The sequence below is a fragment of the Salarias fasciatus genome, chromosome 6 (genome assembly GCF_902148845.1).
Source record: "Salarias fasciatus chromosome 6, fSalaFa1.1, whole genome shotgun sequence".
NCBI lineage: Eukaryota > Metazoa > Chordata > Actinopteri > Blenniiformes > Blenniidae > Salarias > Salarias fasciatus.
Window position 1 is genome coordinate 15,161,562 of NC_043750.1, and position 72,089 is coordinate 15,233,650.

The 72,089-nt window shown below is 42.3% G+C and overlaps 1 protein-coding gene across 4 annotated transcripts; it reads right to left on the reverse strand.

The window, feature by feature from the left end:
- Nucleotides 1–1,974: 1,974 nt before the first annotated feature.
- LOC115390746 (paired box protein Pax-5-like) lies at nt 1,975–54,681 on the reverse strand. Of its 4 annotated transcripts, none has more exons than XM_030094743.1 (12): nt 54,545–54,681; nt 40,467–40,632; nt 36,586–36,783; nt 35,753–35,817; nt 32,242–32,367; nt 24,265–24,365; nt 15,640–15,772; nt 10,183–10,284; nt 7,874–7,960; nt 6,764–6,850; nt 5,004–5,111; nt 1,975–2,649 (listed from the first exon to the last, which is right to left on the reverse strand). In XM_030094743.1, exons 1-11 carry the CDS (start codon nt 54,588–54,590, stop codon nt 5,029–5,031), a joined length of 1,194 nt encoding a protein of 397 aa, XP_029950603.1. In that variant the 5' UTR covers nt 54,591–54,681; the 3' UTR covers nt 1,975–2,649; nt 5,004–5,028. The 4 variants fall into 4 exon arrangements, with proteins under 4 accessions (XP_029950603.1, XP_029950601.1, XP_029950602.1 ...); XM_030094741.1 differs by having other exon boundaries at nt 24,181–24,365; XM_030094742.1 differs by having other exon boundaries at nt 32,242–32,385.
- Between the last annotated feature and the right edge of the window lie 17,408 nt (nt 54,682–72,089).

The window sequence follows — 72,089 nt, forward strand, 5'->3', positions numbered from 1 at the left end:
GGCCACAGGAGGCACGGCTGGATTTACCTCCTCAAGGAGAACAACTTCCAATCAATATTTTGTCATGTTTACTGTGTGGGTGTGTGAGTGTGTGTGGTGCCACTACTATAAAGCTCATGGTGATAATGATAATACTTTAAAAACGGATTAATAATCATTAATAATAATATCAAATTTGGGCATTGTAAAAACAGGACCACCTCTAATTGTGGGGACGAATTTAATAATATGCACTGATGTTATGGCAGGGTGTCTTTTTTTAAGTGATGATGGAGTGGAAGATAGTGTCGGACACTAGCTGCAATCCTCTGCTTCTGTTTTAATGCTCATCCATTCATATTGTATATGTGCCTCATGCAGACTGGGGTCATGGGGAAAACAGGCTATTCCAGCAGACATCAGGAGGAAGGCTGCACACACCCCACACTGTCAGACACAAATACACTGTATACATTACTATATATGCATTTTCGTTTTAGAAATTCGAGGTTTACCTGATTCTGTCCAATCAGTGTGATTTGGAGTGATAAAATTGTGCTTCTTAATCTGTAACAATAATGATTATTACCTGGGTCGGCTAATTGTAGCTGCCTGACAAATATTTTCCACATTGCTTATAGAATTTAGAACCACATGTTCAGTCTGTTTTTCCAGCAGATCTGTGACTGTTGTGGGAGATTCTGTGATCGTGATGCATATTTCTTTACTCGGTGCTGAAATATAACTGTGGATGCATTGGGGAAATTCGCGTCGGATATTGAAATTACTGTTTTCCGGAAGGCTTCTTTTATTCTACTACCCTGTGTTTGCCTGCAGGTGACGGGAGTTCTGTTAAAGGAGCTGCAGAAACGGAGGCTGAAGCCTGTTTTAGAGACTCGTGGTCAGCAGTGGGGGAGATGCTCACATATAAACTAAGGCACTGTCCTTGTTTTCAGCTGGTGTGGTTCAGGTTCAATAATGCCTCAGAAGGATCAAGAGAAAAAGACAGAAATAAGGAAAGGCCCCTGCTGCGATGCACACTGACAGCACAGCAGGCAAGCCTTCAGAAGAGTCTTCTTTAGAGTTGTGTATGCACAACTTTTAAGGTCTACAAATGTAAAAGGATCCACTCTAGTACTATTTCAAAAAACCCAGAAACAACAAAGAAACTAACAGCTTTGTTCCATGTTCATTGTTATAGTATGTTCATATAGCTATATTTTATGTCTCACACTGCAGACTTGGTGCCTCCAATCTGTTAGCTAGTAAAAACTACACAGTAGCAATGAAGCGCTACAGTCAGCCACACACACACACACACACACACACACACACACACACACCCCAAACAAACAAATACAACCAAAGATATGTAAACACTCGCAGACAATGGCTAAAAATAACACCACGCACCTTTTAAGTCTTTTTAGCATAAAGAAAGCGTCATCACTAAAATCTAAATTCAAAATGTGAATAATTGAAATTGCTATTGACATTGTGACTCTCTTTTCTTTCACTGATTACTGTACAAGGTTCGTGTGGACAGAACTGAAACAGGAAGCTACGCACAGATTCGGGACGACGTCGCTCCCCTACCCCGCAAGATCAATGTAGAAGATTTGAGATCAGTGCGAGAGGGCAGATCTGTCCCCACTCTGTCTGTACATGATGGGTAAGGCCTCGACCCTGGTGTCATGCATTGTCACAGCGCAGAACTGATGTTGGACCACAAAATTGAAAATAAAAATAAAAATAAAAAAACAACAAAAGAAAAACTTTCACATAGATTTTTGCACAAAAATCAATGTTTTTATAGAAACCATTTCAGCACAAGGACACGCAGTTAAAAAGGGGAGCAGAAAAATAAAGAGCAGAACTTCACGATTTGAAAAAAAAAAGTCAAAGAAGTCAAAGAAGTAAAATGGCGCCTTTGAGTGATGATTGAGTCTCTTTGTGCTTTGTAGTTAGTCAGCCGATCCACAAGGGGGGGGCCCATCTTTGGGGAGTTTTAAAGAGAGAAATAGAAAGAGCAAGACAAAGAGAGAGAGGAAGAGAGGGTGCCAGTGCTTCCAGATTCTTCTTCTGAATATTCAGGAGGCAAAAAAAAAATAACAATTACGTCTGGTTCAGTGGCACCAGTGTCAGCTGATGCCACATGACAAACTATGAACAGAAAAATTGCAATCTGAACACATTTATAAACAAAGACTTCTTCTTATATGGAAAGTATTTCAGAGTTCATATTTCACTGCATCAGGATCATCATCATCATCATCATCATCATCACTATTCTAGCACAACAGCGTGACACTATTATAAATCATTACAGGCATTCACTCTCATCATGGAGTGCAACGCAGAAAAGCTTCTTTATATATTACTCTGTGTCTCCCTCCATCATAAATAGCTCTTAATCAGGAATACATCTTGGCTGGGGGGGCAGGATAGCACCTTCCTGTCCAGTAACACAACCTGCTGTTTTTTGATTTCTGGTCTGATGCCAACATGTTTGCGTTACAGCAGAGGGATGATCTGTTTAGCTGTGCTTTACTGAAAGGCCTGTCTGTCCGCTGGTCAGCGGCGTGGAGACGTCTGCCATGGGTGAGTCAGGAGAGCTGAACACGACACTCGGCCTTGATGGGAAATTCTTCCCTGTGGTCATTTGTGGTACTGCAAAAAATGGAGAAAAGATTTCTTCTGATCCTACAAGCATCCAGTTATTAGGTTTTTCTCTGTCACGTAAGAATTATAGATTTTAGATTTTAAATTCTCAGCATATTTTGAGATTCGGTTTGTGATTTTTTTTTCTTCAGACTCAGAAACAAAGTGAACAACAAGGAAGCAAACCTCAAGGCCGTGGTCAGTGTCCAACCCTGGCTGACACATCCAAGGTGTGAGGATACAGCGTTTATGATTGGTCAATCACTGTGGCGTCGACCACTGAAGTTACATGTTTGCAAAACCTCCCTCCTGAGCAGTACAGTCACAGATACACAGACAGATTGAAGTTTAATTTGTCACCATTACACTGAAAATTCTGCTCTAAAAATATTCCAATAGAGTGATGAGTATTTAGTTTTGCGCTTTATTTACTTTCATCATTTTGCTTTGAAATTAAAGAGAAAATTTCTTACAGGGAACAACCTAATGTTTTCCTCCACCCTGTAGCAGAGCCAAGGGGGCGGTCGCCCCAGGGCCCACAAGGTCATAGGGCCCCGTTTCAAGTGATGTGTTCACATTTAATCGGAAATAAATTATTATAATAAAATGTGCAGCGTGTGCGAGAAGGTATAGGCATATGATTGTGGGCTCCAATTTGCCAATTCTTACATTACGACTGTCCATGAATGCATCAGAGCTGTAAGCCAGCGCTGATTGGCTGTGCGGCATTAAGCATTAAACAGTATGCTAAACACTATGCTAGCCGCTAGAGGTACTACCCAAAACCTAACATCGGAGCCACTGGTGAGTCAGTGAAACCTTCAAAAATATTATCTTTATCAGAGTGCTGTGGTCTTTAACACCTGCCTATTTGAATGTGCCTTGTGTTGCTCTCAAATACAAGAGACCTCCGAGTCTATTTTTTTCTAATACACGTGAACTCCAAAAGATATAGATAGCTGTGTCTATATCTATCTGAATAGATTGTGTAATTTTAGACCAGCTGTGTTCATTTTATATTTAAGCTGTATCAAAGATGGTACAGATTCAGCCCGTGACTTTTTAATCTCAGTTTTCAGCACCATGGACAGCGGACGCTCTGAGATTGACACCTGAGGCTGCATTTGTGTGTGTGTGTGCGTGCGTGCGTGTGCGTGCGTATGTGTATTTGTTCTTCAGAACAAGTTTGTGAACTGGTTTGTGACTTTATTCTGCTTTCTGAGGCATATAGGTTTGCTTGGCTCAATAAAAGTGAGCATTAGTGTGCTGTTTGATGGTAGCATGAGGTATTGTTTGAATGGTAAAATTACTGTCATAAGGGCCTGTAGAGAATGCTCCGCCCCCTCCGTACTGAGAGCCACGCTCTGCCTCTGGTCCCACCTTCCTACACCTCGAACCCCAGGAGCTCTTTACTGACCCCCAAGAGAAGGGCTGATCCTGTAATTTGAAATTCACTGAACTAAAAGTGAAATCAGCAGCACAAACTCAATCTGCAAACGGCAGCATGTTGACTTGTCAGATCTCACAGCTACATTAGTGGCATGTTTTAAAATGTAGCAGCACATATCTGAATGAGCTCAGGGGTGCAGGTTATATTTAAAAAAAAAAAAAAGTTTGTGTTCATCTGTTCCCAGTCCTTTGTGAATTGGTATGAGTTTTTCACCTCTAGGTTACCCTATACCAGCCCATGCTTTCTACTTCTGTGTGAATCTAAGCTGAATTGGCTTGGAACAAGATCATTTTGTGACTATTTGTGCTTCGCATAAATTAAAAAGTTTGACCGTTTCAATACTCGCATTCGGAGTGCGGAATTGCAAACATTTGTAACCAGAATGCCTTTATTAAAGTTATGAAATCCCATTTTTCCCCCAATGCCATCTCAAATGAAGGGTGCCATTGGACCAACTGCAAAGAAACTAACTACACTGAGGAGTGATTTTGGTCATTCAGTATTATGACGGACAGATTGTCTTGATTCCACTGTAGTAAGTCGTAGAAAATTGATTGATAAATGTTCGGTCATAAAAAATACTGTTTGGTTTAGTGATTTTTCTCATGTCATCCTAAAAGTTATCCTAAAACAGAGTTGGGTTCAGAGGTTCAAAAACACACTCCTTCATTAATAAGATGACTCACTGTAAGGAAAAAAGGGATTCAGCATCTTAATGAATTATTGGAGTTTTCAAAAATCATAAATGAAGCCTTGTTTGAAAGAAAAAAAAAAAAGAATCCCATATCCTCACAGTAATGAATCACTGACATCAGATATTTTTGATAATCCCCTCCATGTTGTCCAACTAGGCAAGTTGGCGCCGAGTGGTGCTGGTGCTATCCACCCCCCTCCCTCGTGTCCAGCTCCTCACCCTCCTCCCCTCCCTGTGTGGGGGGTCAGTGGCGGTCGTAGGCGGAGGCCGTGGCGGTGGCAGCAGGGCCCGCCCCCCGCGACGTCGCACTGTAGTAGTACGGTGATCCTGAGGGCGAAACACAAGCAGGCTTTTCAGAAAACTCACAAATATTACCTTTTCAAAAAAAAAAAAAAAGTGCAAAAAGAGTAAAAAACTAATTTGCTAAGTGATGAATGAATCCAGTTAATGCAAACATGATCGTGCATTTGAAGTGTCTGAGGGTGAGTGAAATGAGGCTGTAGAATACTCCAGTAAAATCTCTTAAACTGTATTAAATGTCAAGAAATTTTGGAAGGCAAATTCAGGTGAAATATTCAATACTTCACAAGATGATTTAAAAAATATAGAATGAAACTCTGAAAACAAAATAGAGGAAATGAACCTTGACATGTTTTCCTGTTTTCATCCATTTTACTCAGTCTGTGGTTCCCAAGGTTGATTTTTCCTTTGAGAGCCCAGATTGCCTCTAACAAAGGCCACTGATCCCCCTCTTGATCTCTGATTTGCCAAAGTGAATGAAACAGCTGAAAGAACCGCTCTCACCAACATACAAAAGCCTGAGAGAGAAAACATTCGACGTGCAGAGCGTTAAAACCTGAGCGCGGTGTGGCTGCATGGACTGGGGATTTGGTTGAAACTCGCGTCGCTGTCTTTTGCTCGTTTCTTCTCTCATGAACTTCTGTCACAATGTCATCGCATTCACATATCTGAGCAATTACCTTGGTGAAAGTAATTTTTTTTTATTACAAATAGAGATGATGGTAAAATGACAAAAAACACGACTTCGGTTGTAATAAATCTGAATTCTCTTGTGACAGCGTGGGATTATTTAAATACAGTGTAAATGTGGAATGAGCGGCTTCAATTTTCTGGTTAAGATTATTTTTAACTTTGAATGTGAGTGGTGAAAGGCCGGGATGAGATGACACGAGATGATGAAGCTAATGACAGAAAAAATATTCTCCCTTTCATGTACCACCAATAAAATTAACTGGGTCTACTTCTTTGATTCTTTCGGCGTTATCGTCCTCAGTCTTTCAGTCTTTCACACACACGCACACACACACACGCGCGCACACAGAATCTAAGTGACAGTCTAAGCTGACACACTGAGTACAGCTCTACTACTACTGATCCCTTGAGTCTATTCTCTCCCCGGGGAAGAGGTCAATTCAATACTGTAACCCCAAAGCCACACCGAAACCCACACTCACACACACTTCAACACACGCAGAAACATTCACCTTCACGCACACACACTCACAGGTACACACCTGTCTCTGTCACTTCCATCAATCAGCTGAGCTGCGGGTTGACAGGTTATGTCTGTCCACAGTCCAGGTAATCTCAGGAGCCTCTTTGGGGAAGTGAGGCATTAAGCCGAGCTGACAAACTATTTAGTCTCACTCAAGATTTCAGACGACTTTTCTGCCCCCCTTTGCCTCTTTTTTTGAAACGACTCTCTTTTCTTTCTTATCTTTCAGCTCCCCCCCCCCTCCTCACCTGTCCTCACCTCTCCGCTAAATAACAGCCTCTTCCATCAATCCAAGCCTTTCGGTGTCTGGATGTGCATTTTGTCCTCATAATATGTGTCCACTGATCCATTATAATATTATACGTCCTCACGGTCTTCCACCGCCATGCCACCTGCCTGTGTGCTCACAGCTGACCCTTCATAGATTTGCCTGTTTTCTCTGTCTGGATCTCTCTCCACCTACCTTGCATCTGTCCTGCCTGGCTGGTGAAGAGACTGGAGGAGCAGCCGATTTCCGTCCCCAGGAGAGACCCATAATCCTGCTGAAACACTGGGGGGACGGGAGGGAAGAGGAGAGGTAAGGATGGGGGTCATCACAGTCTGATCCTTCTCATCTATTCTCCTTTAACACCGTCACACTGACTATATCAGCTTTAAACTTGAGCCCACAACACTCTCCTTTCATTCCCACTGTTCATCATTCAGTGTTGATTTTTCTTCTTAAAGCTTAAAGTATGAAAAAAATAATTTTCTTTCTTGCAGGAAAATTGAATAGAGAGCCTCTAAATGCCATGGTACAGCAAATTCTCTGTATATTGTTAAGTTGGGTATCTTGTATATTTTCACAGCATCCCTCTAAAAGAAAATCATCAGTAGTAAATAATACAGTTTTGCTATTGTTCAATTTCTCCATTAAAAGTGATGGTGACAGTTTGGCAAAAAAAATCTCCATTTAAGAGTTTTATGGTTTGACAAACCATTATTTTAAAATCCAAGTAAAACAGAGCTGCTGTGTTTCACACATTGAGAGTGAAACACACACACGTGCACGCATACACCTTACACAAATTACACTCTGGATAAAGTGAGTCAGTCCTGCTAAGCAGTGTGAATGACTTTGCACAGTGAAATCCTTTGTTTTTAATTGTCTAATTGTTGTAAATAATTGCATGAACCCTGAAACAAGTGCCTACTTTCTCCAAAACAGCTGCACGGCAACATCCTACAAATCACAAAGCAGTGTCTGCTAATCTGTCTCTTCCTCACCCTGTCCTCCCTTTTTTTCCCAAATTCATTCACACTCCAAATTGCCAGTCCTCAAAAAGAAAAAAAAAGAAAAGAAAAAAACCCTCTCTAGAACCATTAGTATGTCTATGATGCACTGCAGTCCATAGTACAATACGGAATGAAATGTAATGTAATGGAAAAAGTGAACAGCGGAGCATGAAAGATACAAGACAGTATTAGAAGCCGGCAGTGGGATGTGAGGTAGAATGAAATGAAATTCACTGATACAATTATTGATCCGGTCCTGGTAAGCGGAACTGGCTACAGCGATATGGGATATACCGACCTAATAGGCTGGGGTTCGGAAATCTCCACGACTCATTGTATGTGGAATACTGCGGATGGGAATACGGACTTCCGGAGAAATCTCCCCCTGAAAGAGAACACAGAGCAGGCAAAAGCCAACATGTTTAGACATATATGAGAATGAAACCTGCAAAGACTCGTGTTAGGTTCTATCGTTTTTGGGATAAAGGTTTCCAGCTTTTTGTGTTTCACCTGCAGTCTCAACCTTCTGAGGAGGAGGAGACATACAGATATAGAAATGGACGAAGACTAAGATTGCTAAATAGTGACGGAACCATATTGCAAGGCATTTCAGTGCAGCTTAAAGCCGCTTGTTTCCCACCCAGCGGTTTACAGACTGGTTGATAGTGACTGAACTGGAGAGAGACTGCAGCGGTCCTACAGTGGATGATAGCTTAGCTTTTCTCCCTCATTTACTACTTACTGTCTGGGGTCTACTCTTCCTCTTGTCTTCCCCTCACCCCTTTCTCTTTATTTTTCTCTCTCGTCCTCTGGCCCGCCTGACTACAGCCCTCCTGTCACCCTTCACATCAAAACAACATTCTCCTCCGTTTCTTCCCCTCTTTCTCCCTCGTCTCTCCGCCGGCTCGCTCTCTTTTTTCACTCTTTTGCTCTTTCTTTCTTTTCTCCTGAACCTTCACTCCTCCCAGGGGATCCCTCTCCCATAGCTGACAGTCACAGACCCTGATGCCCCCTCCCTCATGCCCCCCCCCCCCTCCTCTCCTCCCACCCGTTCCTCCTCTCTCCTCCTCGTTCTGTCGGTTCTGCCTCACTGCTCTCCTACACCCCCTCTGAGTGTCAGCCCCCCTGCTGCAGAGAGAAAGACAGAGAGACAGAGAGGGAGAAGGGAACAGCAGAAGAGAGTTGCTTGCTTAATGAAGGTATGATATTAGACAGAGTGAACAAAAAGGAGGATATTTGCCTGAGAAGTGCCGAGATAAAACACAGAGAAGCCGGAGGAGCAAAGTTTGTAGATTATCTTCTTCCCCGCTCGCTGCAGTCGGCTCATGGATTTCACTGAATTGACTGAGTCTACGGCGCCGTTCGCGTTTTTTTATGTACCAAGTTTCCTCTGTGGAAGTGTGTGTGTGTGTGTCTATATGTGTGTATGTTTAGCTCGGTCTGTCAGGTGGGGTCGGGATGTGGTCTCCGTGGCATCCCCGGGTGCGAACATCCTCTCCCTTGTCATCACCGCGGTGACGGCAATGTGTCAGGTTGTTTAGGAGGCGCGGGGCGGAGGGGGGAGAGAGGGGAAGGAAGGCTCAGGGGTCTCCCTTGTGAAGCTCAGTGTCAAGGTCGCACACGCACTGTCAATAACAAACCACACAACACACACACACAAACTCACCAACAACCGCATGCCAACACACACCAGCCAAAACACAAATATGCTGTCAAACCTGAGGACAGGGGCGAGCACAGGGGGACAGGGCGACGGGGTTACCCATCTTTAGATGTGCTATTCCTACAAGCCCGCTGAGAGAGTGTGTGTCACAGACTGAATGATTGGAATACACAGAGACAACAACTTGTAAAACAATATTGTTTATTTGACTTTGTTTCACAGACACTTGTTTTTTTTGTTTTTTTTTTCGGCTTTATCCCCTCTGCGCATTCTTTCACGCTGACCCACGGCCACCGCCGCAAGTCTGAGACGGAGCAACAGAGAGAGGGAGAGCGCGCAAGAATAGTGGTCCAGGATTGAAACACAAAAAGCGTCGTCGAAGGCGGAGTGGAAGGGAATAATGAATTAGTCGTGGTCACTGGTGATTCTCATAAAAACAAATTACTAATGTTGAGAGGGACAGCTGTGCTACTGTGGCTGGTTTCTAATGACACACAGAGAGATGCACAAACATAGACATAGTATATGCACACAAAACACACACACGCGCACACGCACACACACACGCTACCCCCTGGGAGCACTGTCAGCCATAGTGTGTAGACAGACAAGAAAGAGGAAGTGGCAAAGCTAAGTACACCCCCGAAGACACACACACCCACACACACACACACACACCACACACACACACCCCACACCCTTTTGGAACATAACTCAATGCAGATATGCAAGTACATTTTCAGATCTGCTGGCGTGATGGCTGCTTGTTCACACTGAATTTTTTTTTTTTTTGTTGACAGGAAGTTGCTCAATACTAAATAAAATAGTTGAATAATAACTTATATAAGGCAAAACCCTTGTTTAAAATGGAGTGAAAATGAGATTAGTGTCCGTTCGTGTGTGTGTGCGTGTGTGTGTGTGTGTGTGTGTGTGTGTGTACTCACCTGGTACCATGCCAGTGAGCGAGGGGGTGGAGTAGCTGCCCTGTCCAGTAGGAGGGACGTGAGGAGGGTAGCCTGGCAAAGTGGTGCTGGCTAGATCTCGACCTGTAATCCCACAAAAAAAAAAACATGTCTGCTGTCAGATTACTGCAATCCATTACATCTACCAACACTATCTTCAACCATACAGTCCTCCTTCTCCTCGCCATATTGAGACACCCTTGCTCTGTATCATGTGTAACAGTGTTTTGATTGTTATATGCTGGATTTCATCCTGCAGCACTTATTTCATTCAATTTGATGTCTGTTTTGATATAAATTTGTCGCAGTTGACTATAATCCCTCCTCTGAATTTCTAAAAAGTTGAAAGAGCCTATTAAGGCATTAACTGCATTTTTTTTTTTTTAATAAAATTACTGCTGTCCCTAATGTGTACACTGGGGGCAGCAGAGAACCGGAAAAGCAGATGTAGTGGCTACCTTACTACGAGCAAAACATCACGAGCATCAGAGCCACGCCGCAGGGTAAGTTTAATAAAATACGCGGACTGTAGAAATCCTGTCCTGTGATGAAGCTGAAGTCTTACAATGTCTTTTGTTTTTACAAGTTTTCCAGAACGTAAAGAATTGAATGCAGTGAAATTTGTCCAGGTGTGTTTGCAGGACTCCAATTAAACAGCTGGTCCAACATAATCAGACACTTCACCTGTTACGTCCATTTTTAATCAATTAGTGATTATAAATATATTATAAATATGTACATTTTCCCTTTTCATGTAGTGAATACTGAGCTGCGTCTTACATTGCTAAATGTTATTATATCCACATTTATTTCTAATTTTCATAATATTTTGATATTTATTATTGTTAAATACTATTTTCATATATCTTCTATGCAACGTAGAGCGTCAATGACAACTGAATATACAATGGGATAAATAAATTCTCATCTTTTAAGTGCAAGCATGCCTTCAGCATGGCATCTTCATTAGTTCAAAAATATCATGACAGCACAACTTTTTACTCTTCAATTAATTAATTGCCACAGTTCTAACTTAATTATTCTTTTGTATAATTTGGTTATGGTAAATCTTGAGTGTGATTTCTCAATGGATCTTCACAGGTTTTCTCTGGAGTGTTTCCAATTCAACCATTTTATCATGCTTTTTAAATTCATCACTTGCATATATCACTTATTGCCAAAGTAAAGGCAGCTAAAACAATGTGTCTTTATTAATCTTTGGCGTAACTATTTAGACATCATACACTTCTAAAGACCTTTAAGTAATTGAAACCCCAATCAAATCTTTAATATGCCCTTGAAGGGGTTTGGTCCCAACTCAGTTCTAGCACATTACGGATTGATTGTGTTGATTTTGGTTGATTAAAGAAAAGTTGATCACAGAAAATGATCAGGTGTCACGAAAAAGACTGAAGATTATTGTGTTGTGGGTTCCCAGGTGCATAATATGTGGAAATGTGACAAACTGAACTGTATCTATCACATTAAGACCTGCTGTATGATGTAAGACATGTACTTACAGACATCCACCCATCCATTCATCCTTCCATACATCCATCCATACATCCCAGGATAGACACAGCATACCATATATTAATTCTTAAGCTATATACCATCTTAACCGAATAAAACTAAATGTTTAAAATGCTGAAAATGCTCATTTACAAATAGTGTGAGTTTAAAATGATATCATCTTAGTATTAAGAAATTTTAATGTATTTTTTTTTTATTTTTTTTTTATCAAAAGCCCATTTAAGCCGTTCTCCTACCTTTTGTTTTTCCTCTTCAGTGTTTTCCATCCCCTGGCATCTATTAATTTCCAGACTCCCCTTTCCCTCGTTACCACCACCTTACCCCCCCTCCCTTTGTCTGTCACTTGGTGGATAGGATATATAACTGCATTAGACTACATGACAGTGTGTCGACCCAAATCATTTCTCTATGTTTGCACGCAGTAGACATTGGGAGTGCGTGGAGAGGGGGCCCTCCATTCATCTTCATCTTCTCTCTCTCTCACACACACACACAAGACACACACACACACACACACACACACACACACACCACACACACACACACACACACACACTCACACCCTCCTCCTTCACCCTGCACATACACATTTATCATCATCATAAACAGCTCAGATGCTAACACCATCAATCCCATTCACTTCCCCTCCACTTAACCACTGCTAACTAACTGAGGGGGAGAAGGGGGGAGAGGGAGATGGAGGCCATAAAAGACCAAGAGATGGAAAACTGGTGGGGAACAAAATAGAGACCACAAACAAAAGAAAGGATGTGTGACTGCTGTAGGACAGCGATTGTGGGGACCAAATAAAAAGCATCCATTAAAAGAAATCTGTGAGACATTTTCAGGCGTTTTGCTCCTAAATATCAGAGAGAACTGCAGGCAGACACATGCATATCTAGTCAAATGTTGTTGTTTAACAGTGTTGCACCACAGGAGTCTGTCTGTGCATGTTTGAGGCGTCTCTCTCCTCCATCACACCTCATTTAAAGCCATAGATCTGGACGACATTTCAGCAGAGAATGATGAAAATCCCTCTTCATTTAAATCACATATGTCTGATGAGGGAGACTATTATATCTACAGAAATGAGTTAAAGCACATTTTACCTCACCCTCTGTCTCTTTGAATGCAGAACATTGATGACATCCTCTTTTTCTTCCTTTTTCATATCTTTGATAGCTCATAATGAATTAGTGATCTCTCATTATTATCCACTGATATCTGCAGTCAAGTAATGTAACAAAAAGCTGTTAATGGTGTTTCAGTCCTTAAGATCAAACCTTTAAGAAATGAATTAAAATCCAAATGTACAGATTCCGGTTGTGCAATGTCTGTCCATCAGAATGGACCAATAGGCTTTATAAGACGCCTCTCATGCTGTCTTGGTCCTACCTGTGAGCAAAATTGGCCGAATAATCAGAAAATGTTTGCTCCACAGCTAGTAAAAGTGCTTATAGACTCCCATCCTCCACTGATATTTAGGCTGTGTTTATCTGTATTAAATTAAGTTTGACTGAGTCTGGTTTATAGAGTCAAGCCATTTTGGTGACCTGTTTTAGCTGCACTCTGAAATTAGATAAAAAAATCCTTCATTCTCCTCTTGTTTCCTCTGCGTGTTTTTAGTTTGGTTTCCTGCTAACAAAACAGTCCTGCTCTTAGCTCAGAGGTGTTGTATAAAAAATGCATCTTTACACTATTAATCAGTAAAGCCTTAAAAATACCAAGATAGAAACATAACAGAACAACAGTTGTATTTTTTATATCATATAGTCGAACACAAGAATTCAGCGGTTGTTATTAAAATGATCATATTTATTAGGGATGTATCAGCTCCCTGCGTAATCACATTTTGATTTTAATTTCTTTTACTTCTCACATTTTAGTATTGTAAATCATCAAAGATCTGGCGTTACACTGGCAGCGCCAGCAAACAGAAAACTGGACAGCACATGAATATAACGCGGCTCGGAAGCCATCCTGTGCTCATTTTTCTGTCCTCTTCATTATATATTAGCTCCTTCAACTCTCCCCGCATGTGTTTTTCTCCAGCAGATCCTTTCTTTACTCCAGCCTCCCTCCGTCCCTCTCCGCCTCCTCTCTCCTGTCTCTGCGTAGTAAAGTTTTTCTCGGTGTTTGACGCGACAGCGAGGCATTAGTGCAGACGGGCTACTCATCCGCTCAGGGTCAGTGCACAGGGCAAGGAGGAGAGGGAGGAGAGGGTGGAATAGAGGAGAGATGGACTCTCTACAGCCCAACTTAGAAGGGGCAGACAGGGCCAGATCCTCTGAGGTGTGTGTCTGTGTTTGTGCGCGCACACGTTCGTGCATATGTATGCCGGTTGTATTGATGTATCTGTTCTCCGCAGCTTTACTGTAGAGGTCGGCCGACGACTGCGAGTTAGGGGATGCTTGCTCGCACGCAGCTACAGACGAACACACGTCCTCCGCCTCTCCGTCTCGGCCCTTCACAACAAACAGCCATCAGAGCAACACATGTCAAAGCCGGAGGGATCGCGGGTGAGCGGTGCGTCCCTCCGTGCCTTTGCACTCTTGTCGACTGGATGAAGTTTAGGGTGAAGGAGGAGACCTCGGAAAGGAGAGTGTTGCTCTGCGGTGTGTGTCCGGGGTATCGACACTTCAAACACGCAGTAAGATTGCATCAAACACACAGTCGTCTGATCCTCTAGAGGGAGTTCTGTTCTGAGGGAAATGACAGGCAAGAAAATGCATGCACAATATTCAAAGATGTGTGTGTGTGTGTGTGTATGTGAATATAAATGTGTGTGTTTGCATGCATAAGCAGAAATGGAAATTCTCTCTCCTCTACTTTCTCTAGCTGTCTCTGTCTCTTTCTCTCCTCCTGCCGTGGGCAGGTAATATTCCTCAGTGGGTTCCAGGAGCAAAAAAAGAACCCAATCCCAGATTTCCCAAATTCCCAGCTCTATGATTCCCCTCATTACAGATGGGAACGTGAATTCCTTGTCCAAGTGCTCCCTGGTCTACTCTTAATTAACCACGGCCTGTCCAAGCGCCCCTAAATGGAGAAACAGGAATAGACGGCGCTCTTTCCTCCATCATCCCACCTTTCTTCTCCTCTTTTCCTTCTCTCCTCTCCTGAGATCCAAAGCACCGAGCTCTTTAAGTACCGACAATCATGGAGCTTCTGAGGCAGACTTAACAGGCTGCTGGCGTACTGTGGTGTGTGTGTGTGTGTGTGTTGGTGTGTGTGTGTGTGTGTGTGTATTTTTTCCTTCTTTTTTCTTTTCTATCCTGTGGATGTGACTTTTGTTTAAATAGAAAGTATAACATTGTGTGGATTATGTTTTCAAATGCGTATGATTCATTGGGGGGCACTGCTAAACCTCATTAATAACTAAATGTGATCTGTCAGTTCACCATGTGAAGTAAGGTCACCACTAAGTTTCACACTTGATCATCAGATTATTATTCCAGATTAATATTAAAAAATGTAGAAAAGTGAACTTTTCTACTTTTTAAACGGTAAAGAGTGTTAGGATCAAAGAAGCTGATAGAAGCAGTCACAGATACTGAAGGTGTAGACGATGGTGAATTATGAAGCGAACACATTACATCAATAATGGATGAATGCCATGGACTTCTCATTTCCCCCCAAAAAAATAAGGCTTTCTTTCATAATGAAGAGCTAATGGAATCAATAACATTACACACTGAGAGCAGATAGGTTATTACCTGCTTCTTTTCATCTAGAAAATGATTTGATTTTTTTCTGTTTTTTTTTTTTTTTTTTTCCTCCACCTCAGGTTAACCTGTCCGCTGTTGTCTGTGTGTTCGGAGTCAGTCTCAACTCTTTTGTTTCTGCTTCCCGTCATTAGTCTGTGATATGGGTAGAAATTCATTCACCAGTCCGTGAAAGCCGTTTTACCTGGAACGAGAGAATAGGACTGTGGGCCGGACACGCTGGCTCCTAACTCCGCCCCTGTGCCCGGATTGGCCAAACTGTTCTTCATCTCATCCAGTCCGCCTGCTAGCGAGGCCATGGCCGAATAATCCGAAGTCTGGAAAACAGCAGGGAGGGGGGAAGAAAGAGTTCAATTATGAACAAATGAAAACCACAACTGTTACTGTGAGCTGCAACGTGAATGCACAGCCGAGCGCTGTGGCGCATACAGCTGTGAGCAATCTGTTCATTATATCCTGCTCCATTTCTAACATGCTGCACCTTCCTCCGAGCAGAGAGCCGGGGAGCTTTTGTGTGAACGCACACACGCGCACACAAACACACAGCGACATACAGAAAAACACCTACAGCAGAGAGTTTATTGATCTGTTTACAAAGACAGGGATTTACTGTACAACTAAGTCCAACAGTCTATAACCACAGGATCAGCGGGCTCCGTCTCTTCATCTCCCTCACTCTCACCGGCACACACGGTCCATACGTCCAACACACACCGCGCTCACACATGGCTGCGTGCACACACTCCCACACACAGTTATATTTACTCACACACATGCAACTGTGGCCTTACACAGACCGCGGCTAACACAAAGCCTCCAGCTTCCCCAGATACCAGCAAAAATAAGAACTATGATGATCTCAGCAGGCACACACACACACACACACACACACACACACACACACACACACACACGCCAGTGGCTTTTTCACACACACACTACAGAGGCTGTAAACCACACAGAGCTTTGGAATCTGAAGTGACAAAGCAAAATGTGGAACTTTTCTGGCTGTACTGTGTTTATGCATTGTGTAATATTTAATACATATTATGAAAATCAATAGGAGAACAAAAAGAAAAGTAAAGTCCATCTGAGTCCATAAAGTATTGCTCACTGTTCACTCAAGTAATCTGTTTTGCAACAAACAGTAGATTCTGACCTTTAGATCAACAAAGATCACTCAGACAGTCTGTGAAGCAGCTTCTTTAACAGATCCAGTCAGCTCGATGGACGGATAATGGAAACTGTCCGCTCACCTGTGTGTGACCCCAACACACAGCCATGACCCATCCATCCTCATTCCACTCCCAGCTCCTTGTGTGTGTATATGAGTGTGTGTGTGAGTGTTGATTTAAAGCGATGGTGATGACAAACATAAAGAATCTCAAGGATGATGACATCTGTGCATGTGTGTGTGCGTGAGTCAGGGTTGCCAATCCATCACCTGGCAGCCACACACACTTCCACCTGGGCAGATTTGTCAATTAACCTCACATGCATCTTTTTGGACAGCGGGAGGAAACGGGAGTAATCAGACAAAAATCCACTCACAGTTGGAGAGAACATGCAAGCTCAACCCTCAAGGGTCCAGTGTTTGAACCCCAAGAACAATCTTTAATTGAGTAAAACCCTCACACTTATTGATTGCCTCCTACGTTTCCAGATAAGAGATTGCATTAGAATCACTCTCCGGTTTGCTGTGCGCAGTGTGCCTGGTGAATGCAGTCCCTCCGGTGATGCCGCAGCCTTCATTAAGTGTCCTCAGCGCAGCGTGTTCGCTCAATCTGCTCAGCACAAGAGTAACTGCACACAAAGCTCTTTACGGGGTTTAACTCGGCAATTCTGCCCTGTGCTGCAGAGTTATGTCATCATGAATGTTTCGCAGGCTTCTGCAGTGTATTAATAAGCCTTCCAGCAGGAAGACATTCTGACCAGGCAGCCTGACCTCCTGTATGCCGTCAAAATGAAATTACAGCAAGATCTAGTATCCTCATGAGTGAAAGACAAGTTCCTTTAGAATAATTAAGTATTTTTACATACATAAGTTGAATCTTTATATTTACTTTTTAAGTTTTGTCATTAAATATTTATCATGAAGCATCTTTTGGAAAAATTAGACAAATATCTCAGGATATATATTCAGGTTTCACAGGTTGTGATCTTCACCCTGCAAATTGAAGCATCTTCAGCCAACAAACTGTTCCCAATATAGTGTGTTGGAAGCATCATTGGTTTGGACAAAAAGTGTCAAAAACATTTTAATATGTTTTGATAGTATTTAGGAAATGATCATTGAAACAGTTACAGGAACATTAAAGTCTGGACATCTCAAAGCAATTGAATCAGGTCTGCTGGTCAAATGCCTAGAAAGTCATTCTCTGTGTGTGTGTGTGTGTGTGTGTGTGTGTGTGGTGTGTGTGTGTGTGTGTGTGTGTGTGTGTGTGTGTGTGTGTGTGTGTGTGTACACTAATGGCACCAATCAGAATTTCCTTTAGGTGATGAGGTGAGCGTTTCGCGCTGACCCTTTTAATACGTCTGCATCTGTGTGTGTGGATGTGTAAGTGTAGGCGTGTGTTTGTGCTCACTGACCTCTTAAACACCCCTGTGCTCGTCAGCGCACAACACAACCACTGGACTGTGACCTGCCAAATAAGAGCTTACTACAGATCTCCCCCCCTTTCTCTCTCTCTCTCTCTCTCTCTCTCTCTATCCCTCTCTCTCTCTCTGTCTCTATCCCTCTTTCTCGCTCTCTCATGTTTGACTTCACATTTTTTTTAAGCCCCTTTTTGTCTTACATCACACCCATCACACCTGTAGTTTTTTGTTTTTAACCCAATCATTCATTCTATCCCAGCAACGCCTCCCTCCCTCTCTCCTCCTCACTTGGCCACACTCTGTCTTATTATAATGGCATCTAATATTTCCATGTATCCATGTGTAAATGGGGGCCAGGCGGCAGCGGCAGAGAAGAAGGGGTCTGCCGTGGTAATTGGCCATGATGAAGTTTGGCCAGTGGGGTGACAGGCCTGCTAAGGAAGATGGATCATTCTCATTCGCCCCCGTAAATGTTGTCAATTCCAGCGCTCATACAGCGCCATCAGCCCTCATCAAAGAGGAGGGACGCAGCTGCCGGGCTGCGGAGGGGTTGGGTTTTGGGGGTTGGTGGTGCCGGGTGGGGAGGAGTTGAATGGGGCGGGATGGAAGGTTAGGAGAAAAGGTGCCAGAGGAAGCCTGGTACCGAGAGAGTAGGTCAAAACCAGAAACGAGCTTGAAGGAAGAACATCTGGACAGGGGGAACAAAGGAAGGACAAGAGATGGAAGTGAGAAGATTAAAGAAAGCAGACTGCAGGATGAACGACAAAGAGAATATTGTATCAGATTTCACCAAAAAAGTCTTACTTCTGAGAGGATTTAGTCATGAGACAACCTAGAGTCGAGTAACGGGAAGAAACGATGAAACTACCTCTATCTTTGATCAGCGGTCTTCATGTAAAGTTGGTCTTTTTTTGCATTTTATCAATAAACTGACCTAAACTGTTAACTTGGAGCTACTTTAGGCCATCATACAACAATTTCAGAATTAAAAATCTGTCAGTCAGCGAAAGTAAATAAGATTCCAGGTCGTAAAGCACAAAAGCAACACATCAGTAAATCATATTTATTTGTTGCTGTGCTTGGTCTAAATCTCATGCACACACACACAGATGCGTGCGCACACACAGCAGGCTGGTCTGCTGACTCAGATGTAGGCAGGTAATGGTTTGGTCCAAATTTCACATCAATAACAGATGAGGTCTAAACGGGACACCCACAAACACACGCAACACACACATGCGCGCACACACACACACACACATCCAGTTGGCTTGCAGCATTTGCATAATAGTATTTCCCCTTTTCCTCCTTTCTCCAAATAGCTCCCGGTTTCTCCATCTCCCACTCCATGCGCCACACTGTCTTGTGTAGTCCTGATGGAAAAAGGCTTGACTATAAACAAATACAATTCCCTCAGTGGCCCACAAACTGAGACAGGGATTGCGGGGAAGGAATTTATCTGTGCTCAAACTGAGCGTGGCAGCAGCGGGGAGGATATTAATTTCCAGACAGACGACCCACATGGACCTCAACTCTGGGGAGACGCCGCAAAACTTAATACATTTCCAGTCAAAAATTGGGTTAGCATTTCTTCTTCAGTAATCAAGGTGGTTAAAATTGCACTGATGATTAATCATTGTTTCTAGACCGGGACTCTATTTGAAGAGAAGTAATTAAACACTTGCAAATCAGTCATTTTTGTTTATTCTGTGATTTTTTTTTTTTTTTTTTTTTTTCCTGTAAGCAAATCTTCTAGAAAAATCAAAACCAGTAATAAAGTCGTCATCCTCAAAAGTGACAATACTTAATGGCAAGCAGACACTGATTTACTTACAGGAAATACAAAAGATTTGAGGAAGAAGGTTCAAGTTTAGAGTTTTACTTGCTTTCGGGTTCCTGGTCCTTTCCAGGATTTCTGTACCTTTTCTTTTGTGTTTTTGCTGTTTTAATTAAACGCTTATGAAGCTGTTGCTGTCTAAAATGTTGAAAAAGGAAAAAGTTGAAAAGGAAAATCAGAAATGTGAAAAATTAGAGTGTTTAAAAAGATGAGCTGGCACAAAATGAAGCAGAGTACTGTAATTACTTTATATTAAAAAAATGATGCCATATTGCAGACTTCTTTTTGCAGCAGATGAAGGTGGTGCACAGCAGTGTCGCGATTGGGATGCTTATGTTTTATCTATTTTGTGCATGAGGATCTGTCATTGTGAGACTTGCATGTTCTCCCTGTGTGCAGGCTCTTACCTGGTTCTCCTGTTTCCTTTAAGCGTACAGTCACATGCATGTTATATGAATCTGTATTTCTAAAATGTCTGTCAGTGTCAACATGTTGTTGTTGTTGTTGTGTTGTCGAGAGTCGAACGTAGCTATTTCGTGTTGAAGCCGGATGGCTGGAAAGTGAGTGTGTTATTATCAAATGTCAGCCGCGCTCGATGTGGTTTCGTTTGAATCGGTTATTCGCACACAGTGGGCCAATATAAACTGCACTCTGTCCTTGAGATCAAGGCTGACTAGAGCTGTCAGAGATGATGCTGCAAACAGAGCATTGGCATGAAACGGTCTGTTTATAGATCCCACGTAAGTAAAGTTAGGACTCTGTCAGCCTTTTTTGTTTCCCTGTATACCAGTATAACCCACTGGTCGGGACTGGGACGGGCATTTGGACCCGGGGCGGCGCTGATGAGTGGGGGCGCCGTCAGCCCGACTGATTTATCACCTGGGTAATAGGAAGTGATTGAAGGGAAATTCAAATGAACTCTCTCTGACAGGCACACATGCATACACACATACGAGCACGCACACATAAATTAATAGCGCGGCTTAATAGACTACAGGGAGAGGACAAGAGCAGGAGAGGGAGATGAGATAAAAGGATGGCTTGTTAGTGAAGAAAGATAGAGAAAAGGTCTGAGACAAACTGGATATAAAGAGTAACTACTGGTGACAGATAAAATAAGATTTGCTTGTGGAACGTGAGCAATTTTACTTTTTGTCTATTCAAGTTGGATCAGGGAAATAATAAATGAGGCTTGAATTTCTGTGCCACAGCGCTTAAAATACTAAGGAGCTTGATTTTAAGCACTGAAATCACAACATGTTAGTGAATCTTGTGCTGTTCAAACCTGAAAGTGAGCCCCTCACACCTTTTTGTTTTTCACTTTTTTCTCACTCCCTCGCCTCACGCTGTCTGAAATGCAGCCCTTGAACAATACAACCAGCAGGGCCAAGTCTGTCACCGCTTTTAGGAATGTCAGTCACAGCGCAACGTGACCCTCCTTGACCGCAACCCCACCAATCTTGGCTCCCACACACACACAAACACACACACATACCTTGATCCACATACCAAAGAGGCTGAGCAGTGGCTGTCAGTCTGTCATTGTTAAGGGTGTGACTGTCAATCATTCCCTCTGGGAAAAGGAGGGGTTGGCGGAGGTGGAGGGACAGATACTGATGTGGATTTGTGTGTGTGTCTGTGTGTGTGTGCATTGGGATCTCTCCGTAATGCAGTTCCAAAAGCCAGTTTGACCCCACCTCGACCTGCAGTTTAAAGGCACTACCCCAGACTGCGACCCCAGTGGCTTGACTGGGCTCAGACAGGACACTGATCTATGAATCATGGGTATTATCGTCTTGAGACTATAGAGCTACTCCGGCCAATCCCTGTCGACCTCTCGCCCTGTGCCACTCCAGTCCCCGTGTCGGTCAGCGGGAAGAGAATGGGTTAAAAAGCCAAACTCTGCCCTGTAGGTCTAAGGCTGCAACCTATTTGTGTTTCCTTTTACTATTTCTCCACTAAAGTGTATTTGTCCTCTTGCCCTTGACACTGGCTGAATAAATAAACAGAAGCGGGGTTATGTTTTAAGATTGCGGAAACAAAAGTGTCATTTTGAGACATTGGCAAAATATTCTTCCTAATTTTGACCGGAGGGCCGCGGATTAGGAGGCATTTGAGAGAATGTAGAGAGAATGCAAATGATAGCTTGTTGTCATTTTGTTATTCAGCGTACCACTTACACCTGTCTATTCCACTCACATTTACATTAATTTACTGCTGGGAAAGGGCGAGAGGTCAATTTCAATGCAACATTAAGACAACGCAGATGCCTCTTTTCTCGCTCTAGGTTTTCTCTTCTTTTTTTCATTTCTGACATGCCAGGAGCATGCATACGCTGTATGTACCTCAGGAGACGCATCAAGCTGCCAACAGCTCTATCTTCCTCCCCGAGCAGCAGGAAGTGAGGTCATAATGACAGCCTGGTCAATACGCTCATTAACCCCTGCCGTGCGACCGGATTAGAGTAACGTCAATACAGCAGGCCTGACTGGGTCTCATCACACCATCAGATCAGTCGCTCACTGCTGTCCGTCAAGCATAAAGAAAAAGAAAGAACAATCTCATGCTGACATTTTCAGATCAACTGCGTTGTTTGTGTGTTGTTTTTGAAGGTTGAATTTTGCTGTGCGATGTGACCAGTTTTATTTGCTGGTAGTTTGGCATGGCATGGCATGGCAAGGCATAGCAGGCAGGCTTTTAAGCTCAAAGCACAGAGAAGTGATCCACACGGCGGTCAGAGAAAGAAACAGGCATGTAGGTGAAGTGAAGATCTGCCAAGTCAGCGGCACAAGATTGCATCTGTACCAGGATGTACCGTCATGGAAATAGGAAAACCACACATCAGTAGAAGAAAGTTCTCTCTGTGTTCATTGCTTACTTGAACTCTCTTGACATTTCAGTAGCAGTGGTCAGACTGAGTGTGCCGTTCACACACTTCGGTTCACCAGAAGCAAAAAAAAAATGTTTCATTTAGTTTGCATTGCTCTCCATTTTTAATCCTGTTGCACTCAGAGCTGAGACCAAACGCTTCACCATTTGATCTTTAGAGAACCTAAGAATTCTAGCTCTAGAATGTGATGTCAGATCCATAATTTGTTTATTTATGTAAAAGTTTGTCAGTACTGCTACTGGAGACACTGTAACCAGGGTCGCTGTTGGATGATCAACAATAAATGCAGGTACATCAGTTTTATCATGTTGCTTGGTTTTACATTGTGTTTTTGGTATTTGTCTTCCTCGAGAATAGGTTTGTGTATTTAGATTAAAGCTGTTAGAAAATGACACTCTGAATAAACTTAATGTTGACTCGATCATCTGTGATGGTTAGCATTAAGGTAATTTTCATAAACTACAAAAGTAAACTAAACAAAGTGAAAACTTTCCATCAACCAGTCCAAGACACTTGCTCTCATCTGTTTCATCCATTAGACCACTAGCTGCGGTTGGTGCTTCAGTATGATCAGTGTGCTGAGAGATAAAAATAAAGTTCCCATGTGCACAGAGAAATATTTCATCCTAAATTTGTAAAATAAAGCATGATTAAATGTGTGCTGTGATTCTTTGAAATTAATGCATTACAGTTACAGCTCTTGTCTTCTTACCTAATTTTGAATTAATTTTGTTATTGTTTATCCATATAAATGTAACTAGAACTTGACTTATTACTTCAAATTGTGTAACCACTATGATCGTTTCCCCAAAACTCCACACACTGGTCCTTTAACACCGCTGGATGTTGGCCGGAAGTTATGCATGGTTAAATAATGTCTTGTTTTGGGTATCATTAAATCTATATTTGATTCTGCAGTGGATATTCATGTTGTCACGATGTAATGTCACTGTGGTTAAGTTGATCAAAAATCTGTCAAATTTTATCCTGGTATATTGTGCTAAAAACCAGATGTATCAGATTTCAGATACCAAGGAGTTTCTTGTTAGTTCATTTTTGCTTTTCGTCTTTATCGGTTTTGGAACAACAAAAAAATATATGTGTAGGATACCACCACACTTATTTTTATCATCTTTATACTCAGGGAGAAATGTTACAACAAGCATACTATTGAAGTATTAGAAATCAACATTGGGCTGAACTTGGCTGAGCTCAGCAGTAACACTGGATATCTGACTGGTCAACAGACCAACTGTGAGCTAAAAGGCTGCACTTTATCTGGTGGGCCATGAGGTGCCGCCACACAAACCAGCCTTTGCCTCCTGCATTCACCCTGCTTTTCATCAAATCCCACTTTCCAAACTAAGCCTCAGCCCATAGCCTGCGAGATGCCTTGCCCTTACCTTGCCAGAGTCAGCGCTCACATAGAGGTCAGAGCTGGATTGGATTGGACAGGACGGCTGTCTGTCAAAGAGGCGGTCCAGTACCTCGATCTGCTGCGGCGAGAACAGCTCCCCCCTCATCTGCTTTCTCAGGAAATCCCGACCACTGTGGCCATGCCCATTGGCCAGTGGCGACTCCTGCAAGCCTGCGTAGAAAGGACAACAGCAAGGTTAGGAGGACTGTTAATTCATGATATTCATTGACTTCATTTGGGCAGAACGAAAATCTCGGTCAACTGGTTTGCATAAAATGCAGGGATGGGTGAAGGCACGGCGATACAAATCAGGACAAATGTGAAACGAAAAGTCAGTGAACTCAGATGAACTCTAGTGAACTGGTCTCAGACTGAGGGACTTCTTCGATGGTGGAGAGTCCGGGAAAATGCTACACAAATGCAATCCATTACGAAGCATATGCTGCCTCTCCTCCTTGATCTCTCAAAAGTAGCTTCTCTCCTCTCATATATATACACACAGTTCTTGTCGTATCACTCATACACACACAGACACACAAATATATATTGCTGCAGTATCAGTATTAGACTGTGAGCTCTCGTATCCTGCAGTTATTGCAAAGCTGAGGGACTGAACGAGACAATTATAAGAACTCTGAAGAGTCGCGGCCCACAAATGATTAGAAAAGAGAGAACGAGCGAAAAAGATAAAGAGAAAAAGGGGATGAGGGTGAAAATCCCCCGCTATAGAGCCAATTCATTGCTCCAAACCGCTCCTGAGAGCCTATTTTAGTCCTGGGGGTCACTGTGTGTTTGGTGTGTGAAAGTGTGCGTATTTGTGTGAATGTGTGTCCGGGGTAGTGATATGACGGACGGGTGAAGAGGGGGAGGGGGCTGTCAAATATATTATATTTTCTCTTTTTTTCCCATTTGGACTGAAAATACAGATTCATTTGTGCCAGATTGTAGTCTCAAAGAATAAGCAGAATGAAAGAAAGAAAATAGAGAAGGACGGGCGTAAAGTAAGTTAAAAAAAATAGAAATTTTACAACAATTGTTTCAGTGCGATCGCATTTAATATCATCTAATTGTTTTTAACCTCATTTGGGTTTTATAGTAGTTTTTAGATTGATCCCAAATCAATGATGGAAATATAGATGCTTTTTCACTGATTAAGGTTTGTTGGCCAGTTTTCACCTTAAAAGCTCCTTAAGTCAATTAATAAACTAGCTGTGGACGTTTAGCTATAATGAGCACTTGTCTGCATTCACTTGTGTAATTATCAAGATCTTGACAGGAGATCCTGTATCCGTGCCACTGATTATTGGAAAAATCTTCGATTGGCTGTGGTTGACGGAGTGACGGACACTCATAAAACCTCTTTGTCTGATTGTTTACTATGTCTTTGTGTAAGTGTAGAAATCCGACCCTCTTGAGGAGGAGATCGTTTTTGATTCTTGGGTGGTTGATTGTACAGTATTTTAAGAATACAGGCCTGATATGCTGAAGGTTTGCATGTATGAAATGATGCACACACACGTAAGTGGAAGCCGGTCTGCTAATGGGATTGTGCAGCGTGCAAAATACGTAACATGCATGATTAATTTAGCATGTTTACCTTACAGATATGGAATATTGGGCATGTGTTCCAATGCTGCTGTATTCAGAGGCACTTTCACAGCCAGACTGCCACAACTTTTATTTGCAGACTTCGTGATAAATTATTTTCTAAGTTGTATCATTTTCAGTTCTTGCAATATTTCTAAATATTTTCTGTTGCTTTTCTTTGTCCCATATTTCTGACTTTATTTGTAATCCACAGATTGTGGTTTTATTTTTTTTCCATTTAATGCAAATCTTCAGTGGTATTTTCTGTGACACTCTGATATGTCTGACCATGACGGGAGAAACGCAAGAAAACAAACCGTAGTAATACTGTTTCCATCAGATCACTTTAGTGGACTCAAAGCCCTCATGTTTTTTGTTACTTGATGTTGTTGACTTTTAATTTGCATGCCAATGAAAAACAGCGATTTATCCAGATTTATACTGGATGTATGTAAATCAGGTCCGATATTACAAAGGTTTTTCTTCCCTTTTATTGATCGTTTGACTACAGCCTTTTGCTTCATACAAGGCGGCTTGATGGGTGACTGTGGCTCCGTTGGTGGACTGGTCTCTCAATCGGAAAGTTGCAGGTTCAGTTCTACATGTCGAAATGTCCTTGAGCAAAACGCTTAACCCCACATTGCTCGTGATGGATGGATTGAGAAAAAATATCTATAGCTTTTTACCATTTAATCTTTAGACTTAAACATTGTTGAATTGAGTGGCATTAAAGGAAGCAGATCAACATCAAAAATTTTCAATCCATCCATCCGACTATACATTCATCCATCTTTAAAAATAAACAGTATTAAGTTAGCACCGAGAAACTCATGCATAAAATACATTGTTAAATTTTGACCAAACCTTAAAAAAAATACTTAAAATAAATTATTAAACAATAAAATGTTATTGTGTCAACATTGTACAGTACAATACAGTACAATATGCTTTATTGTCCCACTTAGAGAAATTTGTCTTGGACTCAGCAGCTGTGCCATAAATGCCTTGACAGCCACAAAGACATCTCCACTACAATTAAAAAACATTATTGCACATAATGCATACCTGTGCAGAGTTTGCATATTCTCCCTGTGTGAGTGCATTTTCCTCCAATTACTCCGGCTTCCTCCCACAGCCAAAAGAAGATGCATATGAGGTTAACTGGTGACCCTAAATTGCCCCGAGGTGTGACTATGAGTGTGTGTTTGTCTGTCTCTCTGCGTTTGCCCTGTGATGGACGGGTGACTGTCCAGGGTGTTTCCTGCCCTCGCCCACAGTTCTCTGGGATTGGCTCTGGTTCTCCACGACCCTGAGCAGGATTAAGCGGTATGGAAGATGGATGGATGGATGGGTGGACATCGGTAGCAGTTGACATAGATGGAAGAGAATTGATGAGTTTGGTTCACAGTAATCTCACTTGAATTTCCCATCAATATTTGTTCATTTTCAACCTTCCAGTCTTCAAACCTGTTTGTTCCATTTTGACATAATTGGATCAAGTGAGATTTCAGCTGAAATTGGTTGAAATGCTGCGTAAACCAAGAACAACACGTCAACAACCAACACAAGTTCTTTTTTTCATGTTCGTATACAGTTGCATTATGTTTTAAAGTCAGTGCAATGTTTTCTCAGGGTTTTTTTTAACTGAAGTAATCTTCCCATGTACAGATTAATCACAAACTGGAAATCTTCAAAGCATAATCCCTCCTTTGAGGAGTTGTTAAGAAAACAAAAATTTGATGCGTGTGAACAAAACTATAGTAGTTAGATCAAGATTAATGAGAAAAGCTGCCAATGTGCGGTTTGGTGAGAAACCTTCTCTATTTTGACTTTTTGGGGCCCATGCTCCGTCTTGACACTGAATAAAAGCTAGAAACTGTGAAAAAAAATTGGTGTAAGTTTGCATTGAACACTTTGCATGGCATCTGTGACCGTGTGTCTCTGCGTGCATGCATTTATGTGTACATGTGTTTCTGAGACTAACATTTTAAAGCACTTTAAGTGAAAAAATGCTGTTCATTTGCCATACATTTTCAGTGTTTTGTGAATTTACAAGGAATAATCGGATATTTAAAGACACAGTGATCACCAATTTCACAGTTTTAGGTTAGTTTTATGCTAAAATTGATCACACAATGGTTCTCCAAGCGCATCATTGATGTTCTTCGTGTATTCTGAAGGCTTGCAGTAAAAGTTACATCTTCGACTCGTATCTAGCCGACACTGAAAGACGAGTGTGCAACTCACAAAAACCTCTCGATACGTTTTCACAACACAAAACCTCTTTCACCCACTCTCTCACAAACACACTCCTTGATCATAATCTCTCTTTCACTCGCACACACACACACACACTCATATACAGATGCCGGTAGCAGTGTGAGTGTATGGTCCAGGTCTCTGGTGACAGACCAATCAGAGGGGAGATAAAGCCGGTATGATGCTTTAGCCTGGTAACCCACGGCAACCCATTTAATCCCACCGGCCAGTCCCCATGATGGAATTCAATTGATCAATCATGTAGCTCTGATGGCACCATTTCAGCCAGCTTATTGCTTTCTGCTTTCTCTGTTGCGCGCACACACACACACACACACACACACACACACACACACACACACACACACACACTGAAAGACTGACCCAAACCTGTCATGGTGGAACATCCACAAAGGACCGCAGAGTGACAGGATGAAGAAGGACCTACTGTAATCAAGCAGTAAGAACAAAGCTCTTAACTTATGATAATCAGTGTTGTCCGTTTATCTGAATGAATGTGTGTAAGTGTGCATGCGTGTGCATGTTTCTATGGCTGTGGGTGTGGGTGGGTGTGCGGCTTGATATCCGGCTGGTCTCATTGTATCCGTGGATGGGTAAAGAAACTCATTGCCGTGACGGGTTAAATCCTATTCACTGTTGGACACACAGGCACGCACGCACACACACACACACACACACACACACGCAGCTGCCTCTATCTCTGTGATTCAGTCTCAGAAGGGAAATGCTTCTCTTCCCTCTTTTCAGAGCAGAACAAAAAAACATGAGCCCTTGTTCTCTCCTTTCTGCCTTTTTTTCCTCTTCCGCCTTCTCCGTCTCTCTCTCTCTCTCTCTCTCTCTCTCCTCTCTCTCTCTCTCTCTCTCTCTCTCTCTCCCTCCTCTCTTCCTCGCTCTTCCTCCTGGTTCTCCTTCACCATTACCACCTCCCTCTGTCTCAGCCAACCTTTCTTATTTTTTCTAACAGCCTAGAAACAGTTGAATTATTAAATTCCCTCTGGACGTAGATGAGTTGTCGCCTGGTATCCTGCAGCGGCAAATGCAGAAGACACCACCACCGTGCATCTTGTTGCACTTGACATAGATTGTTGTCCTGATAGAACAAGGGTCGTGAGTCTGACCTCATAGTGTGTGTGGTGTGTGTGTGTGTGTGGGTGTGTGTGTGGTGTGTGTGTGTGTGGTGTGTGTGTGGTGTGTGTGTTGTGTTGTGTGTGTGTGGTGTGGTCTGTGGTTTGTGAGTCCTATCTTGACTCCAGAGATCAAAGTTTTGGCGGAGGAGGAGGAGGCGCTGAGAGGAGCCCAGGGTGAAGAGCGGAGATTCCCTCCCTCCTTCATCTCTTGCTTACTCCCAGAGTCTTTTATTTGGTAAGCTGCTGCATGTCACAGTGGATGCACAATGGGGTGAGAGGTCAACTTGGCATTCTGGGTAAATGCCATTCAAAGTACTCATTCTTCAAGGAAATTACAGCTGCATCATGTATTTACACGCAACCTACAGTTTCACAGTGGATTGATCAAGTTACTTAAGTGATCGCCCTGAATGTCCTTGGTTCCATATTGATATCAACAACCACACACACACATACACGCATACATGATCCATGTTTAAGAGAATAGGTTAAAGTACAATAGTCCCCTTTTGGCCCCACAAGTCAAGTTCTTTCATTCAGACCTATTCATCTCCATTCTGCCCGACTCACCCCCCTACTTCCCCTCGCTTTGGCTGAGGGCAAAGGTCAGCACAGGGCTTTAGCGCCACACACTCCTATAAATATGTGCGCGCACACACACACACACACACACACTCACACACTTTGCCTTCCTGTTTTCCCACTTTCACTTGCGCAGCTGTTGTTTGTGACTTTATAGGTGACGAGGAGTTTCCTGCGTGCTCACGCCCACGCATGAATATACAGCAGATGGCATAAAAACATGCAAAACTAGATATTGGGGCTGCTAAGAACCCTCCTACTTCAGTTACCTTAGTTTACTTTTTATTTTTTAGTCTCAACAATTGCTTTTAGTTTATCTAGAAACTGTAATCTCATGCTTTCCTAAAGCTTCATTCTGAACTTCAGAATCACTAAAAGCACCTATAGATCTGGAGAAAATACTTTTTTTTATTTTCATGAATTAACCAAACACGTTTTTGCCTAGAAGAATCCGAGGTTCGGTGTAATTGTCTGATTATGTTAAGATTATTAATGACTGTAGCGTGTTTATGTCATGTGTGTCGAAGAATGTCTACACTATGTGTGTGTATGTGTGTGTGTGTGTGTGTGTGCGCGCCGCGTTTGTCTGTCCATGTCAGTGCATGCTGTTCCCCCCTGTCGCCCCTTGCTGGTGTGTGTGTCATTATCCAGCGGGGTGCTCTAATGGAAGCTGTGATTAGCAATGCTGTTAATTAGACCACAGAGCCAGCCGTGCAGACCTCTGCCACAAGAACACTGCAGATAAAACACACAAGCGAAACGTGACAGGAGGGAGCGACGCGACGCCCCAAGGATGCTCTCCCAGCACTCCAGCGAAACGTGAAGAGACCTGATGCTTTGATTTAAATCGTGACACCCGAAGTCCGGTCAGAGGAAACACAGGAGGCATATCCACACGTGGGGTACATGGTACAGCATGTCGTGCACATAAAGAACAAAGCAAAACAATGATGCCGCTAATTAGGTTACAGATCTTTCCTTCAACTGGAGCTCTGACCACAGAGACTTTGCTGAAGACATTAGCGCACATAACAATGTGGGATGCATTCATGTAATTGCATATCATTGATATTATTCTTATCAATAAGAGATTACTTTAAAGAGAGGCAGACCCATGTTATGCTGTATAGAGCCATATATACAGTAAACAGTAGCATAATGTTCCGTTCAGACTAAACACCATCAGAAGGTCAATCACCAATCATTCTGAGCAGCGAGGCAATAATAGAGCAGAGCAAATTATAACCCCCCCCTCCCAAAAAAAAAAATCTTATTACTTCTTATTTTTAAATATTAAATTCATGACAACTATTGTGCACAAAGGAAGTCAGTGATTTTTGCATTTAAAGGATTTGGGTGCTTCACTCGGTGACTTAAGAGGAGCAGAAATATGAGAAATCAAACATTTCACATCCCCCATACGGTCTATTTTGACTAAGTGTTCTAATGTCTATTTTTCTACTTCAGCAAACTTTGTCATTCTTTGCTCTCTAAACGTTTGATTTATTTATTTATTTATTTTTAAGGTTTCTTTTGTCCAGGCTTTAAAGTGAAGTCAGCTCTACTGGGGCAGAAATTGTTAAGTTCAAACAGTGAGATAAAGGTTGATCCTTTGTGCGCTAAAATATATGCATGTGTGCATGTCTTTGTCTGTGTTAGGTCTAAAGTCTTTGTGGTCCACTGATGGGTAAGTGGGCTGCATCCGAGCATATCAAGGTGCACCTGGGATTCACCTGGAACCTGCTGGACTCTTCTGAAAATTCATTGGCTGTGGGAAAAGCTCTACTGTATCCCCTACTGTATGTGTGTGTGGGTGTGTGTATGTGTGAGAGAGAGAGGGAGAAACAGCCCCCAGTGGCACTCTGTCACCCCCCCTGGCTTCGACATCTGGTCCTGTCTCATTTACCGCAGGAGACCGTCTGTGTGATGGCTTTTTAATGCCACTGACTCCACCACATACACACTCGTAATCATGCACATATGTACTCACACCCCGCAAACACAAATATGAACATACAGTACATGTATGGGCTTACCACACACTTACAAAAACATAAAAACACAAGCTCGGGGCTTCCATTAACATGCAACATCGATCCGGTATGACAGCGTCTATGATCAATAGTGCATGCATAAACCGACTTCTCAGGATGCTCTCCAGTGAAGCACTGTTAGTAAACAAATCTGGGCTTCTGAATGAAGATATTTGGCTTCGAGCTCCCACAGTGTACACACGCATACACACACACACATCTGTCAATGGTCTTCACTGGGTTTTTTTTTTTTTTTTTTCCATCTGAGCTTCAAAGCCTCTGTGGGGGCGAAGGAGGTCTTCAAGCTGCCCATCATCAGACAGTGTGTTGATGTATTTGTTTTATAGGTGCACATAGGAAAAAAAAAAGACCTTTCAGCCTAAATATTCAACAGTCTGCAGCATCGCAGGCATCTACTCGGCGCAGTTGTTCGCTCACCTTCGTCCCTCTTCCTCTTGCCCACGTCGGCAGCTGAGCTGATTCCCAGAATGCCGCTGATGGAGTACGAGGAGCCGGCCGAGTCGCTGGTCACCGCTGAGACTTGTGTGGCAGCCACAGACGTTGCTGAAGACAGATCACACACTGTAGTTTAATGGGACACATAAAAAAAAATCAGAAAAGAGGTAATTACATCTGTTCCATCATTTTTCAAGTTTTACTGTCTCTGTTTCCCATAAATAATATTTACACAAACTCTGCAGCCAACATGCTGCTCTCAATTTGAGAAGGACAGGTCATATCAAGAGCATCAAACTGGTACAAGTAGTGAAATTGACTTGTTACTCTACAGTTATCTAGGATCTTTTTTCTTTTGTCTGAAGTGTAAAAACAAAACTAAGTGAAGTTGAAACTGGGCTTGACCATGGGTTCGACTTAAAGTCCAGTTAAAAGTGAATATAATTTCAAGCCTACAATGCCACTTTGATCAGTGTTTGAGTGTTTGAATCATGGTGGTTTGATGACCAAGAAAACACAGAACAATGGAAAGCCTCACTGCATGGTGAAAAAAAGAAGAAGATAATAGAATATATTTTCCCATATACTTAGAGAAACACATCAAAACATGCTACATCTTAAAATCTGTTAGAGGAACTTGGTATAACATGGATGGGGATGCCATTTAAAAATCTGTCCGTTTGTCCTGTGATGGACTGACAAACTGTCGCTGTTCTCACAAGTAGAAGCTGGGACTGACTCCAACACCCTGCGATCCTGTGCTACAGGTGATGGACGGATGAATGTGATTTAAATGCTAAATATAAGAATTAATAGATGAAAAAGCTACTGTAAAATCGGCATGCGGGAAACGACATCTGAAATATGACGGTTCGTTTTGTTGCTCGTCACATCAAAGATGGAGAACACCAACAAAAAAAAGTAATCTTGAGTGAAAAACCCAAACAATTTCAAATCTTATTTACTCTCTTCATAAATGCCAAATCTATGCACCTTAATCTTTCTCAAACTTTATTCAGCCGTACAGACTAAATGGAAGCTGGGGGGGGGGGGGGGGGGGGGGGGGGGAAGGAAACACAAAGGACAGGTCTGGGTTAGTGTTTTGCTCCGTGTTGTCTCTTCCTCTAATCTCCCCCCTGGAGGAGACAAGTTCCTCGCCGGGTGACACGGCAACATACTTGTCACCGCTTCAGTGACACACACACACACATCCCGAGACCTTCCTAACACACACGCGCCCAACGGAAACATACAGTCACTCACTCTTCGGTCCCTTATCTGTGCCCCGGTAGCGGACGTGGGGGCTGAGTGACAGTATGGTATCCCAGGAGGGACTGAAAGGTGTGGAGACAGACAACCTAATCCTCTCTCCCAGCAGACCCCCCAAACACAGAGAGACAAGACCGAGAGGGGAATAAAGAAAAAAACACAGGCGAACCGGGGGATCAGAGTCCTTTCCAGCCGTTACTCCTTCGACAAGGAGAGTATAATGAATGCATATCCCTCCTTTTCCCATCACTTGATTTAGCACTTCAATTATCTGATTTTCCTTTCTCTTTTTTCACTTTTTTTTTTTTTTTTTTTTTATCAGAACGAACGCTTTTATTCTGCAAATCCAATGTTCAATTTTTCCGCCTGGGAGTGGGACCCATTTATCTGTGTAATCTGTAAGCGTGCGCGGTCTCGGCGCATCTAGGTGTGTGTATGTGTGTGAGTATCTGTTTTAATGTGAGTAAAGGCAGGAGTCAGGGAGCAGCGCGTGTGAAATTAATTTAGATTAATAGACAATGTGCGATTATGAAGATATGAGAGACACTAAAAACACAATCCACTGCAGTGCGAAGTGAGGAGAGAGAGAGAGAGAGAGAGAGCGAGGGCGGGGAGGCTATCATATTTATTTGCACTGTAAGATATTCATCAAATAAAAGGAATAATGTTTTAGTCGTAGTTCTAACAGATAAGGCTCATTACATTTGGTGAGCGTTCATGCTGTCATTCTGACTAGAGATCATGTTTTTGTTTGCTTCAGTTCATTATCTTCTTTTTGAAATAATATGAGAACTTGACACAATTCAGTTATCAATTAAATTTTAGATATTAACCGTTTTTGTCAGGGATGTGTAGTGTGACACGTTGAATTAGGTGCCGCTTCTGTTCACTTTTGTAATTTTGTCTAAATAATGGCCGAACATGACTTTTCAGCATCAACACTGATGAGTTTTGTAACTTTGCTCTGGAAAAGTTCTCCTTACTTCCACTTGGTTCCCCGCGTCACCTGATTGGTTCTGTCCTTTTATTCTAAGTAAGTGCTGAATAATTTAGTTGGTACCATTAAAATCTTCCTAAAAATAGTCCAAAGTGTTGAGATTCTTTGCTTTCAAGTATTTTAGTGAGTGCTCAGTCATGGGTTAAAAGTTGCACAGAATTATTGGCTTCCATATCAGTGTAGCGTTTCCTTGTTTGGAAAGACGGAATCAATTATAACTTGACTTCAGATCTGCTCTTCGATTTCTTTTTTTGTTGTTGTTGTACTTTTCTGTTTGTTGAACAAAAGCTCTGCTGTGCCACTCTGTCCATCATCGTTTAGAATAACACCAATTCGCTGTTGAGTATGCACAGTTCTGGGCAAAGAGGCCACGGAAAATGCAGATACAGCAGGCAAAACCAGCATGATGCAGGGATTTGGTGATGCAGATAATTCACTAAACAAATGCCAGCAAATACTAAACAAATAACAAGTGCTGTTAGTTTCAATGTGCTGAATTTTTGAACATAGAGCTTGTATTTCTTTTATGATTATCTGTCAGGCACCGAAACAGCTCTAACAATTTTTATAAGTTGAGTTTTATTGTGATTAAGGCACACCAGGAGGATATTTAAGACACTTAGGAAAATCAGCTTTGCTTATGTTTTTATAGATGGAGATGAATCTTCATTTTGTAAACTGTTATCTTTATATATGATCTTTGTCTTTTTGTTTTTATCACTGAATGCCATCATTTTTCGCCATTAGCAACTGAGTGTGTGACGGCCGCGGACCTTTTGGGAGAGCTTTCAGTCCCAAGGTAGTCGGTTCGATCGCCATGTCTAAGTGTCCTTGAGCAAGACACTCAACCTCTGCTCCTCCCATGCTGAGTGAATGGGTGAATGTGACTGATGGTGTAAAGTACACTGACACTCCGCGATGCCCATGCACTCTTTATAACTTGAATGTGATCATGTGATTACTTTTCACTTTTTATGTTCTCCTTTTGACGTTTAGCTTAAAACAAAGCAAACACAGACCTCACACATCAGGAAAAACACGAAAATAATCCTTCTCAATAGAAAGTGAGACCTGCGATTCATTAGATGACATGATCGAACAGAGAGTGAACCCACGACGGCGCAGGACTTCAGTCCGTTTTACTTTTCACCTCACACGGTCGGCTCCAGAGAGATTTGCTCAAAACAGTTTGACAGTTGGAAACAGGATTTCACGGGAGCGACATACCTAAGTTGTGAGCCGACACTGAGCCCGTTTGACCGGGCGGCTGCTGCACCTTAGTCCGAATGATCCTGCAGGAGGAGAGCGGGGGAGATATTAGTGTGTGTGAAGTGGTTTCCAGCAGATGTGTGTGTGTGTGTGTGTGTGTGTGTGTGTGTGTGTGTGTGTGTGTGAGATTCTGAATGACAGAGAGAACATGACCATCGTGGGAGCAAAACGGTGTGTGTGTGTGTGTGTGTGTGTGGTGTGTGTGTGTGTGTGTGTGTGTGTGTGTGGTGTGTGTGTGTGTGTGTGTGTGTGTGTGTGTGTGTGTGTGTGTGCGTGTGTGTGTGTGTGGGGTGTGAAGTGGCTCAGGCTGGCTGACATGGCAGAGGGGCCTCACACTTCCTGCTGGCTGCTCATGCAAGCCTTTCTTCCTTCTTCCTTTCCTCTCTCCTCTTTTCCTCCTCCCTTTTCCTCTCCTCTCCTCTTATTTCCTTTCCTCCCTTTCCCCTATCTTCCCTTTCCTTTTGGTCTGTTTTTTCACTTAGCCTCGCACACCTTCCTTCCCTTTTGTCTGTCTCTTTTGCTCACTCCTTCCCTCTCTTATTTCGCCATCCCTCCCTCTCTCTCTGCCTCTATGCTCAGGGAAAGGGTTGTCATTGTACCATCGTGTTGAACCACTGAGCTGCAGCCACTTCATACATATGGAGACTAGGGCCTCTTTGCTATTCTCTTTTTCTCTCTCTCTCCTCCTCTCGCACACATAAAACAGACGGCGTTATATTGCCGGATGCTCCACCCACACGCCGTACCTGTTGCTATAAGTTGCTGCTCAGACGTACGCAGCAGGCGCCTACCTGTTGATGGAGCTGACGCTGGGGACGCTGTCGTTGTCGCAGACTCTCTCGGCCAGGAGCCTGTCCCGGATCTCCCAGGCAAACATGGTGGGGTTTTGGCGTTTATAATCGGCAATCTTGTCGACCACTTTGGGTGTAGCAACCTTTGGTTTGGATCCCCCGATTACCCCGGGGCGGATACTGCCCGTTTCATAGTACCTGCCAATTAGAGAAGTGAAGATGCTTGTGTTGGTCATGAGGGGGAAACACAAGAGACGCATGGTTTTGAAGTCAATAAGAATTTGATGAAGAAGCTGCTGTGTGCTTTCACTTGTTTGTAATTTAGATTTTTTTTTTCTATTGCATCTTGTTCCACAGGCTAATTTAAACAGCTTAAACTCTACCATGCCAACTTAAAAAGGGAATTTTCTTCAAATACAAATGCATCCCACACTCAGTGCATCAGCATCCTTCCATCTGTTTTGAAACAATAGTGTAGAATCCAAAATATGTATTTGCATCTCTGAAAAGGGATGTGTTTTCCAGTGGCAGTGTTTGTCACCCTTGGTGCATTTTAATCATTTTAAACCTTATCTATATCTCATATATACATGGCTGTGGGGCCTCATCTGACATCAGCCTTTATGATATACTGCATATTGAGTGCTACATATTTAACAGTGAAGTTTATTGTCTTTTAAAAGTAGGTTTGTGTAGTGCCTATTTACATCTGTTGATTGAACAGTGCAAAACAATCAATATCTGATTGTAATGACGGGACAGGGAAACTGTATGATTTGTATGTTTGGACAACAATCCAGATTTAACACAGAAAATTAATCTCTAACCTGCTTTGGCAACTGAAACTGTAACTGTATGAGAAGGAGAATCCAACATTATTTTCAATGAAATCTAGAAATGATTGCTTATAAGAACCGGAAGGCCCCAAAAGAAATGATCTCAGAACAATGAAAATGACTCCGTTAGTATGTGATAATAGCCCTTCTCCGTTTGTTGGAGAGATTAATTTGTTTAAGTTGTTCTTCTGTTGCTTACATGTAATCCTACATTGATTCAAATGAAAGACAATATGAACTGCGGGGTGTATTTTGTGGTCATTCTAATGAGGTCTGCTTCATTGCTGAACTCAGCATTTAGGAAGCAGACTCCAGACATTCAGCATCCACACCGTAAAAGACACATTTTCTGTTTTACTGGCCCTTTTTAGTTCAACTCTCCTGGTGGTGATTTGAACATCGTTCCACTCAGGTTTGATTTTTTTTTTCCCCCCCTCTGAGCTCTCCAGCAGAGGAATGACCTTCCCTCTGTGATGAGGACTCCTTTCTGGCTCAAATTCAGACTCTTCAAAAACCACCTCACATCCCACCGACTCCTCCACCTGCACCGGCCCCACCGTCCTGTGTCTGGAACAGGCAGGTCTGTCCTGAAGTAATACTCATGTATCCATGATAATTAAGAGCTACTGTCCACGCTGACGGAGGGATCAGTGGTAACTGAAGCTGAAGAATCTTTTTACCAGTAATTTTCCAGCATTACAGTTGGTTTCAGCATGAAATTCTGCATTTGTGCATTACTGTCGACTTCTGGGAAATATTTTCCAGACAATTTAACAGAAAAATACAACTTTTGCAGTTGTTTTAGGTGACTGAAATGTCATTTTTGGCTGACAATTACAATATTTCGATAGAACCACATATTTTATGATGAATCACTACACAAAAATACGGGAGCTGATTGTTGTATGAATCTTTTAAAGCTTGTTTCCTTGTGCTTTTGTAGGAGCTACCAAACATATTTTTCACTCTCGCTTGTAGCATTTGAGGATTTTATTGGTTTTTTTGGCACTCGGATTTTAGCCTGTTTTAGTGTTTCGGAGTGTATTTAGAAGCCATCGATCCTACCTTATCTTGTCCAACAAAGACGGCATAAAATGCTCACCGCGAGTTACATAACTGAGTCGTCGGGAGATCGCGCTACAGATATACAAGTGTGAGTTAATGGCTGAATGTCGACGTATCAAACGCCTGTCACAGCATCTCCGATGCCTGACTCGTCCCTGCCGCTGCTGCCGCTGCTGTTTTCTTAAACAATTTCACATTGTGACACAGAGGTAGCAAGAGGCAGGGCGGCGCACACACACACACACACACACACACACACACAGATTCAGGCGTTTCGTGTCCACCATGGCTATTTCATGAATGTATTTGCATGCAGAAGGGCCATGGGGGCAGGGGGTGGTGGGAGGACAGCAAATGCGCCACACAGCAAAGAGGGGGATGCTGTGTGTGTGGATGCAAGCTGTCAGTCAGTCTTAAACCTGCTGCTTTCTCTCTTTCTCCCTCCACTGTACGCTAGAGTAATCCTTTCTGTGAAGATGTGAGTTCCTGTAAACGTGCGCTTCCTTGTCTTTCTTTTTTGTGTTTGTACGTGGACTTTGCGCCCGTGCGCGTGCGTGCGTGCGTGTGTGTGTGTGTTGCGCATTTTGACTTCACAGCTGGAGTATAAACACGACGAAAGGAAAAACAATCTATTTTCAAATGGAAAAGTATTTAAATTATTCACAGCTGAATCATTGGTGAATAAACGAGTGTGGTTATTGATATCCGTGCAACAATGAGCCAATGCACGCACGCACACATGCACGCACACACACACACACACACACACACACACACACACACACACACACACACATTGTGGTGGAGTTGGTGTTTTTGTTCTGCTGGCACCAGAGAGACAGAGAGGAGAGGATAAAACAACCCTCCCTCCCTCCTTCCATCCCTCGATCCCCTCTCCTCCCCCTCACGGTAACGCTTCAGTGAGTTGAACGGCCAGGAAAGGGGAGAGAGAGAGGGAGAGAGAGAGAGAGAGAGAGAGAGAGAGAGAGAGAGAGAGAGAGAGAGAGAGAGAGAGAGAGAGAGAGAGAGAGGGAAGGGATGAGAGAGAGAGAGAAGGAAAGGGAGAGAGAGGCATGGGGAACAATGAGCAACACATTTTTTGATATAGCTGAGGGTCGCTGTGGCTAATCCTTCCCCTCCGTCCCCACAAATGGTCTCTCTGTCTCTCATTCGTTTCCTTTTTCCTGCACTCTTCTTCTTTAACATGCCTTTTCCTTTTTGATTGTGTCTCTTGTTCTTGTCTTTCTCCCATTCTCCATCTCCCTCTGTCTTTTTTTTTTTTTTTTTTTTTTTTTTTAGGTGCAGCAATATGGTGCCACTTTCATTTTGATGCTAATTCCAAAAAGTGATGAATCTTTTCCCTTTTGTACCCCTTTCTTCTCCGGGGGATGGAACGAGCAGGGATTTACTCTTGAATTTAGCTTTGAAAAGGCACAGGGAGAGCCAGGCAGAGGGAGAGAGAGGAGGGGGCAAGGAGAAACACAGAAATATTGAGAGGGGTTGAATGAGAAATACAGGATACAGGGAGGGGAGAGGAAGGTGAAATAGCAGAAAAAGAGGATAGAATGAGGAGTCAGAGGAATCTGAGTTGGAGGGAGAAAGAGGCAACTGAGAATGAATCAAGAACGTCTGGAAAATGCTGCTTGGGTGCAGCATGACGAAGAAATTAAAGAAAACTGAAATTTCCCTCACAGAGCTTAAATTTAGCCTGTTTATGTTCCTTCTGAATAACAACTTATCACAACTGGCTGAAAACAATATCCCATGGGTAGAGATGACAGCATGTGATGCAGCTCTGCATTGTCCCGCAGGACAGTTTACTTCACAGATTCACTTTCTGCAAATAGGACAAGGTTGAAAACGGTGTCAAACGAGGAGGAGGCTGACATTTCGTGCACCTCGGCCATCTGTGTCTGAAGCGCACCGCCTCACCGTCGACCACACCGACGCTTTTTACGTGAGTGTTTGTGCACCCTTTACCTGCCCAGTATCTTGCTGACGCATCCATGGCTGACTCGTAGCTGGCGTGAGATATCGCAGGGCCGAACCCCTTGGTGCGCGAGTTCGACTATCCGCTGCCGGACCACGTCGGGGAGGGGCCTGCCGTTCACAAACACGCCTCCGAGCTGGTTCACGCCACCATGTCCTGGAAGAGAGGTGATAGAAGATGTCTCGGGTCAGAAGAGAACATTGAAGAAAAGGCAGAGCTCAGATCAAGTGATTGTAAATCGTAGATTGTAAGAACTCATCCCTAACTTTTGAAACTTACAACAACAATTTCATGAATGAATGAGAGATAAATGCTCCTAAATTTGCTCTGTCATTGCGGTTCTTGACCCGGACGACCATGCGATGGCAATCTTGAATAGAACAATAGAAAACTGGACTTTCCAACACAATTATAGTCAGATTGATTGATTGTTCTGTCGCTCTCTTGTGATGCATTCAGGAATGATCGGCCCAGGGGACTTTCCAGATATCACAAATTCACATTCTCAAATCAGCTGCTCTGCAGACAAGTTAAAGTGGCGCCGATCAGGATCTCTCCAGTCAGAAACACGTATTCTGTTCTCTGATTTGATGCCAAATCATTCTTACTTTCTGCGGACCCACAGTTGGTAATACTCTACTCGGACACTCTCAGTCACCAGGAATCCTTCTCCACCACTTAGAATTCCTGAGGTGTCTTAAAGTTTGGTTTTTAACATCACCCACACTTTCTGGGATATAATCCCACAGCTGTTGGCCTCTGACTGAAGTTAATTTACTATCTCAAAAGCATCTGATTTCTCTCCTGCCACTGATTTATCCTGCTCAGCATAATATTACCACCCAGACTACTTCAAAGTGCAAACTTTGGCCAATTTCACCAGGGGCAGGCTGAGCAAAGATTTCGAGCAAATGAAGGGATTTCAATTAATTATTGACCGAGGCCTCGCCTTGGCCCCCTCGGTGAGAGATACCACTAATATTCCCCTGAGGGATGAGAGAAAGAAAGTATATGAGGAAATGAAAGACAGCAACGCTGCTGTACACTAAAGCAGAGGAGAGGACAAGCTAAATCTTTACATGAATAAATTGCATGTGAATTTCAGAATGGGAAGGATTGTTATGCTTTTTTTTTCTGTATTAATTCTTCAGGGAAAACGCCAATTTCAACAGGTTCAAGCAATACAGCAGTACAAAGGGAAATGCTGTGGATTGAAGGAAAGGGCAGCTAAACAGATTGATTCATTCAGTCTGTATTCAGTGAATTAAAGTATATCCTGAGCAGAAACATATCACAGTGAAAATGTTCACACACACCATTTTTACAAGCGTAAATTCCGGGATGAAGGGTTTCGGCAGACCAGGTCAGAAACCTGGAACATCTTGGTTTAAGATGACAGGTCGAACCGATAAATCCAGCAATAGAGTACCGTGTTCCCAAACACTGAGAGAAAATGAGTTTTAACTACACGGACGACAGTCCTCCTCTCTTCCAGGCCATATATTTACCAATATATTGCACATGTATTGTATGTTTTAAACCAAAGGCGAAGTATAAATCAACTAGCATGTCTCCACCATTTAATCCACTGGTTTTTGTATTACCATAGTGATTACGTCTTTAGGGGAAACACACACACACACACACACACACACACACACACTAATCCTAGCTGTGGGGGTATAGATTTTAAACACATAACCCCAGCAGGGATACCCCCTCAAACAGCGAGCTGTCCCCTGAACCTGTTCCCCTGTACCCATTTCCTCTCCATCAGCATAAAATAAAGAAGTAGACACATGCAGTTTTCAGCAGTATAAATAAAAAACAGGCCAACCCGCTGGATGGGAATATACAGAAATGTGAAAACGGGAAAGAGCCATTCTCCGGAATCAAACAAAGATACTTCCACATACGGACGGCCACACGTTTCTTCACCACTTCATTTTTTTTTTTCCTCTGATAGAAGGAGAGTCATTATGCAGACGCCTGCTGCAGACAGCACAATTTAAGAAGCAATCACTCTTTAGTAGAGACAGCAATATAAAGGCTGAGTAATACCTGTTTATGCACTGTGGGCCGGACTCCACCAAGGCTCACACACTAAGTAGTGTGAAATCTTACAACCAATATGAACTTTGAAGACAATACAGTCGCGTCCATTGTGTCAAAGCAAGTTGCTATCAAACCAGTTTGACTGAATTAAAGAAGATGTATTTTGAATGCTCAGATTTCTGTCTGTCATCGTAATGGCGACACACGGGTGTTAAGACATGTCGTCTGCTGATTGTTTACACTACAAGGAGATTATTCCATGCATAAAGCTTGGTTTTTGTTTTACGGGCTGTCAAAATAACCGGGCACGAATTCCTTCAGAGCTGCAGAGCTGATTTCAGACGATGCTGAGTCAAAACGTGGGGAAAATGTCCGATGCAGGATTGGCGAAGTTCAGATACTAAAATTTTAAGCAGCTGCAGCTTCGAGTTCAGCTAATTTTTCATGGATCGACTTCTCTCAATTTAAGGATACAAAGTAATGCAAGTTTTCCAGTCTTCACTCTGTTTATAAATCCATCGTAAAACATTTTGCACTGAGGCAGTATATTCTGATATCATACTGTTCTCTGATTATGAAAAATAATGTTAAATTTCAAATGTCTGGTATTTATATATGTTGCTGTGAATGCAGCATACTTCAGGTAATGTGAGTTAAGCTTGATATGTTCCTGGGTGTCTAATGAAATATTACTCTCTCTTTCTAAAACAGTGCATCGTGACAAACCAGATAGGTTTTAGTCACAATTTATGTCTTTTCTAAAGGACTTTATAATACATGCAAAATGTCCTTATTTCATTTGAGACACAGCAAACCAGTCCAACGTCCAACTGCTGACTCCAGTTTTTCAAAAACATGATTTAATACATTTTGTTCGCTCATTATAAAAGCAAATAGCACTATGAAGGAAAAGTGATGGAAGAAAACATGAAACTTTGGTCCCCAGCTGCAACAAAGCTGGTCATGCTCAGTGTTTTCACCTCTTAAAAGATCAACTATTAACTTTAAAGGACAATCCTCTGATTTCAGGTGACTGACTCTCCCTCCCTGTTTGACTAGGAAGCGTTGCTGCAATGTTCCAGTTAAGGTATGCAGAGAAGACACACACACACACACACACACACACACACACACACACACACACACACACACACACACACCATTTTCAGACATTGCTCAAAGCAGGACAGACCCTCCTGACCTACATGCACAGATTGAGGTCTTGAATGCTTGCTCCTGCTGTCTGTGAATACTTTGTATAGTTGTGCATTATTCCTCCCTCTCCTCTCTTTATTATTATTTCCTGAAACCTCTCAGTGAATAAAAGCTCCATTTTTGCAGGGGTCGTTTATAGAAGCCTACCGTGGTTCATCCTCCTCACCACAGGTATCTGCAGAGAAGACTGGCGCTCCCTCCCTCTCCCTCTTTCTCTGATAAGAGTAAATGAAATGGTTCCTTTCACCCTTCCTATCTGGGCCAGGGCATGAAATACGCCTTGCTTTGTAAAGAGATGGAGAGGAATGACTTGTGACCTACAAAAACCCCCAGATAACTATTTATTCACTTATCTGTGTATTTACTGTTGGCATTAAGCGTCCAGACTCTTACCATTCTTGGGGTAGGTGATGGGGATTATGTGTTTAAAATTTATTTTCAAAGCCCATAAATACTGATAGGGACAAACGCAAAAAAAAAAACGTACACTTTCTATAAAGGCAATTGTTTATCTGTTAGTAGTATAATTCCATGAATAAGTTATAGGAGCTCTCATTTGGAGCTTATATGCTTTGTTGAGGTATTGGTGAGCAACAGTGCAGCCTTAGGAAAGACTAAATTTGACCTTATTTTAATAATGTAAATGAGAGCAATAATACCCTCTGGTCTTTCCTGAATTTTTAGTAGCAACTGTGCCTTTTCTCCAGAACAGAAATCTGTGAGGACCTATTTTAAAGCTCTGCTAAAGAGTTGATGTTTTCTTTCAGTTCGGTCAGTTTGAAAGACTATGGTCCAACATTTCACCCAAATGACTGAACAAATTAACCACTTGCTCCCAGAAATTCAGTCAACACTGGCCAGCTCAGGAGCTTTAGTTGCCAATAAGGTGCAGAGAATTTCCCCCACAAAAAAAATTCTGGACTTTAAGGGGTGTGAATGTCTCAATAGGGCGAAGCTTCATTTCATCCTGCTGAATCAGAGTGGGACAGAGACAGCAAGGGACCGCTGGTCATTATGCATCCCTCTTGTATTTTATTTATTTACCTCTTTAGAGGAGCTGACTTAAGAGCCCAGCACCTCCTTAAAACTTTGATTGATTCACTGTTTCCGGCAGGAAAAAAAATACAGAGATAAAGAAGAATATATTCGAGCTCCCCCATCCAGAAAATAAGGTCCATTAGGGCTCTCTGTCTCTCTCTTCCCTTTACATTTCTCAATGTCTCCCTCTGTTCTCTCTCTCTCTCTCTCTCTCTCTCTCTCTCTCTCTCTCTCTCTCTCTCTCTCTCTCTCTCTCTCTCTCTCCACTTCTGTCTTTCCCTTCCTCCACCAGCCTCTCTAAGTCTCTCATCTCTCATCTGTCTCGTCACGGCCTGACGATTCAAAAATAAAGCAAAGGGAAAACGTAACAAATCGCCACCACTTTCCTCTTTCATATACGTACACTCTTTACTTTTCTCTCCATCTGGAAAAAAAAAAGAAACGAAATAAAAAAAAGACGAACTAGAAATTACTTTTGGCTGAAAACCTGTTTGGAAAGTTGCCTGCAAGAATACAGATGAAGCACATTTCCTTCAGCAAACAGTGGCTAGATGTGCGAGATGCGCCAAGCAGGCGTTTTGTGGCATGTGTTGCGGATTTTCTTGTCATTTTGGAGAAGAAATGCAGCTCAGGGAGGGTTTTTAAACAATTACCACTAATTGTCAGAACAGGTCCGCTTTACAGATCCTGGTGGCAAGAGGTCGTAAAAATCATATAGACTGTGAATTTTGATTTACAGTTCTCGTTTCTGGAGTTTTAGTGGCCTATAGGATCCGCCAGAGTTTCATTTATTAGTTTCTTTTAGAAAAATACTTGTGATTGATTTGTATTTAATCGTTCCCCTTTGGTGTATATTTTATGTGATTTTTTTTCTCTCTCTCTCTCCAAGAGTCACCAAGGTAGGCCACGGCCTCGTCCACTTAATATTCAGCATACCTCCATTACCATTACAATGCGTGATTATGAAATCCAGCTCATTATCATCACAATTACCTGGTATATAGATTTTTTTTAAAATATCCCGCTAAAGCCTTTTGTTGATAGAATACCACTTTAATCATAGAAACGAATATAACGAATTGTGTGCGCAATGAAAACAAAAAATAACCTTGTAAAAACTGCTTAAAGCATTGTGTTGTTTCTGAAAATAAAAATGGTTGAAAATGATGCATGCACGCAAAAGTGCACCATAAGACATGCAACTCTGTAAATTAGTCAAATAAACAGTTTGGTATCGAACTTTAACGACGCTAATGGAACTTTGACGCACGCAGATACAGGCGCACGCATGTGGCGCTGTGAACTTTACGCTGCGCTCCTCTGGTCTCCACACACAACCGAGGCGCACAGCCCACATCTCAGAAGTCTCCCTGCAACATTTCCACGCGTCACAGTCGATTCATCCCGACCTCTCTTTCTCTCCACCTTTGACATTTTTTAGGTGTAATCGTTTTAAAGCGTCTCCGGGCTCTGACATATATAACTTTAGCTCCGCTCGCACCGTCAGCGCCGCGGATCATTGGCTTTGGTGAAGCGGCGGGGAAGAGGAAACACGTTGATTCGTTCTAGCTTTTGGAAGTGTGTGTACACCCTCCTTTTTTTTTCTTTTTTCTTTTTTTTTTTTAATCCTGCAGGATAACACACCGTGGGAACCTCTGTCAGTCACATCGCACGGCTTCTCCCCGGAACTAAACTGCAGGAAGATATATAATGTCTAATCTATTACACGCTGAAAACACTTTTATTCAACTTTAAAGGCAGCGAAAATGATGCGCATCCATCATGCAGCCTGTCAATACGTCGATTAAATTCTCATAAACATTTAACGTGTGCTCGAGGCTTTTTATATCGCGAAGTTTTTACTGCATGACTTTAGTTATTCAGGGCCAATTGTGGCGCTTTTCGTAATATATTCCATTCAGTTGAATGTAAAAGTTGTTTTGAAGGGACCACACATAGATTCAAATTTAAATACAGTAGTTTTGTTGCTAAATTTTAAAAAAAGACGTGACAACATTTTATGGACTTTAGTATATGAGGCGGAATGGAAAAATAAAGCACTGGAGCGACGACAGGACTGAGCGACCAAGGTATCTCCTCAATTCCATCCTGCTACTGCCTGCACTGCTGAAGTGTCCTTGCGCAACGCACTGAACGCGCTATATATACTGTGGCACAGAAACTGTGCGCCCTCTGAGATTCCAACCCAGCTGCACCTGCGTGCGTAAAGTACACCGTCTCACCTGCTTCTGAGCAAAAACACCATTCAAGTTCAGCTTTTAGTCATGCTTTGTTACTCCCTCCCTCCCTCTCCCTCTCCCCCTCTCTCTCTCTCTCGCTCTCGCTCTCTCTCTCTCTCTCTCTCTCTCTCTCTCTCTCTCCCTCTCTCTCCCTTTGACCCCTGCAACTGCACTTCCATTCAAATCAAGAAGAGCAACCACAGAAAATGGACTACAAATGGTAAATCACATCGCATCGTTTCTCAGAAAGCACCAACAAATACAACCCAGTTTAGGCCTCACATAACCTGAATTTCATCACATTTCCAAAGAAATCACTCCAGTTTTCTGTCCAACTTCATCGCATCAGGTGCAAAATTAAAGCGGACGAAGATGCGTAAAAATGAGCTCGTAAAATAAAAATGCAAACGCGAAAATAGGAAATAGATATTTGGGGAATAATTTTTAAAGTGATACATTTGGTGCATATCTTCTTAGTGAAAATATAATCGAAAGACTTTCAACAAATATTCGCCCGATCGAACCTTACTTAGAAAAGAAACTGCGCCATCATCAAGACGTTTAATTTACGCAACGCGTGCGTTAAACTACTTTAAAATATTTCGAGACTTCATTGATGCTAGAATAATTTAACAATGTTAAGAAATTAAAGTGCGAACTGGTTTCAGGACTTCATCTCAAATTATCAATTCATTATTTGTTATAGTATACATATTTTGATGTATTTATGCAATTTTTTTTAGAATAAAAATATTATTCTCAGTGAGTGAAAGACTGCTCCCGCAGTGTGCGGTTCAGCATGACAGGCTGCTGTTATTGTTGCACACACACACACACACACACACACACACACACACACACACACACACACACACACACACACACACACACACACACACACACACACACACGTTCTGTGGTCTGGGGGTTGGTTCAGTTCAGGGCAGAGGCGATCATGCAGATAGAGGGGGGCATTAGAAGCGCATTGACTTACTGTGCATTGCTGCAAACGGGTCGTGCTTACAGTGAATCTCCATCGGTGAAGCGGGACTGGAGGGCCCCGGTATTCGCTGTTAGGGGGTCTTAAAAATGCCACTGGACGCCCTGCTTCAATGGGACCACTGCACCGAAGCACCGTGACCTCCAGTGAGTGGAAACCCAGAGCTTAACAGTTCCCTTTGAGCCGAAAAAAACAAAAAAACTTTTTTTTTTTTTTTTTTTTTTTTGCTCGGTTAAAAATGATTAATGATAAAGTTACAGGTGTACTTTCATTTGAACTGGTAAAAATGGTGAAATTCTTTGATTTGGAGATGTGAATGAAGAAAGAAAAGGCATCAAATAATGAATCAAAGACGCCCCCCCTCCTCATGGGGACGGGACACAACAGCCGGTCTGTCCTGGTGTCTCCAAAACCAGTGGAGGGAAACAACAGAGCTGGAGCTCATTCCTTCAGCTGTCCGTCTGCGCCAGATTGCACCAGTCTGACGACGTGAAAATGAAAAAGTTCACACCAAAAAATCAAATAAATGCTTAAAGAAAGTATTTTCCCTCCTATCTGCCCTTCTCGGTCTGTTGGCCGTGACCTCTGAACTGCGTCTATACCGATGGAGACTGAACTTTCTCCTCAGTCTGCTGAGGAAAAAAAATTAAAATACCCCAACGTGAAAACAAGAAGGAAAAAAAAAAAGATTACACATCCACTGTCAGGCGTGTTTTTATACGGAGTTGTTTTCTGCACATGTCTTCTTATAAATCGTCCGCGGCTGCTGTTTTCACATGAACACTTTATCTCCCATCAAAAACGCCAATGAGAGCGCACGAGTGCTCACATCTTGAAGTCCCATATCCAACCGTGCCAAAAAAAGACAGAAACTGCACAAGATAAGAAGAAGGGAAAAAAATGAAATAAAAGCGCTCTTTGCTTTTGAATATGCAATAACAACTCAGAGAGTAGTTTTCTTGTTTTCTTGAAGGCAACGCGGCTCTTGGTCAGGCTGTCTTCCCCCCTCCGCGTTGACCAGGGCTCACTGCACACACGCAGCTTGAGGACTCCTGCTATTTGTTTGACTTTGGAGGCGAATTTCTTCGCTTTGGAGCAGAAAAAAAACCCCCAGCTCCGTCCGAAATGCAAAAAAGGTACTTTTCTCCGCGGTCACGTCGGGAAAAAAAAACCCCCTAAAGATTGTGGGAGATATGCGCACATGAACGGGCTCCTCTCGCCGCACGGTGAACAGCTGCCTGCCTGCGCGCAGCTTCCACGGTGGCGCACGGCGCGTTTCAGGACCTGCTCTCTTGCGGACAGCGCCCGCGCTCACAACCCCCTGCAAACCTAACCTCCACGCGCCGGCCAGCTGCCCGTCAGTCACCGGGACGCCGGCCAATCGCGGCGAGAGCGCGAGCCCCGCGTCACCACCGGCCCCAGGTAGATCCGGGCGGAGGAGGCCGGCGATTGGCTGGAGCGAATCCCGTGGGCCAATGACGCCCCGCGTTCATTCTCCGTCCGCCAATGAGGGCGCGCCGTGGAGCCACGCGCGGCTCGGGGAGCGGACGATCATATGTTTAATTTCAATTAACCAAGTAAAAAACCTAATGCCTTTATACCCATTTGCGCTCAATTTATTCATGTCAATATTAAATGGCTAATTAATTGAGTATTACTAAAAACGAGGCTTAGTTGCAGCAAGGCTTTATAAATGAGGCAAAGCTCAAGAAGTCAAACAGTAATGTTCACCTTTTTTTCTATTAAATGGAGCTATTGCTGTGATAAAACCAAACAGTTGACATAAAATAAAATAAAAAAAAAACAATAAAGTAATTTGGCTTCAATAAATCAGACAGATTCTAAATATTTCAGTTTTCTTGAGGTCCACAGAAGTGAGAGCTGTTGGAAACAATTGGCCCTGCATAATCTCTCTCTCTCTCTCTCTCTCTCTCTTTCTCTCTCTCTCTCTCTCTCTCTCTCTCTCTCTCTCTCCCTCCTTCTTCAGCACAATGTTATAAATCTTTAGCTTGGGGAGGATTGGGAGGAAACACATGAAAACATGCTCATTACCTAATTGATTGTGGATCCAAACGGATGTTGTTTTTAATGAAATGCAATTGGCGAGCTCCGCGTTTACTCTCCAAAGTGAGAGAGAGAGAGAGAGGGAGGGAGAGAGAGAGAGGATTCAATACATGTTCGTCCCACCTGATTTGAGAGGGCATATCAAAGCCTCGCCCCTGTAATATTAACCACACAAATAGCCTAAAGCATGAGCCAAATTAAAAAGTGTTATTTCCCTTCTTCCTGTTTGTAGACATTTAATCATTTCAGTTCCTCGGTGCATATACTTCACACGTAACCGCTGGATTGGCCTCATTTAGAGCTATATCACACCATTCCTACCGATATTACAGCCCAATTAGGCATAAATTACTGCGTTAAGTGCAGTCTATGTAATTGGAATTTACAATGGCACACCAAACTAAACCACATCTATAGCCTTCACTTAACTCTGGCCACTTTTCAGGTTTATACTCTGAAGACGCGCGTGCTTGACGTACCTCTAGGCAATGCATCTGTTACTGAAAAGGTCAGTGTATTATATTATGGTATTTTTAGACTTGCAAATTCCATATTTTATATGACTACTTTATTTCCTTCACTTACTTTTTTCTGTGTGCTCACAGAGCGGTGAAGTGGCTGATTTTGAGATGCTCCTAGTCCTAAGATCCTGCTTGAAATTCAAACACAGCCAAACACGTAGCACACACACTGTTGTTATTAAAAGACAAAGTCTGATAAGTACACACATCCAGCTTCAGATCAGAGCAGTGAACCTAACACACCTTAAATGATTATTTCTGAAATGCTCCCTGCTGGAAGGCGTCTCATATGAATCATCTAGGTGAACCACGAGGGGGCGTTCAACTTTGACCAGTGTACACACACGACAAGATACAGGACTTTCACCTTGTGAATACTTTAAGTTAAGAGTATTCGGAGTAATTTAGAGAGGACTTTAGCTGACCAGGACGTGTAACACTAGAAACATCTACACCCCAAACACCGCTGAGGATCTAATACTGGTTCCATGAAACAACCGGCTGTTTCTCTCACCCCTGATGTTCAACACTAAATATGATTTCATGAATCTTTATTGATTCCACGTCTCTGTTCTTTAATCCACTGACAGTAAACCCCTTTTCCAACATTCACACTAATCCTCATTCATATTTCACATCTCTGTACTGAGTATCCATAAATTATAAGGCCTCATAAAAACACCTGACAGACAACAAACAGGCTTTATTTTGTCTAGTGGTTTAAAAAATGGAAAAAAATGAAATACACTGGACTAGTGCAGATAGGAAGCGTGATTATTTAGATTTAGACTTGAACTGCATAACTTCAGCTTCAGGCCTGCATTGAGGCAGGATACACGTGAAATAAAATGAAAAAATTATGTGTACATATATATATATATATATATATATATATATATATATATATATATATATATATATATATATATATATATATATATATATATTGTACATTTGTACGTATTTTTATGTACTTTTATTTGCGCCCTCATATCCGTTTTCTCTGCGGAGTTTTATTTATTGAGATATAAACACCAGTGCTTCTCTCTCCAACAGAAATAAATTGCAGTCGTCGCTGTCGTCTCTCCGATTTGCAAATTAAATACATAAGCAATTAAAAATCCAAACACAATCAATCATGTATACAAATTGTTGTTGCTTTAGGGTTGGAAATTTGGAGAAAACTTCCATCAGGGTAGGACGACTTTAATCCGGGGATCCAACCCCATTACCATATTTCATTACCTCTCCAGTGCTGAAAATGGGGAGATGGGAGGGCGGCGGAGGAGGAGAGAAGGGGGTCTGTGTACTTTTTTAAACATTAGTAAGAATGTGGTTGAGTTGTGATAATCATTTGGAGGCAAATTGAAGCCAGTGTTGTTGTTCTAGTGTTTCCTCTCTCTTTCCTCCGCCCTTCCCTTTCCCTCCATCCACCATGAAGGCTTCGGCTGTTTTGCTTTTTACGCCCGAGCCTCGAAACGAAAAAGCAATGAAAAATTAATAGCGCATGTTAACTCCACCAGCTCGTTTATTACACGCCCGCTGACTGTAAACATAATGAGAAAGCTGCCGTATCTCGTCTTAAGTTTTCATTTGCTTATAAAATATAAAAGTCATAACTAATAAATAAAATATATGGACTGGAGAGTGAACCCGTCCTGACTTCCTGAGGTGGAACTCCACTATGTGTGTGAACTCTGGAGCAGGTGAAGCCGACTCAAGCCCGATCAGATGGGCCTATTTTTAATCATTTGTCTCTTCGATAAGGCAGGTAAAGCCCGGCCTGTCAGCTGTCAGGGGTGGAGGGCAGTGCCGGTCAGAACATCAGGCCGATGGGGCGCTTCAGGACAAAACGAAAGCATGCTATGCTTTCTGAGGTCCTCTCTCTCTCTCTCTCTCTCTCTCTCTCTCTCTCTCTCTCTCTCTCTCTCTCTCTCTCTCTCTCTCTCTCTCTCTCTCTCTCTCTCTCTCTCTCTCTCTCTCTCTCCATACTGGGCCTTGCTGCGCACTGACGCAGAACCAAAAGCAGGAATCGGCTTGAACTTTGCATGGTTTAGTGATCAATTTCAGTTTTAGCAGCTGAAGCTTGAGCGCTACAGTTTTCGCGTGCAGGATAGAGGATGCAACGAGCCCTGGCTGAGAGTAAAAAGGTATGATGTGGACCAAAGCTCCATCTTAAATGGAGATTCACGCGGGATGGTCTGATTTTGCCCCAAAGGCCTCCACCCTGCTCCAGGCACGAAGATGTCACGCTATTTGGAAAAGAGCAGAAACAGAATCACTGAGTATTTCTGCCAGGCCAGAAAATGACCTGCAAGTCTAATTGTTTTACTCAGTAATGATTCAAAATGAATCTTTGTCCCACAGCGGCTGAATGAAGGACCCTGCTTATTGGAAAGAACCGATCTACGCACTTTTACGCACCGCCAACCTGCAGGGCGGGAAGAGAGGCGCTCTGATTAGATCCACGCTCATTCTCTGCGAGTCTCCTTTGTACCCAGGGCACGTATTTTAAAGTAAGAGGAAATGGAGAGGCTGTAGGTATAGGCCCTGGGCCCCAAAGACTTTACACACCATCAGGGGAGGGCCTCCTTTAAACTCTGATTTCCTCAGTGGTTAAAAGGTTATTATCCAATTGCCACAAACCCCACTGCTTTCACAGTTTGTCAGAAGGTTAGGCCCACCACACAAAAGACTGCAAAGAGGGCATTATTTGTCTTACAGACCACTGCCAGCATTTTCTGACAAATTTCCATAAAATGCCAAACGCCAGCAAATTTATTTTTTACTATTAGTATGGTTATGAAGACAGCTTGCACGATTTTGTGGCAACTTAAAGGCAAAACAGCTCTAAATATAGTCAGTCTCCCTTTGAAAAATTATATAACTTCTACTTTAAACATCTAGTGAAAGCATGTATTAAGATTTACTCAGCAACAGGCAAATGACGGCACCAGTGAAGCATAATTTCGCTTTTCTGGGGGAAAAGACTGCATGAAGCACAGTCATTGCCTGTTCAAAGAGCCTGATCACCTGCCCGCAGTTGCTTAATGACAAACGACGTTTTATCAATGCAGGCCCAGCGGGCAGCAATATGAAATGATGTGATATCCATTGGGTGCCATAACAAGGTCGATGGCCTGATCCATTGCTGTACCAGACCCCGCTGGTTTATGAATAGGCCTGTAAGAGATTAACCTGTTGAATAAAGTAATGGAGACACAACAAGACGAGCCGAGCTCAGGCATATTCACACACTTCCGGCAAAAACTGAATCAAGCAGTCAATCCTGGTCCACACACAGAAACATTATGATAATTTTAAAACGAGCTTTTCTTGATTCTTACGCATACAACTGCCTATATGCGTTTTTAAAGCATTTAATATGTAAAGAAGCACAAATTAAAACATAATTAAATATGTTATTTGCTTTGACATGAACAAATCCAAGCTACCTGGAGCAATAATGAAGCACAACCAAATCCAGCAAGTTCAACCACCATTAATTCTCTACCATGCATACAATACTTTCAACATTTTTTTTCATTTAGTTTAACTAAATCTAAAGTGAATTAAACAAGAACAATTTGCCCAAAGTACAAGTTTAATTATAAATATTGTTTCACTTTCTCAAAAAAGTCCTAAAGTTGTGATAAAATATTGCAAATAAAAGTTGTGAACTTTCTTGAAGAAGCTGAAACTTTTGTTTTTTTCTCCTTTTCCGAAAGACTCCAATTTCAAGAAAACTCTACAGAACTCGGACTACGACAAAAAAGTTTGAAAAGTTTAACAAAACTTTAAAATGAACTTGCATCGTAATGAATGGAAAAACTTAAATGTCTTAACTTTTTTTTTTTTTAAATTTGGCATCCCATAAACAAACAAGCAAACAGCAGCAAAGTGTTTTGACTCTGGTTGAGGCGGTGCGGTCCTACCTGCTCTCCCCAGCCGCAGTGCAGGACTCCTGGGCCTCTGGTCCATGTTACCCCGTTAGAACAGGGGGAGGCGATGGAGGGAGGAAAAAAGGAAAAAGAACAAAAACTTTTTCCCAGTGTCTCCCTCTGTTCTTCCCTCTCTCTGTCTCTCTCTCTCTCTCCCTCCCTCCCTCCCTCTCTCCCTCTCTCTCTCTCTCTCTCTCCCTCTTATTGGCACAGTTTTCTTCTCTCTCTCTCTTTTTTTTTCTGCGTCCTACAGTAGTTTTGGGGCGAGTTGTAGGTTGAAATAATTCGACCCTTCCGCTCCCTATTGCACTCCCTGCAAGTGCTCAGTCAGCTGCAACTAAACGCTTTAGGTGGAAAAAAGGCTTCGGGGGGAAGCGTGAAATGATCACGCCGGGTTAAAAAAAAAAAAAAAAAAAAAGAGCCGCTCTCTCAATGTGCGCTCATGTCCTGTTCTTTCCCTGCACGAGCTCGTTCACGTAAATGCAACACGTGCACGCGCTCACGTGTACTCTCTCACACACACACACCCACACAGATCGTACATCCTCTGCCCTTCCCTGCAGGGCTGCGCCCCCTCACTCGCATCTGTTACCAAGTTCCACTTTGGTAAACTTTCCCGCCCCTGCCCGGCTCCCCCCTCTCCCCCCCCTCACTCTTTCTTTCCCTCTTTTATGTTAAATTCATTTCCGCTGGTGCACACCCCGTTGGTGGATGTGGCGCTCGGAGAGAATTTAACATGAAATCACGTGCGTAAAAGCAGGGCACCGTTATTCTGCTGCGCGTAACGGGTGTCAGAAAATGTGTCTAATGGGTGACTTTATGTTCAGCGTCCTCTCGGAGACTTTTAAAAGAGCGTCTCCGACTTTCCCCTTCTTTCCCGCTCTGCCGGTGCACTTGTTACGCACGGCGCTCTTTACGCACGGACTGAACCGTGCGTGAGCAGGTGCAGTACACGGAGCGACAACTTCACCTTCATCGCTCTGCAGTTGGAGAGCGCAGTCCTGTTCCTCCCGCACAGCGTGCAACGTGTTTGTGACACACACACACACACACACACACACACACACACACACACACACACACACACACACACACACACACACACACAAACAAACGGATAGTTCCGTTGCTCAGCTCTGATTGTTCGCAGACACACACCTGTGAGCCAAAAACATTTCATTTAAATATTAATTTGCCAACTGAAAATTTCCACTCATACTGATACTCGCAGCTTTGTTCGGTTCTCGCTGAGAACGTTATTCCCTGGCGGAACAATGACATTAAACATTTCCTGAACATATGTGCTCAGTTTTTGCCTCCCCCGTGTTATACAGTCACATTTTGCAGCCATTTGTGGCAAACAGGAGAGGTTTTACGCGGTTTGTGGCATTGACGGATTGCACAGTCCAAACCATAATGCCCGAGGTTATCAGTCATACAAATATTGATTGAAAACACACAACCGTGCTCGAGTTGTCATTTTCTTCAACTCTTTACTTATTTATTTTTTTTTACAATGATGCTGTTTTGAAGCATTTTTGAATAATTGCATCCCACTTACAGTCAAATAACAGAACAAATTGTGCACAATTTCAAGGATCTTCTTCAAGAAAATCTTCTGAAGAGGCTCAAGGGTTTGCAAAAGCATGACATAACATGGACAGTATGTGTAATGATGAATAAATTAAAATCCGTCTCATTTAGACATTTTTTACAATGAATTGTAAAATATTGGGCATTTTTACACATTCTAGTGAAATGTGTTGTCTTGTAGCAGAATATTGTTTCTGACAGGTTAAGTCACACATTTAAGAAATACTTGAAATATCCAAAAACATCCTGGCGTTTGAATTTACTATAATAAGAGTGTCATACGTGTAATAGTAAATTAAATGAAAGACAAATACAGTAGTTTCTCGCGAGTGTGTTCAGTCGGATGACACCCTGCAACTGGCCTGACAGGAAACGAATCTCTTCCAGATAACTCGTACATTCTTTTGGTGCTTTTCGACTGTGACGCATCTGGTTCATCGTTTTAAAAAAAATGTCATCACACCAGGGGAAATACAGCAGCATAATCCAACTGACATCTCTGAAAAAAAAATAAAAAATTTTACAACAATGACAACAAGAGACAGTAATGTCTGAGAGAGGAATGCAAACAGTGGGTGTGTCGCCCTGTCTTCTCCTGCAGACCCTTGATTTCTGTCCTCCAGACAGCAGTAGGTCTCAGGGTTCACGCGCAGCGCCGACACAATTGAGTGCCGAACAAAGCGCGAGACAGCGACCCTTTTTTGCTCCGCTTGTCGCCTCGCGCTGGAACACTACGACCCTGACCTCCGCCTCGCGCCCGCAGCATCCAAACACAGCGGTGTGACTAAAATCTGAGAGCACGTCCACTAACGATTCACTTTATTTACTCGGGAACATTTCAGTCGCATTTGTACTACATAAATAGGCAAAAGGTTGATTGAGTGAGGGGAAAAATATACATTTGGAGCACAAGTTGGCAGAAGGAGAATTTTTCATGAGTCCCTATAGAACCTTCTTGACTGTAACAGAGAGAGAGAGTTGCTCAGCTCTCACTAAGTGCGGTCACTGAGCAGGTTAAAGATGATTAGACTTCCATATATTGACATACAGTGGTTCTTGCCTGCAGGGGAAAGCTATTGAATACTCGGCAGACTTGTCTCATCCTTATCTTTTTTTATGGACCCCATAGCTGAATCTGTATGCATGGCCATGGCTGTAGGTAATGCACTGCATTTCTTAAATGACCGTACAGTTATCTGCCATAGAGCTATTAGAGGAAGTTATGTTAATGTATCGCACCTTTTGTACTTTCAGGGTTCATTGGAGTCATTTTGTGAAATTCAGGAAGATGAAATAAGCATTTTGTTACAACTGAAAGTTAAACTTTTAATATACGAGATAGTACAGTTTGGTATATAATGTAATTACATAATTAAGAACTTATTGGATTAAATATTATAGTAATTGTTTTGTCGAAATTGTTTTTTTCCCCAAGCAAAAGGAAAAAAAAGGCAAATTTAGGCCTACATAAGCAACAAAAATCATATGATGACAAGAAAAATAAATTATTATTATTATTATTATTATTATTATTATTATTATTATTATTATTATTATTATTATTAAAGCTCAACTTTATCAAAGTGAGGTTAAACAAAATATTAATTCTCACGTATTATTTTTAGTATCTAGAATCCTAGAATCATTATGAGTAGGAAATATATTTACATTTTAAACTTCACGTTTAAGTGTGTCTATGGTTGTCGTTAAAAGATTTATTTATGGATTAATTTTTAATTTTATTTTTTGCCTGACAGAAAATCAATCAAGGGGTCCTCTCACGTGTCCCTCCACATTTGGCTTGCTTACAGGACCTCGTCAGAGAATTCGCCATAGTTTGGATATTAATCATTACTTGTTTGTTTTTCCTCCTCGTGCTAATTAATGTAATTAATGTGAAGGGGGGGTCATTGGATCGGTGACCCGCGGGCTGACCGAGCGGAACCGGAAAAAATCGCATTAAAGCGCGAGACAGAAGAAGCAAAAGACACGATCTAAACACGTAAACAGGGAGGAGATATTTCCCTCTCTGTGGGACTTTTGGCTTTCAGCAGAGCTTCTGAATTCAGTGTAAACCTCACAGAGACAAAGGTTCAAAGGCCTGCTTTGCTGGGCCAGTGAGTGTCAGGGGTGAAAGATTTCACTGGCAGGAACCAAAAAAAAGAAGAAAAAAAAAACCCCATCTCTGCTTTTTACAATGTTATTAATGAAATGTTATCAAAATTATAAACAACCATTTTATTGTGTTTAGGTTTTAGTGTGATATTTCCTGTTATTAATTATTATGTGAAGACTTTACAGCTTTAAAGCAGCCTTAAAACCTTTTATATTATGACTATTATGTGTATTACACATATTCTCTTCAGGGAATCCAGCAGTTAGGTTAAAAAGTGCTAAAAATGTTTGATATTTGCTGCTGTACACAAGTGGAGTCATGGCCAAAAGGAGGTTGAGTTTCTCCTTTGTTACTCATGAACTTATCTGAAGATACAAAGGTCCTTTGCAGCATTTTGATTCACTTCAAAGTAAACTACGTTTACATTTCTGCTCCAAGTTTACTTTTAAATATTTTTGCTAAGCTTGCATATTTGGGATATTTTCTCTACTGTATAAACTCTGGTTTTTTCAAAAGTTCAAACTTGATTAAAAATAAAATAGCTGAATATTAAGGCAGACTGCATATTTTTATTTTTTATTTTTTTTTAAAGCTGTTCAGGACTAATACATTCTTTCACAATCATAAATACATTTTTGCTGCTTCATCAGGATTTCTACTTTGTCATATCAAAACTTTGCTGCTATTTCCAGTGTCACACTAAGCTTGGGCCCTTTTTAGTTTCACTTTGAAAAGTCCATGTGACAAAAAGCAAGACTTTCTAAATGAATTACTTATCCAAAACTTCTCTGTCAAAGTTTGATGCAACACTACATGTGATCCAGTGCTGCATTTGACAGAGAAATCCACAGGAGCACTTGGATAAAAACTTTCCTTCGGTACTCATACCTTTGCCTCTGCTCTCAGAGTGTTCAGAGCCACTGTGCTGATTGAGCTTGCTTCTATATCCCTGGGATTTAATTCAGAGTGGCACTTCACTGTGGCGACACAAGGTTCCCCTTTTTTTGCAGGCTTGGCGCTCGGGTGTTGTTGTGACTATAGAGGCTAGAAGGGGGCTTAACGGCTGCAGGGCGGATTGAGAAATGGGACACATTATTTGTCCATGAAACATTATGTGACACAACATGACACCCGGCCATTTGTATGTAAAGGTAAACATTTCAGCGTGACGATTGGACAAGAGCGGACAAGGCTCCTGTCAATGTGGTTTTATACTCGCAGCTGAGAAAGAGGTGTTGTGGCATCGTGTGGTGGTGATGAAGTGTGTGTGTGTGTGTGTGTGTGTGTGTGTGTGTGTGTGTGTGTGTGTGTGTGTGTGTGTGTGTGTGTTGTATAGAGGTTGTATAGAGCTGCTGTTCACAAATTTAATCCCCATAGACACAAGTCACTTGGTCCAAGTCCGGTTTGAAAAGGTGTTGTCAGGGTTGTTCTCTTGTTATTTTTTTTTTTTTTTCTTACTGAAAGCACGAACAGACTGCTGATCACAGGACTTCAGAAAAAGTGTCTCTTGTGGTATGTGTGTGTGTGTGTGTGTGTGTGTGTGTGTGTGTGTGTGTGTGTGTGTGTGTGTGTTTCACCTGTACCGTGAATGTACTTTGTTTAAAAGTGTAGTTGTCAAAGACTTGCAACAACAAAGGTTTTAAACATCAGATTAAAATCCACTGACGAAAACACATTAAGTGGAACGTGTTGGCCCACATTGGAAGAATACTCATAGCCCATCACAGCATGTTAGATAATCTCAGCTATCAGTCAAGCTGTTGCCAGAGTTTCTGAAAATCCATGAGGAAAACTTTACATTGGAAATGATATATGATACTATAGGACTTCATAGTTTGATCTGCTAGTCGATCCAAAAACGTTCCTCACCGAAGGGTTTTGGTCACATACTGAATTACAAAATTACATATAATGTCACTGCCCAGTTTATCCATATCTGCCAGCTCGTGGAGAGGTCACTTGTGACTGAGTGATGCCAGAAAGAGTCCAGAAAGAAGGGCCTCACTGAGCTTCAGCAGAACTGAGGGAAAAACAAAGGATTCTGTTAGATGAAAGTAAATTATAAGCCGTGGCCTCATGACGAGTTATCATTCGCCTTTGGTCGTTCCTTATCATTTCTTTCTTCTGCTTTCGAGCTTTGCTGCTGATTAGTAGTGCATGCTCTACTTGGCATATTAACTCCAGTAGCGGCTGAATCTCCCTAAATACATTGGTTTCCGATCCTGCAAAAGCTGCTCGATGCTGTGGCGTCTGTAAGAATTAATGGAAATATAACACCTGCTTTCATCTAAATGTGAAACTTGCTGTGATACAACAGCGTGAGAGATGTAGGGAGAGAAAAGCATCCGCGGTGGGACTGCACAGATGCTGTACATACAGAATATGTGAATGAAGTTCACTCAGAGGGCCCCATATGGGTGATGCATGGGAGCCATTTTTGTTCAGAAGCGCTGATCCAGGGCAAGTCTTTTTCTTTTCTTTTTTTTTCTTAGAGCAAATTCCTCCTCCCTGGCTGCTTTATTACAGGCTAGGTGGTTGTGTTAAAGTTGTCTTTACATGCATACAGTACGAGGATCGACAATGAAAAGGGAAATAGAACTTCAATAAAAGCTTGAAATACATCAACACAGACAGTTACGGCTAATCTGGTCATCTGAGGAGAGGCTGGAGATGATTTTCCACAGCATTTTCCTACTCCACAGTTAAACGAGACAGCTATTCTTCAAACAAACACTACAAAACCTTTGTTTTAGTTGTTAGCAACCACAAAAGGAAACAATGCACCTTTTTCAAATGCTCACACTGGTTAACTGTGTTCAACATTTCAAAACAGCTGACAAAGATTGCCCTGCAAGCTGGTGTTTGACTAAACGTTTCACTTTTTAAGCATGTCCCATCTTTTCTTGACAAGCGCACAGGTCAAAACCGACCAACAGCTGAGTGTTACACTGAATTTTGTGCAGTTTCTCTAAAATCCTGAGTGTTTCATCACAATGAAGCCAAGCAGAGAAGACAAATACTGGAGAACTGGGACTTTTTCAAGTCTTCAGACAAGCATTTCTGTTCACAAATGGCCATCAGTTGCAGAATATTGCCAATATGCCAGAGTGTCAGACTGAAATCCTGTTCTGATCAAGCACTCTATCGAAAGTGTTGGTGCAGCGTCTGGCAACAAATGGAAGAGAGAGTTGCCACGGTACATACAAATACCATCAAATGAGAGCAATGACATGCTTCTTTTAACTCCTTCTTCCCAATAAAGATCATTCATCAGGCAGAGCCATCCCCTCTGGAATGTGTGATTGGAAATCGGGGGACTTTAAATCCCTCTCTCGGACCTTCCATTCATCTTCAACACGCCACTGGTCTGGGCACCACTGGCCTGGAGATGAATCGCTGAACCAGACGCCTCCATTCAGCCAGTCTACTCTACAATTTTTAAAATAATAATAGTAAAGACCAGCAAATGCATGGAACCCAAAATCAGGCAGCCGCATCACAATTTCACTGAGGCAGTGAGGCATCCCAAACCTGCATCCAATTTAGAGAGATATGAGGAGCATCGGAGGCAGAGGCCCAACATACGCACATCCCAAAAACAAAGCGGAGACAGGATTTTGAATATGTGTGTGTGTGTGTGTGTGTGTGTGTGTGTGTGTGTGTGTGTGTGTGTGTGTGTGTGTGTGTGTGTGTGTGTGTGTGTGTGTGGTTGTGTGTGGGTGTGTGTTAAATGTATACATGAACTGCAGGAGGTGATAGTGTTGTGACATGAGGTAAAGCCTAACCTTTGGAGGGAAACAATCCAACTTCATGATGGCCTTTCCCATGACGACACGCATGGAGAAACCTCTGAAATCAGATGGCATTCACCCTCTGATTCACTATCATAACGCCATTCGCTCACTATTATTATGACGGCAACGAGTGTAGTTGGATATACAGAGTTCACAATTATTCTCATGATATGAAAGGGAGGAAAAGATGGATGTTAATGTTACACTGTCTGCACGGGAGCCGGGATGGCATAATTCTGCTCTATCCTACACGTTATAAATATGACTGATGGCGATAGCCAGACTGTTGAATTACATTTACATATAGATTTACATTCCCATCAACATGTAATAATAGCGCAGGCCTGAAGGTCCATAGTAGACACACACACACACACACACACACACACACACACACACACACACATACATGCATACATGCATACACAACATATATTCTGACACATGATAACTAATATTTGTGCTTTATTGAGGAAGCAACCATTAGCGGAAGAATAGGCTGTGGTATGAAAACCAGAATGGGGGCTATACTGCACCTTTTGTCCTCAGAAAGAAACACGATGCCACAGAACTAAAGAGCAGCCGAGCTGACTATTCACTGTCAACACTGATAATGACATTTTATTATCAGGGGAGACTTCACAATAATGTGGTTTCAGGCATGAAGAATATCCAAGATAACTTGACAATATTTTGCACAACCAAAGAGCACTAGTACTGTTATGCAGTTTATCTTTGTTCTCAAAGTGTTCTTTTTAGGCATGAAAATGTACAGAATTGATTGCAAAAGAGCAGAGATCCAAAAAGGTAGCTTATAAACAGCAAGATGCTCTGCTGTGCTTGAACCAGGGACACTGAATCAAAGTGACATCCCCCCCCAAAATATTCCAAAACAACTAACAAGACACAAAAATATCATAAAAAGGCTCAAAACAATCATAAATATGACTGACAGGCATTTTATCTGTGGTAGGTTGCATCTTAGTGTAGGAGCCTGATAAATCATCCCACTGACTAAGACTTTGAAGACAAGATTTCATATAAATCTGTTTTAATCCAGCTAAAATGATCATCCTGATTATCAGTTTCAGAGTATTTTTCTGACTCAGTGGTTTCTTCGTTGTAGGTTTTGAGAAAATGGTGACCTCGAGGCTCGAGAAGTGGAAGTTGGAATCCCACAGCAGACAGGCCACCACCATAGATCCCTGAGAAAGACCCTTGACCCCATCAGCTCCCCAGAGTCCCTCATGTGTCTGCCCACCGCATCCTAGAAATAGGATGGGTAGATGTGGATTAAAGGAATTTCCCAAAGGGGATGAAGTGATTAGTTTAGTTTATAAAATGTGCTTCTTGAGAAAGTTTTAAGATAATAACGTCAGAACTGAGATTCTAATAATTGTGCTTCTCTGGAAGAACTAGTCGTTCAAATGTCTCGGTTATTCTGTGAGGTTATTTTAACATCCACGTCCAAATTAATTTCTAACTTTTTAAATAACTTTTGCATGTGGTTTTAGGAGAGCATGCTGTCAAGATGATTTTCCACAAAATATATTAAAATTCCTCTTGGTAATTAAATAATATTCTAATTCATTCAAACATTCCCAAAGGAAGCTGTGTTTCTTATTGAATTTTAGTGAGATTGTGTGCAATTAACTGCAAATGCACATGATAATATATTTATTTGGTAACTATAACGAGCTAAAGCAGTACAATTCAGAAAAGATCTATCATGTTGCTCAGGACAGGATGCCACTCTGTGAAGCCCTGTGTGAAAGCTGAACCTTCATGGTCCAGCCTTTCCCCCCCACGTGACAGACCCGGAAGTGCTTTTCCTGTCACCCCGTGGCTGCATGAGGAGGAGCGACCCTGGCTATTATAACTCCTGTTTGTTGATACCGGTGAGCTAATATCTTCTAAACACCACATATAAAACACAAAGAGCCTCAGCTTTCACTTCGCTCGCCCAGTTTGTGTGTAATTGATGTGTTTGGCGGGTATTTGGAGGTGTTTGGCTCCATTGTTTACATCCCACCGGCTGCTCTCAAACACGTGCGCAAAGTAAAGAGGCATAAGCTAACCTTTGACTGTCGACTTGTGGAGATATTGTGAAATAACCACTTCCGAGGATCACTCTCATAGCTGCTCAGGCTGTAGGGTGAGTTAAATGTTAGCAACAGTTCACCAATTTCCCAAAGAGCTGATCTGTGCCTCTAGCGACTAGCTTGTTAGCATGTAGCTCACTGCTGCTACCACCAGGCTAACCTCAGTGAGAGGTGATTCCTTTAAATACACATTACTACCGGTACTCTGTTTTGTGTCGTTATCATGAAAGAAGGGGTGTGTCTCTCTTTCTCCTATCTGTTCTCTGACTTTATGCTGTTTGTGTTCTCTTTAACGTCCTCATAACATCTCAGAGATGAAAAGCAAAACAAAGCTGTGGTTTAGTCAGTTTGTGATGCCGGGATCTCTCATTTATCCGTCGTTTGTGACGGGATCACACCTGACAACAGTCACCATTCCATTTCATCCTGATGTAAACAGCATTTTGGGCTAAACATGCTGCGAACCTTTTCCAATGTGCAGACAGCAGCGTGACAACATTTCTCTGTCACGAACAGTTTAAATCACGACCTGTCATTTAGATGGACTTGGAATTATCTTTATTTTGCCAGCGAAAAATAACAACCAATATTCCTCAAATTATCAGAAAGATACCATAAATATTGACATGTAATGATCTTGGAGGAGTGACATTTGCTATTTGAGAATAGTTTCAACAAGATTTTTTTTTTTTAAATGGTTGACCAATACAGTTACAGAGTAACTTCAGATCAGACAAATGCATCACTTAACCAATAGCTATACAGACTGTTTACAATTTTTGCTCTTGAACTCACCGTGTTAAATTGATGTTGGAGATTATTGGATTTTACAATTTTCATCCAGTTAAAAGTATGAGAGTATTATGTCAGTCCGGGTTGACTCCTGCAATTTTAAAGTTTTAGATTTAATATACATGAACTGAAATGATTTGAACACTTTTGACAGTCTGGTCATGGTGTATACATATTCAGTGAAACAAAGTCAAAGATTTACCATAAAGACAACGAGTTTGAATGTATGTTCAAATGTTCATTCTGCATACTTTAGAGCTGCTGTGATGACCAAGGGAAATCAAGCAATTCGATGACAAAATATATTCTTCGCTAAGCAATCACTTGCGTTCCTACCCTTGGGATCATGTTCTACAAAGATTGTCAACACAGACACACAAGGCAGAGTTAAACAAGTTGGTGCTGTGGTCGAGAGCGGAGAGCATCTGCAAAAATGTCAAGAGTTCCATTTCCAACTTAAAAAAGACAAGAATGTTGTGCATTGTGTGTTATCTGATTACATCCCCGATTTATTACTGAAATATCCAGTAGAATACTTGACTTTAAAAAGAATCCATGGCTGCAGCCCTAATATGATTGTCTATTTTTCTCTTGTAATAATTATACCAATTACAGCATTTTCCTTAGTCCTTCGACTCTACATAAGGTTCATGTCACGCTAATTAGCCAGCAAATTAAGGAAAGACAATATTTTCAGTATATGAAGTACACTGGACAGGAATAAAGTTCTGGTAATAGTGGAAATCAGTATCTCTTTAAAGCAGGTCTTCTCAATCCAGGTCCTTGAGGTCCGCTGGCCTGCATGTTTTGGTCTCTCACTGTTGCAACACACCTGATTGTTCTAAGTCCTAGGACTCTGTTGAAAAAGAGGTTTTTAATCTTAATGGGGTATTCCTGGTTAAATAAAATAAGTAAACTGTGCTTTTTAAATTTTTTTTTTTTTTAGAAACATGATAATGATGTCAACAGTAGATTGCGGTGTGTTGAAGTCATGTGAGGCCAAAAACATGCAGGACACCGGACCTCGAGGCCCTGCTGTAAAGCTTAATTGTTCAAACAGGAACATGAGGAGCTCTATAATTTTTTGATCGATGCTGTGTTGACTTTGAACTTAATGAAAGTGGCCCAATAGCAGCAGATATCATTACTCAAACAATTCTCAATGTTTTTTGTTGTTTTTTTTTTTTTTAATAAACACAGAAGTTGAAGAAAAAAATATCATTCTACTTTTTCAAACTCTAGATGAAGACTTTTCAGTCAGCAGTCTGATTCAAATAGTGTGTACTGAAGCTTGTGAGATTTCTTGCTTCAGAAATAGAAATTAATGCTAACTTGACTTCAGAATTCTGTGACAGTATTTTTGTTGCCGATGCTTGTGCTGACCAAGCGCCACAGCTCCATTGGCACAGTGTTTTCCAGAGTTGCATGGTAGTTTCACCCTGTGTAGCTACAGTGATGCTAGGGCTACCGAGATAAGTTGACTATCAAAATCGACAGTGACTTATGTAATAATTGGCATCGTTAGATTTTTTTTCTCTTAAAACTGCTGCTGCACCTTCTGCTCGCTGTCTTGTCTGCCTTTCTTTCTGACACACAAGTGCAGTAGAGGTCAGCTGTGATCCAGCTCCAGCAAAGTTCTGTCCAAACAGCATCAGAAGTTGCCTTGCATGGCAGCACGATGAGGGACAGTCGTCTCTTTAAGCTAATTGGCGAACATTAATGTCAACAGTGAGCTTCTCACTCATGTCAGCATTTTCCACCCCATAGGAACAGCAACAAAACGTGCCTCCATGACTGAAGATCGCAACCGGAAATGGAAATGAAGTTTAATGCTGATTTCTGTTATTTACAGTGTTTTTCCTTCTGTGACATATCAAAATATTTTCTTTGAAAACACTTAATTTTTGCCTGAAGGAGGAGAATATTCCCCCCATAACGCAGGCAGTAAAGTGAACATTAAAGATCAGCCGTGCAGATCACGTCCAGAGCACTTAGTCCTAAGTGGAGCTTTAATTAGGCAGATTAAGTGAAATCACCTATACTGGTGGACCATGACCGTAGCCAGCTTTAGGTGCACCACATTAACTCCACAGCTGTAAAACACAGTCGGTACTTTGTCAGTTCCCAGTCCCTGTGCACCGCTGAACTTTTAACACAAAACTGTCACCCGTCAGCAGCCGGTAAGACTCTCCTCTCTGTCCCTTTTAATCCCTGGTGGCCGGCTTGTGACCGTGTAGCGTGGCGTTTATGCAGTGTGTGCGGCCAGGGAGCCAATCATCTCCAGCCATCATGGCACAGACACGCAGGACTGGACAGAGCAATGGGCCGGTGCTCCTTCTGTGTGTGTGTGTGTGTGTGTCCGTTGGCGCGCGTGTGTGTGTGTGTTTATTTTTGAAGTACTGACACAAGGATTATAGAAAATTATGAACAGATATTTTAGAGAGTGTATTTAGGATACAATTTACTGTCCCTGATGGCAAAATCATTCAAACATGGGTCCAAGCTTTGTGTTATTAGATGCTAGTTGGAATCAGAAAATGATAAAGTTGAATCCTTGCCATTTAATATCTGCTCTGTTCTGATGACAAGCTCCACAGGTTAAAGAAGAAAAAAAAAAGAGAGAAACTCAGAGTGCCGCTGAACCGTTCTCTCAGCTTTTTTAACAAGGTCCTATGGCTTTCAGAACAAGACTCAAGACTCCTGTAATTGAGGTTGGCCTGTGCCCACCTCAGTCCTTCAGCGCTATAGATGAGGTGTGGTGGATGGTGGAGAGAGGAAAATACCTAATAAACAATCCTGGCGGCAACGCAAGCACAGCACCTGGATGTTTTCAGGTGGCGTTAGTACAGAAGTCGGATGTTTAGACTGGGGGCCATCAAAGTGTGGGAGGATGAGATTGAACTGTATTTCCCCCACATCGAGTTGTACTTTTTGGTTGAATGCTGTCCATCCACCGTCTGTGCTGCTTTATCTTGTTCAGGGTTGCGGGACGATCCAAGCTAACGAAAAGCAAAGACAGGATACACTTTTGCAGGTTGCCAGTCCGAGTGTTTTTTAAAAGATGAAAATGTAAATAGGATACATGCTGTTTTAGCAAAGAAATGCATGTAGGTACATATTTACACAAATACAAACACACAAATATCCAGTCTAATTAATTGAATTAAATTGTCATTTGTTTGCTGAAATCTGACCAGAAGGAAACTGGATATTGTGTTACTGTGGTACTTTGCGTTGCCGTTCATTACTAATGGTGTCACTGGTTCTATCTCTGCAGTCTCCTCCAGCCACTGAAGCCTCTCCTGGTGTGGTTGTGTGTCCGTGAGCTGTGTGCATGTGTGTGTTGAGTGTGCTTCGGGGAGATGGATTATGGCTACCAGGACCGGCTGGACTTGGAGGATGACCTCTATCAAGATGATCAAGGTGACCTTGAAGGCTCGGAGGCCGACAGCGAGTTGGAGTTCCACCTCTACGGTCAGCTTCACTACTCTTCCAATCCCTTGGAGACGGACGACCAAGACGATGGCGGAGAAGAGTGTCAGGAAAGCCACCGGAATGAGGATGTTGAGAGAACTAAAGACACGAATGGAGAACCAGGCGACCGAAGTGGAAACAAGCCTCCATCACCTGCAAACGGCCAACTCCAGCAACACCTGAAGAAGAGAGAGAAATGGAAAAAGCCGAATCAGAGGAAAAGTAACCCTGAAGGTCAGAAGTCACCATGTTTTGAGCAAGTCATTGTGATCGACTCCAGCCCCGATGTCATCTCCATCTCCGAGGACAGCGAAGAAGAAGACAAGGGTGTGTGTGCTCTGAAGGGCCAGAGAACACGCAAGGATCAGACCTCCACCCCGGCTCAACAGGTAGAAGACTGACAAAAGACATGTCGTACACATTAAATGAAACAAGCAGCCATGGCAAAGAAAAGCAGGTGAGAGAGTTTGACGATTGATGACTGATGATCCCATCCAAGCATCTCTAAAACCAGAGTTCTTCTTGTTGGTGATCCTCATGTCGTCGGTATGTATCAAAAGTAACTGAAGGATGTGAATAAGCGACGAGGTCATGAGACTCATGGATGCAGGTGGTGAGCGTAGGCTGGGCTCTGCGGTCTTATCTAACAGACGAGCCACTGTAGCTCAAATTGCTTCGGAAAGTAATTCTGGTTCTGATAGAAAGGTGTCAGAATACAAAGTGCATTTCAGCTTGTTGTGTATGGGGCTGCGTAGCTGAAGACAATTAAAGCTACCCCATACGGAGCTCTGTCCGTCATTCAGGGCTCCAACAATGGGCACACGAGTATCAGAACTGAACCACAGAGCTGTTAAAGGCGGTTGCCTGCGCTGGTAAATCATGTCTTCTCTCGCCTCGTGTTACTGGCTGGGTGTGTCAGCGCTGCTTCTCTGAGCAGCACATGGCACCACCACACACACACACACACACACACACACACACACACACACACACAGTGTGATGCTTTACCACCTTGGGTGCTGCCATTTCTCCAGATGTTACTTGACATGCACCACCTTCCAAAACATTGTTCCAGACCTTGTAGACTTCATTCAGGGCAGTGCTGCTTACCACAAAGCCAATCTGGCTGAGAAATGGTGTAAAGAAATAAGATCCATAGAGGGTTAGGGCTAAGCATTGTTATTTAGGGGGCTTAAAGGATCTGCTGCTGTCCTATCAAGTCTGGTGGGGTCCACAACTCAAAAGATTAAGACTATTTAAGCAACAATTGGACCTACACCAGATGAAAAGGGGGTCATAATGTTCTGGCTGGTCATTGTGCGTACAACTGGAAATGCTGTTCTGTTGATAAAAAAAAAAAGACTGAGCTGTTTGTTCTAAGTCTTCCAGCATGCCATGAATTTAGATTGAATTGACTTAAACTTAAATTCTGAGTATCTTGATCATCATAACAGCTGAGAAGCAATTAAATGTTGACGTTGACAGTAGTTACCATTGACTGTCTCATTCCAGAGAATGATGTAGGGGCAGCTTTGCTATGATAGTTCTATAGGAATCAGTGCAAATGAAATCTTTAACTCGGACTGCTGAAGCTTCAGAGAAACGATTGAATTTTTTTGTTCTGATTCACATTTGTAAATTTTGTCTCCCTTTGTTGGATCGTTCCCAAGGTACAGTGTATGAATAGTAAACATGACTGCAGCAAATGAAAATTTAATTACAAAAGCAAGCTTGAAAAACAGAGAATACTTTTGCCCCAGTTCTGTAGATCATTGATACTTTTTGATTGGAGAGAATGTATGACCCCTCTTTATCAATTATTATTTTCTGTGAGATATGTTTGATATTGCTGTCTATAAACTTGTGAAGTAGTCGGTTCCATGTCCCCAAGTCACTGCTAAAGTCCAGTTTTAACTGCAGCACAATTCATGCACAAAATTTCAAATAAAAATGCTTTATCATAGATCTGACATGTCAGAGCAGCTCGAAGAAGCCACCCTGTAATGTTTTCTTTTGAATTTCACAGTGAGGAGATGTCTTGATGTCTAACTTGTGCTTGTTGTTTTGTCATGTAGGATTTCCCAAAAAAGAAAAGCAGTTGCCATGCGCCAGTGATCGTGGACTCCAGCAGTTCAGAGCTCGAGTCCGAGGAGTCTGAGTGCGAACCCGGGCCTGATTCATCTGATTCGTCTGATTCGGACAGTTTGGAGAACTGGATGCTCCTCGGTCGGGGGAACCAGGATGGAGACCAGTCCATCTCCCTCAATCTTGAAGGAGGGTATGACAGTGACACAGGTACATTTTTACTGTCCTACATGTCTTCAGTCTATAATACTTGGCGTATCAATGTTCAGACTTTTGTGCTGTTTTAAATTAATCTCAGTGAGTGTGTCCAGGAGAATAGAAGCAGTGAGTAGATTCTGTGCAGTCCAACCCATTCATAGCACCTTTTCTACCTGCAGCACATTGATAAGGAGTGTGTATAACGACGGGCTGCACTGTGAACAATCTGTGTAAACGCATGTTAGTATGTACATATGCAGCATCTGTGTCTGCATGTTTACGAAGTTGAAAGCTCTTAGCATTCCTGGCGCCGTCTGCCCAGTTGCTCACTTCTCTGGTGCATCTTTAAGTGTGTTTGTGTGCGTTATGTGCTGATCTGAGTGTGTGTGTGTGTGTGTGTGTGTGTGTGTGTGTGTGTGTGTGTGTGTGTGTGTGTGTGTGTGTGTGCAGGCCTGTGCAAGTGTGAATATTTGTGTTTATAAAATATTCCAGTTCTAATCAGCATGCATGTGTACATACACATGGATACCAACAGTCATAACGCTAATGCCAAAAACAAACAAACGGAGAAACAACAACGCAGGAGAGGAGGGAGGGGAGGTTTGGAGAGATGGGAGTAATCAAAAAATGAATAAAAATGTTCCCGGCAAATCTCTTCAGATCTACACATTATCTTAACCTGCAGCCTCAGCAACCTTTCCTGCTCCATCCTCCTCCTCCTCCTCCCCCCCCCCCCCCCCTCCCTCCTACCTAACGCTCTCTCCATCTCATTCTTTTATCCTATTTTCTCACTATTGTGCTCTCTCTCGCCCGCTCTCCCTCTCCTTGTGTCTCTCTCACCGTCTCGTCCTCATTTGAATTTCCCTGGGCTGATGTTTCTGCAAGAGTGCTCACTGCCTCCTCTGCACACAACTGGGCTAGAGGAGGGGTCTGGAGCTGGTGGGAAGGCTCGAGGTTTTGGCCTGTTTTTGGAGGAAAGGAGGATTTTAGGTCTCTGTCTCTCCCGTCTGGCTTTCTCTCTGTGATCTGTGGAGCTTGACCTCATGTCTGCACACGGGGGGTCATGGGTGTGGTGTGGACGGGGTCTTAGAGTGAGAGGGATGGGGGGAGGGCTTTGTCCAAAAAAAAAAAAGGAAAAAGAAAAAGATAATAAAGGCAAGGAAATTAAGGGACGGGCCTCAGTAGTCTTGAAACTGTGCCCCAGTTCTGTTCAACTCACTCGTTCAAAGAGGCAGGCGGTGGGTTTGCTGTGTCCATGTTTAGGAAAATGCCCCCAGAAATGATTAAATAGTAAAATTCAAAAAGACCAAAACAAACAAAACATGGAGACTATTAAGTTTCATGTTTCCCAGCACCTGATCTCGATAACGTCTCAGTGCCCTGGA

Bases quoted from the DNA above. Each gene is read 5' to 3' on its own strand.
- LOC115390746 (XM_030094740.1), bottom strand. From the start codon at position 54,590: ATGGACCAGAGGCCCAGGAGTCCTGCACTGCGGCTGGGGAGAGCAG. The intron at 35,818-36,585 runs GTAGGCGCCTGC...CTCCTCCTGCAG, and splicing joins AGCGTCAGCTCCATCAACAG to GATCATTCGGACTAAGGTGC. The intron at 15,773-24,180 runs GTAAGGGCAAGG...GCTGTTTTCCAG, and splicing joins TGAGCGCTGACTCTGGCAAG to ACTTCGGATTATTCGGCCAT.